Source organism: Phalacrocorax carbo, chromosome 22 (assembly GCF_963921805.1).
Source record: "Phalacrocorax carbo chromosome 22, bPhaCar2.1, whole genome shotgun sequence".
NCBI classification, from domain to species: domain Eukaryota; kingdom Metazoa; phylum Chordata; class Aves; order Suliformes; family Phalacrocoracidae; genus Phalacrocorax; species Phalacrocorax carbo.
In genome coordinates this window covers 5,100,470-5,158,028 of record NC_087534.1, presented here as the reverse complement: position 1 = coordinate 5,158,028, position 57,559 = coordinate 5,100,470, and the positions used below count along the sequence as shown (strand labels likewise).

Below are 57,559 nucleotides of genomic sequence, written 5' to 3'. Positions count from 1 at the left end.
GGTGCAGGATGGGGCCAGGAGCACTGGAGCCCCCAGGAGGATGGGGTGGTTTTGGATTCTCTGATGTCTATTGGGGTTGAGGCAGGTCTGAGCTGCGTATTTGTGTGTGCCGGGGGTGGGGGGGGGCAGGATCTGTGCCCAGGGTGCTGGTGGGGGGAGATAGGGTGGGCAGAGCTGGGGGAGACACAGGGGGACCCATCCCTGCAATAGGGACAGAGCCTTAGGGTCAAGCTGGGTTTTGGGGGGTGGGGTGGGTGGTGATGGGGGGCAGGGGGGAATTTGGGGTAACATGGTATGGGAGGGCTGTGTTGGGGTGAATCCCCCCCCCAGAGACTGAGGGGCAGAATGGGGGTGCTCCCACAGCTCCAGTGGGTTTGAAGGAACACTGGGACCTACCGGGGGGGGGGCCAAGCCCTCTGTCCCCCCTTTCCAGGATGGGGCCCTGCAGGGATGCAGCTTGAGGAGAGGAGATGGGGCGGCCCCTTCTCGTCCCCCCCCACTGCCCCTCACCTGGCACCTGCTCCGGGTGGATGGAAACTCTGTGTCAGAGGAAGCAGGGAGGGGGCCGTGCTCCTGGCTGGGGGGGGACAACAGCCAGCTGTCACACCACCGTCCCCCCCCGAGCGCCTGTGCCAAGGAGCTGAGCTGCCCTGTCCTCTGGCACAGCTGGGATGAGTTGGGCAGGTCTCAGCCCATCCCCATGTGGGTGGTTTCCCAGCAGAGGGAGGGTACAACCCTCAACCCCCTCTTTGTCCCCCAGCTTTGCTGCCTGACACATTTCATCTCCTGCTCAAACCCAGCATAGCCGAGGGCCCCCAGGGGGGCCCAAGTGGGACTCCCCTTCCCCAAGCCCCAGCGCTGCGCCCGTCCCTGCCTCAGTTTCCCCACTCAGGGTCTGAAAAGCGGCCGCTTTCCCCCACTGGGTCTGGAAAGCCACAATCCTGGGCTGGAAAGACATGGTCAAGGGCTGGAAAGATGTGGTCCAGCCCCAACCCTCCACCAGCATCTGAATCCTGCGGGGATGCTCGGATCCTGTTCCGAGAAAGCGGGGTGGTGGGGGCGCGGGGGCCGGATGAGCGAGGAGGTCGGGGAGGGGATGCTCACGCGTTATTTATACCGGGGGAGGTATCTGCAGGGCTCTTCGCTGAGCGAACAAAATAACAATTCAGGCAGGTTTGAAAAGCGCCGAAACCACGACAGGAAACCCAAATTGTACAAATGCAGATGTGAGTGGAAAAAGCTCTTGAGCTGGTTGCTCTGGCTTTCACCTTCGCTAAAAATAAAGCTGCCTTATTAGGGGCCGATGGGGGCCGAGATAAAGCATCTTCCCTCCCCCTCTCCCCGTGTTTTTCCGTGGGGTTGGGGGTTGTTCCGCGCAATGTCGTGGGACGTGGCTTTCCGGCCGTGCTGGGGTGGTGGGGATGGATGGTGGGGCTTGTGTCGTTTTTTGGGGAGGATCTGGGGGGTTTTAGGGGGTGGTTAGGGGTGCCAGGTTTTCGGGGTGGGGGGGTTGCCAGGGATGGATGATTTGGGGCTGGGCAGCGCAGGGTGGGGGGTGTGATGAGTTGTAACGGTCTCTCTGGGTGTAACGAGGCAACCTGGCAAAGCCACATCCTGCAGCATGGCAGGACCTGGGGGGAGGAATTTGGGGGGCTGAGAAAGGGAGGGATTTGGCGGGGGGGGGGCTGGACGGAACAGCAAAACCTCTTCTGGGACCTGCCAACCCCCACAAAACCTGGACTGGGGTCCCCTTCCCTGTGCCTCAGTTTCCCCTCTCTGGACCACCCCAGGCTGAAACACCCCACCTTGGCGGGGGGGGGGGCTGCGGTGAAGGCAGTGCTGGCTTTGGGTGCCCGCTGCCCCCCCCTCCGCCGCCGCACCCTGGCCCTGGGAGGATATCGTGGGAGGCAGGAGGCGCTTCACTTGCCACCCCGGTGGTGGTGGCAGCGGGGCCCGGGCTCCTCTGAGTCACCAGTGTCCTCACACCTGCGGCAGCTGGGGGCTGTGAGTAGGGATGCTCAAACCTGCGGCCTTCGCGCCCCCCCAGCCCCATCCTCCTCTTCCTCCTCCTCCTCCTTTTGCAGGGAAAATGATGGATGCAATGGGGGATGGTGGGAAATCAAAGAGGTGGAGGAAGAAGGGTGTAGAGCGGGGGTGGGGCTGAGTGACAAATTGTGGGTGCACCCATAGTGGTGGCACAGCACCTTGGCACCCACCCTGCTGGCGGCACCCCAGTGTGCCCATGGACCCCCCTGAGCTTGTGTGTGGGGGGGGTGTCACACGGCACAAGCTGTCCTTACCCCACGGTCTGCCTTGGCCCCATTGGGGTGACATGGGGGTGTGACACTCCATCCCCCCTTAGCACTAAGGATGCCCCAAAAGGGTGGGGGGTGAGGGATAAGACACCCCCCCCCAGAGGTGCAGATGGGACATGGGGGGCTGCTGTGGTGTCAGGCCTAGGGTGGGGGGGAAGAGGGGGGCTCCGGCCGGCCTTGGGGGGAGGCCGTGAGAACGGCAGCCAGGGCTGGGGGGGCAGCGCAGGAAGCGCTGGGGGGGGCAGCCGCTCCCAGCTCCCCCAGATGCGCCCGTGAGATAGGGCGGCAGGAAGCAGCTGCGGGGAATCCTGGCGCTGGGAACGGCTGCTGCCGCCCGCCCGACGCCCCCCAGGCCTGCAGGAGCCCCGGCCCCGCTGCCTCCCCCCGCGGCCCGGTACCACCTGGGGATGCTCCAAGTCTCATGGCTTCTCCCCTCTGGGGGGCTGGGGGTTTGCCCTGGAGAAGTGGCTCTGCTTCCCTGGAGGAAGCTGCGGTTCCCTCCAGCCCTGACGGTGGAGATGGAGCCACAGCTGTGCTCCTGCCTGGGCTTCAGGGGGGAGGAGAGGGTCTGGGGAAACTGAGGCATGGCTGGTGGCTGAGCAGCAGGCCAAAGCTGGGGTCACGGGCCCCCTCCAGAGGGATAAGCGCGCTCCTCTCCCTCCCCCAGGTGCTCTGGAACAAGGTAATGCCTCCCCGTGTTCACTCTGGCCCCTAATGACAACCAGCAGGGAGTGCCCTTCAGCCCGCAGTGCTGGGCACTGCCTGCAGGCTCAGGCGGTTGGGCCGGGCTTCCCTGGAGCAGCTGTGGGATGGGACGCTCAGTCCCTGCCGTGGGCACGGGGTCCAAGAGGGGTCCCTGGGGCTAATCCCCTGCACAAACAGCTGCACATTCCCCAGGGCCGGATCCAGTCTCGTAGTGACAGGGTTCAGGGAGGGGGGGCTCACTGCCCCTTTTTGGGTGCCCACTCCCAGCAGTGCCGCTCCTTGGTCCCCCCTAGTTTTTCCCCCATTTTCTTGCACATCCAGCCCTGTGCACGGCACAACTGGAGCCTCCAGTGTTGCCTGGCTTGTGCAACGGGTCCCTGCAGTGGGTGAAGAGGTAAACTGAGGCACAGGACAAGGTGCGGGGCCGGGCTCCTCCCCATGCCACCCTGCCTGCATGTGCTGCTGTCGGCCTCCTGTCGCTGATGTGCATCCATCCGAGTCTGGAAGCTCCAATTTAGAATCCCCATTTATCCCAAAACACCCCCAGACGTTGTAGCCCGGGACGGGGCTGTCACCGCCATCGGGTTTGCCAAACAGTGCTGGGGCCTTTCCACGCGTCCTCCGTGGGACTGACAGCCGGAGCAGCAGCACGACACCCGTCCCGGACCCGATGCCCAGCCAGGAGGACTCAGCCCCGGCACAGATTGGGGTGCTGGGAGAGCTGGCGCTCCGGGGAGGAGTGCAGTTACCAAACCTTGCAGCGCGGCACAGCCCGGCGTGGCACTGGGCTGCCTCCCCACGCTGGATACGGCCCTGGGGACAAGGTGGGAAGGAGATTTCACAGTCGGTTTAAGAAGCCAGAATCCCTTTTTCCCCTTGAGCATCCAGCCGGATTTCTTCTCCAGCAGCACCGAAACTCCCTTGGATTGCTGCCATACTGTGCCGTGCCGTGCGGGTGCCCAGGCTGGGTGGTTGGCTTGAAGCATCTCCAAAAATCGATGAATTAAAGGAGTGACTCTGAGCTCTCACTTCCACGTTGTGCCGAGCCGGCGCGCAGCCGGCCGGGTCCCCCAGCTTCCCTTGCTCCCAAAGGATCCCGAGGGCCTCCCAAGATCCCAGGGAGACGGGATTTATACCCCAGCCCTATCCCAAAAGCGAATCCAGATGACCCCTTGGGAAGAGCCCTTCCCTTTGTAGCTGCCTTGGGCGCTCTGCCACGTCTCCGTTCCTCCCCTCTCCCGTCCAAATCCCTTCCCCGCAGCCAGCGCTTCCAGGCAGCCTCTGGCTTCCAAAACACAAGAAATTCCCCCAGAAATACTGACACTGCCCCCGCCCCCCCGGCAATGTTGGGACCCCCACGCTTGCCCTCCCTGCCCTGTCGCAGCCGGGCTGAATCCGGCCCTTTCCACTCCGCTTTACGTCCTTCACATCCTGCCACCTGTACCGACTTATTTAAGGAAAAAGAAAATATATCAAGCCAAACCCAAGCCTGAGGGGTAGATTTTTTTTTTGGGGGGAGGCAGCTGCTTGCAAACCCCCCCCCCCCCCCCCCGAGCGCGACAAGCTGCGGGGACCTCTGCAGATATTTGCAGCACAGAGGCAAATCCCATGGGATTAACAACGTGTCCCCAGGAAAGGGGGAAAGGTTGCTGGGAGTGACGGCCGAGCCATACGAGGGAGGGGGACGACACATGGGGGCCCCCCCGGGACATGGGGAGGCTTTGTGTTGTCTTGGGGGGCTCGCTGAGCTGGGCAAACCCCAGCTCCTGCTCCTTCTCTTCCTTTTTTATTTTTTCTTTTAATAAAACACCCAGTGTGGGCCCTTTTCACCATGAAATCATCGCGCTCCGGAGCATTTGTGCTCCTTTCCTCCCCCCCTTTCCCTCCTCTGCGCCAAGAAACCCGCTCCCCTTCCCCAGCCGCGGAACGAAGACACCCCAAACTCGGAGCCGGTGGCGGGACGGCACCCCAAAAATGTAGGACACCCCTGCTTGGGACCCCCGGGGAGGTGACCCCCCCAAAGCTGGGGTGATGGAAGGATAGAAACATCCCTGCGCTCCCATCTTGCTCGCGCGCTCGGGGGGTACCCCAGGATTGCAACAGTCCCCCTTAAAATTTCGAAGCGGCGCTGATTGGCGGCGTGGCCGTGGCGGTGTGTGTGTGGGGGGATGATGAAGAGGAGGAGAAGGAGGGGGGGGGGAAGGTTGCCTTGGCCACGCATCCCTGTGTGAATGCATGACGTGCACAGGGCTGGCGCCAGGCTGTCTGGGGCCGGGAGTTAGATCAACACAGCTGGAGGGCCCGGGCCACAGCTGGGCAAAGGCAGCGGGTCCCGCCGCCCAGGCAGGGCCTGTGGGAACCGCCGCCAACAAAACCCCCCTGCAAACAAAAGCTTCCCCGACCCCCCCCCAAACCCTTGGGAAATGGGGGGCGGTGAGTTGGGGGGGGGGGGCGGGCATGGGAATAAGGGCGGACATACACCGGTGCTTTGGAGAGGAGGGGGGGTGTCTCCTAACTGGGTAAAAAAGCATTTTGGGTGGGTTGAAAATAGTTTTAAAATGTTTTGCAATTTTTTAAAATTACCCCCACATTTTATTTATTGATTTTAATTTTTTTTCTCATTTTTGGGGGGGTGTCCTGGTTCTTGCTGCTTGCCCCGGAGCAGGTTAATGAGGGTAATTATAACTCTTCCCAAGCTGCCACCCTGCACACAGAGGCGATTTCCCAGGAAATTTGTGAAACGGGGGGGGGAAGGGGCTGAGAAAAGAGAAAAATTAATCCAACACCCCCCCGAAACAGGCTGGATGCTGCTTTGAGGGGGGGGGTTTGGGGGTCGTCGAGCAGCTCCTGGGCTGGAGGAGAGACCGAGGGGGGTGGCTGCCCCCCGGCCTGCGCCCCCCAGACCCCCCGGGGGGGGTGGGTTGCAAAGGAGGGAAACAAAACCCAGCGCCACCGAACTGGGATTTGGGCAGATCTGGAATAAATTGCTGCTGTGGGCAGGCGTAATTTGGTCCAGGTGCCTCTGCCCCCCCCCGCACCCCCCATTAGCTGGGACCCCCGGGCTGAGTGGGGACCCAGGGTGCTCCCCACCCTCTTGGCTGTAACGTTGCCTTCCCGCGCTTACCCCCCCATAACCAAAACCTATGGAAATTCCCCCAAAACAAGATTGGGGGGGCGTGGGGGGCCGGCGGCATCGCCTCTTGATTTTAACAGGGATTCACAATCTGGGTGTTACGGGACCGGGACACCCCCCCCCACCCCCCGGGACCCCTCCATGGGCCACCAGTACCCGCTGCGGTGACACCCATGGGCACCGGCCACCCCAGATCCCTCCGGCTTCGGGCTTTTTGAGGGTTCGAGGTGGGGGGGGGTGTGTTTGCCTTTATCCCCCCCCATCACTTCTACTGAAATAACCCCCTTGCCTATAAATCTCTTCTCCCCCCTCTCTAAAAAAAAAAAAACCCAACTCCAGGCCTCTCGCAGGCGCTGACCTAAATCTGGTTTCTCCATCGTAACCTCAGTTTTACCGCAATTAATTTTTTTCTGCTGGTCACAAGATAATTCCTGACGCCAGAAAGTCTGGAGGTCAGATGAGAAGCGGATTGAGGAACAGGGCGGCACTAATTTCCTTGTTGGGGGGGGGGATCCCCACCGTCCTGCCTAAAAATAGGGGGGACTCACTGAGATTGGGGGGGAGTAGATTGAAGGGGCTGGGGTTGGGGTGTCCGTGGGGTTTGGGGGGGGATTTCCCCCCTGCCAAGGGGGGTGGGGTGGGGGAAGCCTGGCTGTGGGGGGGTGGTGGGAACCTGCGTGGTCGTGTGTCCCCCCACCCCCGTGGGGCCACCCCGGCCACCGGGGGTCATTTTGGGGGGGGTGGGGGGGGTGTAGGGGGGGTGTCTCTCGCCTCATTTAGATGCAAGGGAGGGGTTTAAGGCTTCATTTACATAAAAGAGGCGGTGCTAGCGCCTCATTTGCATGCAGGGGCGGGGCCCCGCGGGGCTGCCTATATAGCGGGCGGCGCGGGCCTGCCCCCTCCCCAGAGCGCCAGGCAGGTCCCAGGGAGTCGGGGTGCAGGGGGTGCTGGTCTCAGGGCTCGGGGGGGGTTCGAGCTTTGGTGGTCCCGGTGCTGGAAGGTGCCGGCAGAGCCCCAGCCGTCGCAGCACTCATCGAGGCGAACAGGCATCCCCCTTCCGTCCCTTTCCTGCATCCCCAGCCGAGCGCAGCCCCCCACCATGAAAGCCATCAGCCCGGTGCGATCCGTCCGGAGCTGCTACGAGGCCGTCTGCTGCCTCTCGGAGCAGAGCTTGGGCATCGCCCGGGGGAGCAGCAACAAGAGCCCGGCCTTGGAAGAGCCCATGAACTTGCTTTACGATATGAACGATTGCTATTCCAAACTGCGGGAGCTGGTGCCGGGTATCCCGCAAGGCACCAAGGTGAGCCAGGTGGAGATCCTCCAGCATGTCATCGACTACATCTTCGACCTCCAGATTGTGCTGGAGGAGGGGGCCAAGGGCCGCGACCCCTCCTCCGAGGCCACCCTCCTCTCCCTCAAGGTAAGGGCTGCTTTGGGCTGCGGGGATGTGGATGTTGGGGGGGGGAGGGGGGGGGCGATGCGACATGTGGGGCTGGGGGTGCTGCGCGGTCGCAGGTGCGTTGGGGGGTGTCCTGGGCGGTGGGGTGTCGGACAGCCGTGTCCCTGAGCCCTGTCCCCCCTCTCCGCAGGCGGCCGAGCTCGCCTCTGAACTCTGCTCCAAAGACGAGAGAAGTTTGTGTCACTAACGGCTCCTCTATCAGGTGAGTGACCCCCCAAACCCCCCCGGACCCGCACCCCGATCCCCCCTCATCCCGGGAGCACCAATACCATCCCTGATACAATGCAGTCCCCCGCTCCGGGCTTCCCCAAAAATCCCTCAAACTCCCAAATAACCACACCACTAATTAAATTTTTGTTTTCTTCTCTCCCCCCCCCCCCCCCCCCCCCTTTTTCTTTCCACCCCCCCCTTTCTTCTCTCTCCTCCCGGTGCCAATTAGCAAACAGGCAGCGAGCGGCGGTTCCTGGTTCGTTATCAGCCGGAGGTAAATAGCAGCTTCCTCCGTGGCGCCGGGCTGTCTGCGACCTCCCGGCCCCGCATCGCCTCCCTCGGGTCCGGGCACCGCAGGCGGGGAGCGGCTGGTCCCGACCCCCCCATCCCTCCACCGCCAGCACCTCACACCCCCCCCTCCGTGTACCCCCCAACGAAACGAACTTGCGGAGCGCAGCATCCCGGCTTTAGCAGGACTTTGGACCCGAACCTAAATGAGATACTTTCAATGATAGACTGATGAAGAGGCGGTTGTCTGTATATTTTTGGATTATAGCAGCGAGTCCTTTTTTTAAAGGTGTTTAATGGGGTTGGGGAGGGAAGGGGGGGAATAGGGGGTTTTGGGGAGTAGGGGGGACATCCTCGAGTATGAACCAAACTCTGGGGCCGCGGCCTCGTGTATTGTGGAGCTCTATACTAGAGTATAACGTTTTGTACCTTTTGTGCAGGAAGGTGAATTTCTGCGAACATGCCTTGTACTTGCTTTATAAACTTTTTATAAAAGTTACTGTTTTTACATAATAAAAAAAAAACCAAAGTCGTTTTTAATGTTTTTCCCCACCCCTGGGCTGGAGGGAGATGGGGTGCACCCATGGGTGGGAGAGCAGCACCCTGGGGGTGGGAGCCCCCGAAACCCTCTCCTCAATTGTAACTTCTAGGGTTACAGGAGGAATCTCATTAATTGTTTCATAGCTTTGAAATGTCAGCTCAGGAATGGGAGGAATTAACCCTAGGCTGCCGTCTCCCGGAGGAGGTGTCTGCCAGCTATTTTGGGTGCTGTGCTGCTTATCTGATATGGAAGGAGTGAAGACGCGGCCGAGCCCCGGGGACCATCTGGAGGTGTAGCTGGAGCTCGGGGGGGGGGGCAGACGTTTGAGTTTGTTGTTTTTTGTTTTTTTTTTTTTTTTTCCAGGGGTTTCCACTCTCAGCCTTGCAAAAAAGGGCTGTCCAGTGCCCTTGGGCTGGATTTGAGCATTTCCTGGGCTGGAAGGGCTGAAGCTGCTCCCCCAGGATGCCCCCCCGCCCCGAGGGGAGGGGAGTTTCTGGGCTGCAGCTGCCCTGGCTCTAATTAGGGCTGCTCAGAGCCTTGCTATTCCCCGGGTGGCATCTGTGCTGCACAGCCCTGCCAGGCCTGGAGCCCCCCGGGGCTGAAGGAGGGCAGCACCCCAGGGAAGGGGTGTGGGGGTAGAAATGCCTTTTCCTCCCCTCAGATTAATGCTGCGGTTCCCCTTTGGCCCTGGAGCAGATGTGACCTGCGGCCGGCTCAGCTGCGGAGTCCCATGGCTGCGGCACAGCTGGGCCAGATTCTGCTCCCTGGGGGAAGGTGCTGGCCCGTCTGCAGTCCAGGTCAGGCCTGGCTGCTCTCCCCGGGGCTAAAATCCCCCACCTGTAGCACCCATCTCCTCCATCCCCTGTGCTGGGCTTGGGCTTTGCTGCTGCGGGCTTGTTGGGGTGTCCCCAGGGTGCTGCAGCCTCCAGGTAAGCCAGGTCAGGGGCTGCAAGATGGGAGGAGGAAGGTGGCGTTCAGGAGGGGTCTTGGGGCACAGAGTGATGAAAACCTTCCGCCATGTGTGCAGGCTTCAGCCTCCATGCCCATGACAGCCAACGTGCGCTTGGCTGGCACCCACCAAGCACCCCTTGTCCATGGGCATTTCCACAGGGAAAAGCAGTACATGGGGCATCCAGAAAGCAATAGCCTGGCTAAAGGGATGGCGGATCCTTGGGAACATCCTTCCCCTGTCCCAGCTTGATATCCCCAGGCTCTCTGAGGGCAGGTCACCCTCTGGCACCTATGGATGGGGTGGGACGGGGTGACACGGGGCTTTCCCGGCACATCGGGAAGCAGGTGAGAGTGTCCGGCTGGAAATCACCACTTCTGGGAACCGAGCTGATGTTACAGTAATGGCTAAAAATAGGGGGGTTTCATCTCTACTGGCTTTTAGCTTGTGAGGAAAAGCTGAGGGGTGGGTTAGGGGCAAGCGTCCCCATGCTCACCTCGGTGTCGTGGTCCTCCCAACTGCACCAGTGTGGGTATTGCTACAGGGATTTAATTAGGATGGGTGGGAAAAGCACCCTGGGAATAAGCCAGGGGATGGGGATGGATCTCAGTAGCTGCAAAATGGGGATCCAGTGTGAGCACCCCAACTTGCTATGGATCTCCCAGCCAGGGTGATGGACTCATGGGAGCAGTTAATAAGCCCAGTTTGGGGCTGGGGTTACTGGGAACAGTGGGGACTGGCACTGGTGGGGTGGGAGGAACCAGTCGTGCTGGGGATTTTGGGATGGAAACAACACCGAGGAGGTGGAAGATGACTCCCAGCTGGGGGGAGCAGAGGTGGCCCCCTGTCCCCTTGCCGGGGGGTCAGGGCAGGAGATTCCCTTGGCCGGGGCTGGGGGTCACTGCTCCCCGGAGGCCCCTGGGGTTTGGCAGGGTGAGGGTTTGGCACTGGCTCCCAGGAAGCCTCCCAGGGCTGTCCCCTGTGGTGGATGGATCCCGGCGCCTTTCCTGGAACAGCTGCCCCATCGTTCTGAGGCTTCAGGGACGGCTGGGGGAGAGGGCACAAACCTTGCAAGGACCCCCAGCCCGGGCTGTGGCGTGATGCCGATGCTTTCCTTGGAAAACCTGATTTAAAAAGTGAAAAAAACACAACTAAAAATAGATGCTGTTGCCTTGCTGGGGCTGGGATTAACTTGTGGGGCAGATGTAGAGCAAGAAATGCCCCCCGGCCCCCCCCCCGGCACCTCGCTGAGCAAGCTGGGCTTTGCATTTATCTTCCCAACTCCATGGGTGCAAAACAGAGGATGAGGAGAGCAAAAAAATAACCCCAGGGGGTGAAGGCCAAGCGTCCCCCAGCCGCTGTGCCGGTGGCCGGCCGGGCCGGCTCGCTTGCCTCTTGGCAAGAGCGGAGTCTGATGCAATCGGCTGCGCTGACGGAGGCCGCGGTTCCCCACCTGTATTTGCCATTGTGTGCCCGGAGCTGTTTGCAGGTGTTTGCTGGCGCCGCACTGTCTGAGCCGCACTTCCCTCCTCCTCCTCCCGCTGCCTGCCCCGGCCAAGGCCTGGGCCCCCCCCCACCCCCCCGCTCCCCGGCTCACCGCCAGCCGGCCGCCGCCTCGCTGGGACGGATGCAGCGCTCACACGCGTGGCCTTGGGCGGGCGTGCACGGCTGGGCGCGCTCACGTGTGGGACTGGGTGCACATGTGTGCGCTTGCAGCCTGCGGTGCCTGCATGCACTTAGCGTGTGCGCGCACGTGTGCTTACGTGCACATGCACGCACACGCCTATGTGCGCTTACATGCCTACAGCCACATGTGTGCCTGCGCACACTGACACATACACGTAGAGGCACTTGCATGTGCATGCATGCAGTTATACACACATGCAGACACGCATACCTCAATAACGGTACGCACATGTGTACACATGCACGCTCTGGCAGACACACGTGCACACCCCCCCCCCCCCCCCAGCAATGCACCATCTGCACATACGCTGCTCCAAGACGTGTGTGCACACATACATATGCACTAATGCACATTGCCTGCAATGGGGGTGCAGCACACATGTGCACGCCCACACCGGGGGCACATGCATGCACATGCATGCACATACACACACACGCATGCATATGCATGTACACACATGCACAGGCATGCACACCCTGACCCAGCCAACAGGGACATGCATCCACATGCGTGCACGTGTACAGCACCTCAAAGCTAAACATGCAGGGCCCCCCCACCCCAGCACCTTGGCCCCCCACCCCAGGCACCCTGGGTTTGTTCCCAGCCCTGGAAGCCACCCTGCCCAAGGGGGACCCTGCGGCCCTTCCAGCTCCTCCCAGCCCCCATGATGGTGCTGAGGGGCCGGATCCCAGCCTGGCTCCGTGGGTGGGGATGAGTCAGGGCCACCGGTGTATTTTGGGCTCTGCTGGGGATGGCACCCCAACCAGCCCCATGCAGCCCGATGGCCGCATCCTGCCCAGCACAGGGCGTTCCCAGCACCTTTGACACCCTGCTCACACCTCACCCTGCTCCAGTTCCCACGCCAGTGCTGAGTGGGGAAACTGAGGCACGCTTGGGATTTCCAGTGTGGGGAAGGGGTGAACAAAACCCCAGCCTCCCCCTCCACCCTCCCAGAGGCCCCCAGATTTCCCCTGGCACCCTCCACCCCAGAGGCTCCTGATTAGCAGGCCAGGAGGGCTTGTCCTGCAAACCAAGCCATGGAGGAGCTCAGCACCCCCTTGGCTGGAGCTTCTGGGGTGCTATGGGATTGGCGGGAGCTGTTCTTGCCCCGTCACTTCAACAGGGAACAAACAGGGTTGTCCTCCCTCATTTTACAGGTGGGGAAAGGAAAGCCCCCTCCCCGCCCACCCCCGGAGACCACCTAGCATCCTGGCAGCCCCCCCGTGTGCTCCTGCCAGCCCCTCACCTCCCCTTTTCCATGGGTGACATGGGGGCTCTGTCCCATGGAAGAACTGGGGCTCCCCATGCACCTGAACACAGCCCCAGTATTTGCTGGGGCCTGGGTTGTGGGGGGGGCAGAGGCTGGAGCAGAGGAAGGAAGGCTCGTTACTGCTGGGTTTTAATTAATGAGGGGATTTGGAGCACGAAGCTTTTTGATGGGCTTGATCACCCAGAGAGACCCAAACCACTGACACCCATGGGGACACAGTGGTGGACCCACAGGCCGTCCTGGGGGTGGCCCTGGCTGTGGGTGAGGGTGGGGTGGGTGATGGGGGAGTGTTTGGGGTCTGGGTGTGATGTGGGGAAGGTCATCCTGGTCGTGGGGCTGCATCAGCAGAGAAACCTGGCTCTCCACCCACAAACAATCAGAACCTTTGGGCCCCTGATCTCCCCCGTGCCTCAGTTTCCCCATCTGTACAGAGGGAAGCGTCTGCAGCTCCTGGAAGCAAACTGGGACGGGGGGGGGGGACACTGCTGGGATAAGTGGGAAAGGCCCATGGCGATACTGGCTCAGCCTGGCTCTGGGAGCACTGGCATGTGTCCCTTGTCCCCTCACCTTTCCCTGGCTGTGCAGGGGTGCTGAAGCCACTAGCGTCCCTCTGATTTCAGACTGGAGCCAGACCAGTTTTGGGGACTGAGTCCCCATTAACCTCTTTGCTTCCACAATGCTTCTCTGCTCATCGGTCATTCAGCATCTCTGTGTCCCTGTATCCCTCTGTCCCTCCATCTCTGCATCCCTCCATCCCTCTGTCCCTGAATCTTTGAGTCCCTGCGTCCTTGCGTCCCTCCATCCCTCTGTCCCTGTGTCCCTCCATCCTTCCTGCGTCCCCCGTCCCTGCATCCCAGTGTCCCTTCATCCCTGCATCCCTGTGTCCCTTCTTCCTTGTGTCCCTTCGTCCCTGCATCTCCCCGTCCCACGGTCCCTCGTAGCCTCCAGCTGCCGTGGACGCCGCGGGGGCGGGGGGGGACGCCCGGGGGGGCCGGGGCGGTGCGGGCCCCGCAGCCGCGGCTCGCTGCTGCCGTCTCCAGGGGAGAGGAGGAAGAGCCCGGCTCATCGCCGGCCCCGCCGGCAGCCGGGCTGCGGGGCTGCCTCGGGAGGGAGCGGGACCTGCTCCGGTGTCCCCCCGGCAAGGACTGGGACCTCCTCCGGTGTCCCCCCGGGAGGGAGCGGGACCTGCTCCGGTGTCCCCCCGGCAAGGACTGGGACCTCCTCCGGTGTCCCCCCGGGAGGGAGCGGGACCTCCTCCGGTGTCCCCACCCCAGGCACAGGGATGTTTGGCATTGGGGCTGTTTGTGGCTGATGGCCACCTGTGCTCGGCGGGTGGCCCATCACCTGCTGCCACCGGGCCACTTGTGCCCTTCTGGGCAGAGCCATGGGGCACATGTACCCCTTGCAGCCCCCTCCCCCCCCCCGATGTTGCTGGGGGCGGGGAACATTAGGGGAAGGGCCCTCATTTGGGGTCCAAAAGGGCCTGGGTTCCTCCTAACAGTCTGGCTCATAGGGGGGCCTCTGCTCCCCAAGCTGAATGTCCAGAAAAATTACCAGATCCTGAGGTGAGCGAGGGCAGGGGGTGCCATACTCCAAAGCCTCTGGTGTCCCCGTGTTGGTCTGAGCAGAGATGCTGTGGCCCAGGCGTTGTGCCACCACCCCACATGCCGGATCTGCACTGGGAAAGGCAACATCAACGCTTGCTCTTCACCCTCACTTTTTTATCCTGGTTTGAAGGTGCAGTGCAGACCCTCCCCAGACCCTCAGAGGAGAGGCCAGGAGGGGACCCAGGTCTCCAGGCTCCTTCCCCTGCTGGGGTCAGTGCAGTGATGGGATCTCTCGCCTTGCCCCAGGGTGCTGCAAGTCTTCAGGCTGGTCAAGGAGCTGGCCAGGATGCTTCAGCCCATCCTCAAGGTCATCTCCAACCTCTGCAAGATCGTGTTCATCCTCTTTACCTCCATGCTGGTAAGCGGCCGGGAAATGCCCCCCTGGGCTGGGAGCATCTGCTTGGGGAAGTGTCTTGGCCAACAGTGTCCAGTGCTGGCCATGGCACCTCGGGGACTGTGGGGACATCAGGCACAGAGCCAGCAGCAGGATGGTCCTTTCCCACCACATTGGTCCATCCCACCTCCCTGGCAGGCTTGGGGATGCTGGAGGCGGGTTTTTGAGCTCCTGGCATTGAGTCTGAGGAGCTTGGCCGGACCCTGCTCACACCAGGGAGCCCTGGTGCTGGGGGCTGGAGGATGCTGAGCACCCTTCCCAGCATGTGCAAGGTGCCGGGACCCCCATCACCATCTCCGTACAGATCTTCTCAGTGCTGGGCATCATCCTGTTTGGCAAGTCTGTCCCAGCCCATTTTGATGACCTGGGGAAGGTCCTGTACATGCTCTTCACCTGCATCATGCCAGACATCATGCTGGACATCTACGAGGCATTCCAGCAAGCACTCAGCAGCGTGTGAGCCCGCCACAGGGTGGGGGCCTGGGGATGGCTGGGGCTGAGCTGTGTCCCCCCACCCTGGGAGAGAATTGGGGCACATGGGGGTGCTTCTTTCCCCGGGGATGCTGAAAGGCTGCCCTGGGGCTTGGTGCTGGGGGGATGGCCACCACCAACCATCAGCCAGATGGTCCCTGCTCCCAACAGTGAAGAAGGGCAGACCCTGAAGATGATGGGGGCCATTTACTTCATCATCTTCATCATGAGCGAGGCCTTCATCTGTGCCAACCTGCTGGTGGCTGCGGGAATCCCTGTTCCCCCACGCCAAGGAGGAGCGGAGGCAGCAGGAGCCCAGCCTGGAGGAGAGCCAGGACCCAGGGCAGGCTGGCTCTGCAGGCATGGGTGGGCAGAAAGCGGCTGTTAAACCCATCCCAAAAGGGCTGCATTTTGGTGATCCCCTGTAGGGACAGCCTGGGTGGAGAAGAGCTGCATGGTTCTTCCTTCCCAGCCAAAAGCCAGGAGTATTTTGATAAAATGGGTGTTTCTTACCAAAAAAAATCAATGGGAGGAGGGGAGGAGGCTAGAAGTGGAGATTTTCCAGCAGTTTGAAGCTGGTTGTAGCAGAAAGCTGCACTTTGCACCCACCATTAGCATTTAAAGACCAGGATTTCCATCTCCGTAGTGTTGGACTCTGGGCTTGGCTTGTTTGATGACAAGGGTTGGCCCTGGCGTGCAGCTGGTGGAGGAGACGACATAGCCACACCACTGTGTTAACCCTTTCAGCTAAACGGTGGGGTGGCCAACACGGACCCTCAGCTCAGCCCGAAGGCGATGGGGGACGGGGTCTCCATGTACATCTCCCAGGACCTGCTCACCTACAGCAAGTTGGGCAAGCGGGGCGAGGAGGTCGTGCAGGAAGTCCAGCGCCTCTCGGAAAGCAGCAGGACAACATCAGAGAGTACAAACAGGTCCATGAGGAGCTCGATGTGTACAACCTGCAAACCTCCTTCCTCCTGGCTGGCTTGGTCACAGGGTGGATAGGATAGAATCAGCCCATTTATACAGAGCCAAGGCAAAACCTCTCCGAGAGAGATGTCCCTTTTGGGTTGGGGGGTGGAAGCTGGTGGCTGCCACCCATCTGGAGGCATTGGTGTCACAGGGAGGTGTCAGCCTGTGGCTTCTGGCGTGGGAGAGGACTTTGCTGGTGGAAAGCCATGGCTGGAAAGCCTGGAGAAGGCTTATTGAGCAGATATTAGGTACTGGGAGGGGGGGAAGGATGCTCCTGACTCCTCCCTCGGCCGTACCCCCCAGCATAGTCAAGGAGGTGAGGGCCATTGACTTCAACGTGGTGCAGGAGCACGAGCTGATTCAGCAGAAGCTTTTCCATACCGCTTGCTTGGACAGCCCTTACCCCAGCGAGGTCACACTGATGATGTGTGGGGGCAACACCTCCACTTTGCCCAAAATGGAAAAAATAGGGACACAACCTGCCAGCCCCAGCCCCCCAAACCAGGGCCCTCCCCGTAGCTCAATGTCCCTGTCCCAAGGGTAAACCATCTGAAGCCAGCCCAAGGTAACCAAGTGACACTGATTTATCCACCCTGCCGGGCATGGCGTTGTCTTTGTGCGCTGAAATGGAGACAGCAGTTGCCTTTTCCCTGCAGGGGGGAAGATGAAGGTCTGGGTGGGTTGAGCTGCCAAGCTCAGCTGTGCTCCTGGCAGAGGGACACAGGGCCCAGCCGTGCGGTGTCTTTACTGCTGCCAGCCTTTTTGTTCTGCCTCAAAGCCCTTGCATGGCGGGAGGCAAATGTCTGGCCTCAATCGGATGCTCCTGGCCAATTTTTGGGTGGCTGACCTCAAGCTGAGTTGGAATCTGGAGTCCTGGTGTCCATCCTCACCCATGGCAGAGGCCACAGCGCTGGTGCATGTGTCCGTCTATCTTCCAGGAGGCTTCTTTGCAAGAAAGTCCATTGCTGCACCTGAACATCCCAGTCCCAGACCTGGGCGTGGAGTTGCCTTATGTTGGAGAGGAGGACGATGGAGAGGAGACGAAGGAGAGAAAAGAATGGATGGAGGGCAACCAGGTAATGGAAAGGAACCAGGTGATGGAGAGGAACCAAGTGCTGTGGCTCAGTGGCCTCAGCAGGATTAGACCGTGGCTCAGCTCAGTGGCTGTGGTGGCCTTTTACTGGTCCCAGTAAATCTCAGAGTCACCCTCACCCAGGGATTCACCACTGCCTCGGTGCTTCCTGCTGAACCCTGAAACACCCCGTGGGCCAAATGGGGAGCCCTTGACCCCCTCTTTCTCCCTCCCCTTTGCCAGGCAGACCTGGTGCACCCCAGGGACATGTGGTGGGTGGCCGATGGCCAGGACTGGGGGCAGTGGGCAGTGGGTCAGGTGAACTGGTGTGAGCCAACCAGGGGCCAAATCTGCTCACGTTGAGTCTCTCTGAGGTCCCTGCCCCCAAATGTCACCGACCCCTGCCCACTCCCTGCCTGGGGGTGGGGTGGGGTCAGGGTGTTGCTGCCAGACAGCTGGAGGGCCCCAAAATATTTTGTGTCCCAAATAGCTGCAAAGCCCCTGCACCCCAGATCGCTGCAGCTGGGGCTGGGGCTGGGAGGGTCGATGGGGTGGGGCGGTGTCACAGCCCCCAGGCTGGAACCTACCAGATTGTTGGGGGTGGGCCTTTAATAAATAAATAATTAATAACCCCCCCCAATCCTAGTTCCGATCCAAACCCCAGTGACCCCTCCCCGCCCATCCCAGGCGCTCCCCTCCCCCCCGGCAGGTGGTGCCAAAGGGGTTGCGCCCGCTGCTTTGCATGCGGGGCCCCGCCCCTCCTCTCCCGCCCTCCTCTTGCGCGGCCCCTTTAAGGGCGCCGCTGGCTGTCGCGGGGGGGCGTGGCGGCGGCGGCGGCAGCCAATCAGCGCGCGGCATTTGCCGCGGGAAATCCGAATTTCGCGGGACGGGGTTTGGCGCTTAAAAAAAAAAAACCGGAAAAAAAAAAAAAAAGAAAAAGAAAGAAAAAAGCAAAGGGGCGATCGGGGCCGGGCGCGATCGGGCAGGAGCGGAGCCGGGCGCGGGGGGCAGCGGGCCGAGGCGGGGCTGCCCCGGCCCCATCCGGCCCGAGCGAGTTTTGGGGCCAAAGACGCCTTTTCCGCCCGGTTTTAGTGGTGCCGCTGCCGCGTTGCTTCTCTGCAGGTTTTTCGGGAGGGCGGGGTGGGTTTTTGGAGACCGGCCGGTGTCAGCGCCCGGCGGGCTCCCCCCCACCCCCTCCTCGCTCCCCAAAAATGCCTCCGCTGAGATTGTGACACTCCCCCCCTTCCCTCCCTCTGCTGCAAAATCGCGGGGTGCTTCTGCACCCTCCCCCGGCGCGGGCTTCTCGGAAAGGACTTTGCAATGCTGCGGCTCCCCAGGGGAGTGTCCCCCGCCCTGGGGAGGGGGGGCGCCGCCCTCCCGCCCCCCCCTCCCCAACACCACCCGAAGAAGGTCATGTCGGTGATGGGCTCCTCTGAGCGGGGGGCTTTCAGCCTGGGCAGCCCCCTGGTACCCGCCGGCTGCTTCTCCAAGGTCTTCACGCCGGCGGCTGTCAGCGTCCCTGCTCCCCGGGAGGGGTGTCTCTATAGTACCCCCCAGGGCCCCCAGCTCAGGACCCCCCGCTCAGCCTCGGTGGGACGGCTGCCGGTAAGGTGTCTGCACCCCAGCCCCTCCTTGGGCATCGCTTCGGTGGGATGGGGGTCTGGGGGCTCCGCGCAGGGCGGGGAGCAAGGGGAGGGTGACCCCAGGATTGTACAGCACCCACCCCTTCCCTCAGATGTCTTTTTGGGGTGGGGGAGGGTAAGGTTTGAAATCAGAAGACACAGTGAAATGGCTCATACATTTCTCAACTTCCCTTTGCCCCTGCGTGCCCGCAAAGCTGGCTCCCGGCTTCCGCTTTTCAGCCTTTTTCGGCCTTTTATTTTTTTTTTTAATCTCTTTCTGGCTTGCAAACAGTTCGGGTCTTGCCTCAAAGGCCGCCCGTGCCTCTGAGGCTCTTTGCAAACCTCTTTTCGTGTTAAGGGAGCGAGGGCTAGGTGGGGGGCACCGTCCCTGCCTGCTGGCTCTCCCGCTTCAGGGCTGTGACCATTGGGGTGACCTGTCACCCGGGGAGGTTGGGGGGACGTGGAGCAGGGGGGTTCAGCGCCGCTGCCCAAGCTTGGTTCCTGCCTGCGGTTACAGCGGGGCTTGAAATGCTCTTTGTTTTTGTTTTGTTTTTTTTTTTTTTTTGAGGAGGGGTGTGTGAATCTGAAGCGATCCCCATCCTCCATGGGACACCCCAAGGCTTTGAAGCAGAGACCCTGATGCTGCAAGCTGTGCAGGCTGCCGTGGGGAGGGGGTTGCTGGCACTGACTGTGTCCCTGTCACTGACCCCGGGGTCAGGGCTGCGCCGCGCCTGTGGCCCTGAACAGGGAAACTGAGGTCCAGGTTGGGCGATGGCCCTGTGCTCCGCATCGGGGTGCACGGGCGGCTCTGCCCAGCCTGGTTCTCCTCCTGGAGGGCCCCTGCCGAGCCCCGGGCTGGTCAGCCCCGCTGGCAGCTGGCATTTAATTCCAGCCTGCCCCAGCCCGGGCGCGTGTCCAGCCCTCACTGTGAGCCTCTGTTCTCCCCGGGTCCTGGGAGGGATCCCAGACCCCGCTCACTTCAATTTAGTTTTTTCAAGGCTTGATTTATTTATTTATCCCCCCCTCCCCTTTCCCCAGTCCCTGATGCTCAGTGCCAGCTGGGGACATTGCTGCGGCTTGGAGGAGAGGGGGTGTCTTTGCTCCCCGCTTCGTGCCATGGCTGCAGGGCTGTCTGGGGCCGTTGTGAGCCCCGTCCCGGGGGGCTCCTGGGCCACCTGTCTCCTCCCCAGCCTCTTTGTCTCCAAACTGCCTGAGATGCTGCAGCCTGAGATGCTGCATCCTGTGCTGCCGGGGGCTGTTGTTTAAGGAGACACCCCCTCCCCTAAAAACACCCCACAAACTCACAGTCGCATTTCCACACATTGCTGCGGAGCTGGGTTTGGGCTAATGGCCCCTTTGGCATTACCATCATCATTGCCCATACCGGGAGATGCTCAGGGTGCTCCAGCCCACAGCTGTCCCCCGAATGGGGTCTGAGGGGGCCTCGTGTGACACTTGGGGACATGAAGTGTTCCTGCATCCCCCTTGATGGCTCACAAGTGGCATTCCCATCTGCCTCCACCCCATTCCCTGATGCCGTGATCCCGATCCCAGCACCAGAGATCCCATTTTCAGCCCTGGCAGCTGGGGCTCCCCCCCACCCCACACCCCATTTACTGGCACAGCCTTTGTGTGCAGATCCGGAGCAATCAGATAATGAGCATTTCCTCCCAATTCCTGAGCAGGGCAATTGTGGCCGCTCCCACCTGCTTACAGGATTTGTGCTGTATAAATGATCAGGGGTCACTGGTCCAGCTGGAGGGAGACCATCACCCCACATCCAGCCACGGGAAGGAGGGATGGTTGTCTCTTATGGTCCAAAAAAGTCTCAGATTTCCTTCAGCCTCTGATTTGAGGGTCCCGGAGTAGGTAAATATGTTTTCCTCTGTGAAAAATGTGTATTTTGGAGCGGTTTTAGCCTGTGCTAATCCAACTCCGAGTATTTGCCCTGCCTCTGGCTATATGGGATCTCTATAGGGGCCATGGGATCTCTATGGAGGCTCAGGGATGTGAAGGAGCCCTGGAGAGAGCGTTGCCTCTGCTGCAGGGTCCCAGCAATCCCTGCCTCCTCCGTGCCGGGACAAGGGCGTTCAGAGTCCGCCGTGGTTTGGGTGCGAGCCGGCAGGGCTGAGCCACCCGTGCAAAGAGCACCCAGGGTGGCAGGAGGGTGGCAGCCCCTGTGGGTGCTGGGCTGGAGCCCTTCCCGGTGGGAGAACTGCTTGGCAGTGCCCCGGTTTCTGCTGGGGTGAGCCAGGGTGAGCCCATCCCACTTTGATCCCATCAAGGGGTTTCTGCATGGGCAGGAGGAGGGACTTTTTGGGGTGCAGGGAGCTGGGGTGGGTCGGGATGGGTGGGAAGGTGGTGGCCATCCTGTTGCCCTTGGAGGGGCTTCTTCTGGCTCTGGCCTCTCTGCCGGGGAATGTCTCTGGCCAGGCCTTCCCCCTCCGTCTGTGCTGGAATGGGGCTGTCGGAGGGGATGGAGATGCCGGCTGCTTCTCGGAGCGGTATCCTGGGTGGGAGTACAGCCTTCCTCCCCAGCACAGGGTGTTCTCCCCATCCTGGGGACAGGGCTGGGGTCAGGCTCCCTCCCTTGCCTGTGGTGTGGCTGAAAGTCCCCGTGACCCCCAAATCTGGGGGTCCTGCATCCCCCTGTCCCCCACTCCATGCCCTGCTAGCCTTCAGCCATCCCAAAGATGGAGGGGTGCATCTGGGGGGGTCTGATCGAGCAGTCACTTGGCATGAGCGGCATCTCCGGTGTGGTGGCACGATCCTGGGGTGCCCCGTGGCCCCCTGCCAGCTTGGGGTGCCTGGAGGCTGCGTTCCCACGCCCTGGGGCGGGGGTGGCAGAACTGGCACAGGGGGAAACTGGGGGGGTGGGGGGGGCCAGGAGGGCTGGGCAGGGCCCAGGCAAGCCCAGAGAAGGCAGTGGGTGCTGTTGAAAGGAAGCATTGGCAGGAGCAGCCTGCCACGGCCCCCCCGGGGGAGAAGGGTGCTCTGAGGCTTGGGCTGGGCACAGGGTGTAGCCCCTGGTGCCAGGGCTGGGCCCAGGGCTGCTTGGCAGGCAGAGCTGGCAGGGGGCCTGGCCTGGCCCCCCCCCCCAATCCCCCCCCAGCAGGCTCCTGTCCTCACCCGAGGCAGGGTCGAGCTTCCTTTACCACCCTTGGCATCATATTGGGGTGTAGCTGGTGTGTCCCCCCATCCTGGGAAGCATTGGCTGAGGGCTGGTGAGCAGCATGGCAGGGTCCTACAGTGCCCTGGTGGGGGGTCTGGAGGTTTAGTCCCAGCCCCCCTCCCCCGCCCCCCATCTGCTCTGGTTCGTCCTGCCTCTCCCAGCCCTGGCAGGGTGCTGGAGCCCCTCACTGTGCCCCGCTCAGCTGTTGTGTGCCTAATCCTGCCCGGCTGGGGGGGGGCAGCAGCTGGGACACAGGAGGGACCCCCTTGTCCATTGTCCCTTGCTGGTGTGTCCCAGCGCCGTGAGGTCCTGCTCCTGCCCAAGCCCACTGAGCTCCCCCCACCCCAAACTGCACGTGGGGGAGCAGGGGGTCCCCCTTTGTCCCCTCCTGCTCTTGGGGAGGGGAGACCACCTTGGTGGCCATGGCCCTGAGGGGTCGGCAGTGGCTGGGGACACCAGGACATGCCCTGTGTTGCTCCCATGCCTCATTTTCCCCATTGCTTGGGCAGATGGGGTGTAGCTGATCCCCCACTGTTCCAATGGGAACACAGGGTAGCCATGGCCGTTGGGGTCTGGAGAAGCAAGGGTTTGGGTGTCAGCAAAAGGGGGGGGGGGCCAGGTGATGGCCCCCCCCAAGTCCCAAATTGTGCTGGCAGATGCATTGGGGTCTGATCCGGGGCAGGTGTTTCCCATGCGCTCGGAGTTACCCGTTGGGGTGCCGGCAGCTCGGGGGCAGATCCGGGGGCGCGGGGCTGGAGATGGAGGCGCGTTCACTGGGGAAAACCTGCTCGGGAAAGGGAGGGAGGGACCAGATTCCCACAGGAGCTCGGGACCAACCTGGCTCCCTGGGGGGGTGGAAAACAGCCCCCGGCACCTCTCCCGCCGGCCCCCTCGGGTGGGAACACCTCCGAGGCGCCCAACCCTTCCCTGCAAAGTGGGGCACGCTCCCCAGGGAGCTGCTGTTGGAGCCGCGCTGAGCTGGCACAGGGACCTGGGTACCATGCGGGACGTGCTGGGGGGGACCCTGTGGGACAGCCCGGCCTGGGAGCAGGTACTGTGGGGGAGGGACACGGGATGGCACTGGGGGGCTGCTTTTTGCTGCTGAGCCAAAGTGTCCCCCACAAAGTCCCCCTGCTCATATTTGGGGGTGTGGGGGATTTGCACACATTGGGGGGGTGGTTTTGTGACACGCCCCCAGCTCCTCTGTGCATCTGCCCTGGTGCACCCCCCCACCCCCCCTTCCCTGGGACTCTTCTCCCCAGATGGTACTGGCAGTGCGGGGGGCTTTAGGGGTGATTTCAAGGAGCTGCTTGCCCTAGTGAGGAAACAGCGCGTGTGTGGAGGTGTCCCCGCTCCCAGGACCCAGCACCCACCCCACCTCACCCCCCAAGCCTGCCTTGCCCCAGTTTCCCCTCCAGCTGGGTGCACGTGTCTGGGGCACCCGCGGGTCCCTGGGGAGGGCTGAGCCTGGTCGGCCCCAGGTGCACCAGTGGCAGCTGGGTGCCCTCGGCTGCCTCCAACTGTGGATGGGGGGCGGGGGGTGAAACCCCGCACCCCAGTGGGCCAGCTGGCTGGGTGGGAGGGCGAGGATCAGCCTTGGAGCTGCCGCGTTCCCAGGGCTTGGCCCCACGGAGCCATGCCAGGAACTGGGGGCGAGGGGAAATCCCAGTGGGTTCCCTGCGGCTGCCAGGGGAGCGCTGCGGCAAGCTGGGGTGCTGCGGCGGAAGTGGGCAGGAAGCCACGGGGGGTGCCGGGACCCCCCATCTCCTCCCCGCCCAGGTCTCCCGGCAGCCCCTCGCCCTGCTGGGTGCTGTGGGGAGCCCTTCCCAGAAGGGGTTTTGCAATCGGATGAGCCTCTTGCAAGATCCCTTCACCCCAGGCTGTGGCACCCAGGACTTGGCTGATGCCCCAAGGAGGATCTGAGGGGCTCAGTGGGGGTGTCTGGCTCCGCCCCGACGCAGGGTTTTCTCTCCTGCTCCAGGCCAAGAGGAAGCTGGACCTGGAGGGTCCCGAATTTCGCACGCCCAAGGGGAAGGGCAGGACGCTGGTGCAGGTCCCCAGCCCCAGGAGTAAGTGGTGCTGGGCAGGGGGGGAGCTGGGAGGGCGACAGACCCCATTTCTCTCCCCTCTTAGAGCTGCTGCAGCGTCCCTCCTAGCACCACCCAAAGTGACCCGAGGTGGTATCCTGGGAGCGGTGCCCACTCCTCAGCCTCTCCTTGCTGCTGCTCGGCAGCTCTTCGAGCCGATTCAACGTATTGCGCTGGCAGAAAACTCCTGGGGGGGGAGGTTATTTCTGGGTTATTTTTCCACCAGGTTAGGGATCATACAGTGTTTAATGTCCCCAGCATGTCCAGCCCCATGTCACCTCCATCCCATGCCCCAGCTAAGGAGAGGACGGGGGGGTCTTGTTTCCTGCAGCCCCCAAGTCTCCCGGGGAGAAGACTCGCTATGACACCTCACTGGGGCTGCTCACCAAAAAATTCATCCGTTTGCTGAACGAGTCGCCCGATGGCGTTGTGGATCTCAACCGGGCGGCTGAGGTGCTGGAGGTCCAGAAACGGCGCATCTACGACATCACCAACGTGCTGGAGGGCATCCAGCTCATCCGCAAGAAGTCCAAGAACAACATCCAGTGGATGTAAGTGATGCTGGAGGGGTGGACGTAGGACATGGTGACTGGGCATGGTGTGGGACAGGTGGCCTGGGGACATGCAGGGTGTAGTGCTGCTCAGGTGCCGTCTCTGCTGGCAGGGGGACAGGGATCTTTGAGGACACGGCGGTGGCGGCGAAGCAGCAGGCGCTGCGGGGGGAGCTGGCTGAGCTGGCCAGGACGGAGAGGACGCTGGACCAGCTCGTGCAGGACTGTGCCCTGCAGCTCCGGCAGCTGGCTGACGACGAAGCCAACCGGAGATATCCTTGCTGGGGAGATGGGGAGGGAGGACAGGGTCTTGGGGACCTGTATGAGCCCCTTCTCCTCCAGTTGGCTTCCCCCCAGGCTGGCGGGGGTATGTTTGGAGGCCGCTACTGGAATGGGGGGTTGAACAATTCCACTCGCAGCCCCTCTTTTTCCTATACCTCATCCCTGTCCACGCTGGCATACGTCACCTACCAGGACCTCCGCGCCATCAGCAGCTTCCAGGAGCAGACAGTGATCGCCGTGAAGGCTCCCCCAGAGACACAGCTGGAGGTGCCGGACTTCAGCAAGGTGTGTGTGGGGCTAGGAGTGGGGCCGGGGGCTGCTCCCCCCCTCACAGCAGGGTCGGGGTGCAGGTGCTGCTGCATCTGCGTCATCCTGGGGTGTCCCAAGGGTGCAGCCCAGCATGGCCCTGGGTAGTTTTGGGGTGTCTCCGTGGGGATGTTTGACCCTAAGCTGATACTTTAAGGGTTGCAATGCCCTGCCTGGACCCCACACAGGTTGGGGGCAGCGGGGTGGGATATGGGTGCCCTTCTGGGTGCCCCCCTGAGCCTTGCTCTGCCCCCCCAGGACAACCTCCAGCTCCACCTGAAGAGCACCAACAGCCCCATTGAGGTGTACCTCTGCCCGGAGGAGATCACAGAGGAGAGCCCCACCAAGGACCACAGCGTCCCCTCTGCTGCCCCCTCCCCGTGGGAGCACGCCGCACCCCCTTCCCTGCCTAACAGCCCCAGGCCTGCCACACAGACACCCCATTCCATCCCCCAGAGCTGTGGGGGCACGGGAACCCCCTCCTCACCCCCATCGCTGCCCCTCACCGTCCCGGGGGGGCCCAGCTCGCTGCTGGAGGTGGAGCCTGGGCTCCTGGGCTCGCCACCGCACCTCCTGCAGCAGACAGAGGACCAGCTGCCCGGCACCCCCTCCCACCTGGACTTGGGACCCTTCAGCGCCTTCTCGCCCCCCCTGGAACAGGACGACTATCTGTGGGGGCTGGAGGGTGAGGGCATCAGTGACCTCTTCGAGGCGTACGACCTGGGGGACCTGCTGAACCACTGAGCTCCCCCCTCCCCATTGCCTTTGTCCTCTCCAGCCACTGGTGTCCTGAGCACGTGGGGTCTCTGCAGGGTGGTTGGAGAGCGGTGGAGTGGGTCGGGGAGTGCTGGGTTTTCTGAGGGTGCTGGTGGGGGGCTTGTGTCGGCCACCCTGGGTGGCTTCTCCCCGCTCTCCTGGGTTGGTTGTCACCTGGGGGCTGTGTTTGTCACCTCGCTGGGCTCCGGGAGCGCCCTGGGGAGGTGTAAGCCCCTAGGAGGGATCCAGTCAGGTCCCATTCCAGTGCTGGCCATAAAATGGTGGGGTGCCAGCACCACGGCCCCCACTGCCCCAGGGCTGCTGGCAGACTAGGGGTACCTTTACGTGCATGGGGTGGGTTAGGGGCACCCCTGGGTGGCAGAGAAACCCCTGCACAGAATGGGCTGTGTTGGGGGGGCCCGTCATGTTTTGGGACCACTCCGGTTTCTTCCCAGTTAGACTGGTTCCTCAGGGTCATGACAGGTCATTCTGGGTGGTGTTTCCCCCCACTGCTGCGGCTGGAATATTCTTAAAAAAATAATCAGGCAGCAAAGCTGAAGGCACCTTTGGGTGAAGAGAAGATGAAGCTCACGTGTAGGCACTGCACCCGCAGCCTCCAAAATCAGTGGCTCTGGCAAATCCCTGTCTGGGACACAGAGCCATATTTCCCAGGGGGCTGCGGCTCCTCTTCCCCCCGTCAGTATCAGCTCCCTCCAGCCTCTTGGAGATATTGGTGCTGAGGGTATTGAAACTGGAGCGTACTGTGAGGAGGGATGCTATCTACTGGTGACTGGAGCATCACCTGCTTGGGCAGCAGTGCGGGATGAGCCTTCGGACACGGGAATGGATACAGCTTTTAATTGTGCCATCGCAAAATATATTGCACTGTATTTATATGGGACCCCCCCTTTTGGCATGGCGCTGGTGAGGGTCGGGTTGGTATTTTGATTTTTAAGCAAATGTATTTAAGTTGTCTTTCCTTGTATTGGTTCTGCAGTTTGGCTTGGAGGCAGTGTGGGTGAGAGTGTGTTTTGGTGTGGAAAAACTTGTGGCATTTGATGTTTTCTGCCCAAGAAGGGATGAAATAAAATAAAATTTTGAAGTTATGAGGGGCTGTTTTCCTATAAGCAGCAAAATGCTGGGGCGGTTCAGGAGGAGGGAGGTGCTGGGTGGTTTTGCTCCTGTTTTCAGTTTATAAAAGCATGTTTTGGGGCCTTTTAACTGGCCAGCCTGCTCTGGAGGAACTGGTGGAGAAGGGGGTTGAGATGAAGCTGTGGTTGGAGTGAGGGAAATGGGTCCAATCTGCTGCAGATGGGTGATTTCCAGCCCAAATCCAGCCAGGATGAGCTATGAGATTTTGCCCCTTGAACCAGGAGCGTGGGAAAAGCCCCAGGCTGGGGCCTGAGTCCCTGCAGTTACCGGGGCTGGGATGGGCTGGTGCACCCGGATTTGAGGGCAGGTTTGGAAGCTGAGGAGCGAGAGCCTGGTGAGGTCGTGCCCATGGAGGGTGCTTCCTTGGGGTGCTGCCCCAGGCCACCCGCCCCTGCCAAATCACGCTGTGACCTGGTGATGCCAACAGTGCTGGTGGCACAGTCGTGTCCAGTTGTACCCGGTGATGTCTGGTGGTACCTGGCAATGGCTGGTGGTACCTGGGGTCGTGGCACACATTGGTGTTGCATCACTCGTCTGGTGGGGAGGAGGAAGAGGAGGAGAGCCTCGGGCCAGGTAAGGCGGGTGAGGGGCCCCGAGTGCTGCAGCCAGGGTCCCGTCCCCATCCCCCGTGGGGCTGCGTGTGTCGGAGCAGCGGGGGGTGTCCCCGGGCCGTGTCGCCCCCCCGCAGTCCCCAGGCCGGCCAGGAGGTGGCAGAGCCACCCCAGCAAAGGGGCTGTTCCCAGCCCCGCGCCCGCAGGGACTCCGCGGTACAGCGGGGAGACGCGGGAGGTCTGGGGGGTCTCGGCCCTGCCCGGGGGGGTTGCAGGGTTTGGGGTGGGGGGGGGCGTTCAAGCCCGGCCCACGCTGCTGTAAGCCTCTGCCTTGGCCTGCCCCTGTGGCTGGTCTGCTGAGGCCAGTGTCGTCCCCTGTCCCCCAAAGGAGGCTCCGGAGGTGCCTGTCTGCTGGGGGGCTCTTACCCATCGGGAACCCCCAAATTCCTCCTGTTTCCCTCCTGCCTGGGCTGCAGCCTCTTAACCCTGTGTCTGCCAGAACCCTGCCAAGGGAGATATCCTGGGGCCTTGGCAGGTGCTGGGACACCCCAAATTGGGGTGGGCAGACTGCACCCCAAAGCCAAACCGTGGCCACCTCTGCTTGCCGGTGCCTGAAGGACTGAATCTTTAAAGCGCAGCTCCTCACCCTAAGGCCTGCAACGACTCTTCCCACGTCCCTGTCCCCCCCAGCGTCCCAGTAACACTGGATTAGAGTAGGGCTTGGAGCAGCTCTGGGTAGGCACAAGCCTGAGTTTTACTGAGCCCCACTCCAGGCTTAGTAAAGGGGTCGGGGGTCTGTCACCCCGACCTCCTCAGGGTGACGGGTGCTTGGGGGAGAGGGCAGGAGCAAGGGGTGTGGCAGGGTCTGCAAAGCAACCTCGCACCCATGTCATCCTCTCCCACGGCAAACCAGCCCCGCAGAGCACAGCTGAGGCTTTTTGTCCCCTTCTTCCCAGTTTGGCACCAGCCCCAGCCCCATGGCGGGATGCGCTCGGCGTGTGCCCAGCCTCAGTGTCTGTTTGTGGGGTGTCTGGGCTCCCCCAGAAGAGCAAATAACCAGGGAATGGGATGCCAAAATCCAGCTCCTCGGACCTGCAAGGTCCGATGAGGTGAGGGGATGGGTGGCTGCAGAAGTCCCCTCGTGTGTGACGATGAAGAGCCGAGGGCTCCGGGAATTGCTCCCTGCCCAAAGAGGTGTTGCCCCCTTGGGGTCTGGGGAAGGGCAGGGTGGGGTTGGCCTCCAGTTAAACCAGTGCTCTGGAGGGACTGGGTTTAATCCCAAGCCATCCCTGCACCATTTGTTTACCCAAGCTGGGCTTTGGGTTGAGACCTCGCTCCCGGCCTCCCCGCCCCTTCTCCATCTGCCCCCGGGCCGGGATGGAGCGGTGCTGTCCTTTCACCCGGTGCGTTGTCACCCATCTCCGGGTGCTCCCCAGCCTGTCCCTGGGCGAGGTGGGTGCTGGGGGGAGGCCGGGGTGCGGATCCAGCGACACCCCGGGGTTTTCCCTTCCTCTTTTTCCCACACCCCGGGACCCTCCGCCCCCCCCCCCCCCCCCCCCCCCCCCCCCAGTGCTCGGGGGGTCACCGGGTGTGTGTGTGTGTGTGTGAGGGGGTCACGGGAGCGCTTTGCCTTTAACGGGAGGGCGGGGCCGCTCACGTGACGGCGGCGGGGAGGGAGCGGGCAGGGCGGAGGGAGAAACTCCCCGGTACGGCGCGGTGCGGCGCTCCCGGGGCCGGAGCATGGGGCGCTGAGCCGGGCCTCGCCGGCACCCCGGGGCGCTCCGCAGGGGAGCCCCCGGCGCCGCCCGCACCATGCCCGAGCAGCTCAGCGTGGCCGAGTTCCTGGCCGTGACCGGCGAGGATCTCAGCTCCCCGGCCGCCGCCGCCTTCGCCTCCAAGATGCAGAAGTGCCGGGGGGCGGTGGGGGCGCTGGAGGAGGTGAGCGGGGTCGGGGATGGGGGGGGGGGGGGGGGGGGGGGGTCGGGCTGCGCTTCCCCACCTTCTCCCCCCCCCCCCCCCCGCCCGGGCACGACCCCCGCCCCGGGGCAGCCTCTGGCACCCATAGGTGCTGGTCCCCGGGGGGCACCTCCGTTCCTTTATTGGGGTCCCCCCTTTCGCCCCGAGACCCCCGGGAGGAGCGCGGCACGGCTCACGCTGGCGGCCACCCCAAGTGGGTGCTTTGGGACCCCCGGGCCAGGGTGGCTGTTTGCACCCTCCGAGCAGCCCCAGTGCGCACTTTTCTGGGGCCAAGACCTGCAGAAATAGGCAAAACTCTACTTTACAGTCTCCTTTAAAAGTTTTGTGTCCAGCTCCAGGTGCCCCCCCCGGGGTCAGGGCAGCCCCCCAGGGCCAGGCAGGGCATCGACCGCTATCGAGTTCCTACCCTGGAGCCAGCCCTGATGGGATGTGGTGTCCCTGGGGGGGCGTCCCCCCACGATTAAAGCCAAGGGAGTATTTTTAGCCTCCTTCCCCCCAAAATCCCCGGCAGCGTTTGTGAGAAGGGCGGAGGTGGCGGGGTGCCTTCGTCCCACTTCTCCCGCCTGGAATAAAGGCGGTTTCCAGCTGGTCCCGTGGCTTTTGCCAACTCCTCTTAGCGAAGGAATGGCTTTGAAGGAGAGCCAGGGCAGGCGGGGAGCGCGGGGCCCCAGGTGCCGGGGCTGCCAGGATCCCCGGGGGCAGCGGGATGGGCGTCCCTGGGCTGGAAATCTGGGGACGCACCGTGGAGCATCCCGGTCCCCGCCAGCACGTGCTGGCTGCTGCCATGGATCTTCCTCTCAGCCGGGAAGGGGGAGGCAGCTCCAGCCAGGAGGAAGCTGCAGGAATTTCGTTTGGCTGCTCAGAGAGGCTGCGGTTAAGGGGGACGGCGATGGGGGAAGAGGCATCCCCCAGGGGTGGCGGGGGTCTCTGTAGGGTTTGCTTAGCAAAGCTCTAGCAAGCGTGGCTGAGAGCTGGGAGTTGTGACTGCTGTTGTGCATGCCGTGGCGGCCACGGGGCTGAGACCCCCCATCCCACCAGAGGCTGCGGGGAACTCTCGGGGGGGCTGAACCCCTGCCAGGCCTTTGGCATCCCCATGCTCCAACGCAAGGGGAAGAGGGAAATCCAACCAAACAAGCCCCAGCCCCACGCCGCCCTCTGAGCCCTGATGGGGCGATAGCATCAGGCAAGGGAAATAAACAGCAGCGGCTTCGGGGAGGGCTGGGGAACAGGAGAGACGCTCTGCGATCAAACCAAACCTTGGTCTTCCCTGTCACCATCCCAGATACTGGCGAGTAGGAGGGAGCGAGGGTTCCCAGTCTTGCTCCAGCGGCTGCTGGGTGGGCAGGGGTGACTGTGTCCCACCAAACCCCCAAGGCAGGGCACTTTGAGGCACGGCTGCATGCACCCATCTGGAAGTGGTCCCAAACTGGGGGGACAGGAGTGACGTAGGTTAGTTAGAGAGGCAAGGGCCGGGGGCTGGTGCTCGCCATCAAGGAAACATACTGGTGTTGTCTGGAGCTGCTCTGTGCCTCAGTTTCCCTCCTGGGATTAAAGAGGGCTGTCACCTCCCAGGGGGCTCATGTGACTTTGGGGTCCTTGGGGCTGCTGCAGAGGCAGAACCCGAGGTCCCTAGAGTGGGCTGGAAGGTTGGCTCCAGCCCTTGGTGTTTGGGGCCGGGTGCTGTGTGCATGTCACATGGGACGGGGTACATCTGGGCTGGGGCAGGGTGAAACGGCAGAGGCCACTGGCACATTCGGTGGCAGAGCTGGCAGCTGAGCTCCCAGCTCAACCTGTCACCGTGTAAATAATACTGCGTGCTGCCATGTGCTGCTGTTTGTACCCAGGGCAGCGCCGCATCCTGCTCCCAGCCCGGCACCGCTGCCACTCCGGCCCCTGGCACCCGCAGTGGCTCCTTCGCCAGGCGGCACGAGCTGGCGGTGGGGGGGAGGCAGAAGAATGACCCCCATTGAGCATCTTTCTGGGGCTGGGTGGGGGTGGCGGTGGCTGCTTGGGGTCCCCAGGCTGTGTGCCTGATTGACTGCGGTGCAGGTGCAGATCAGGCCCTTCCTCCATCCCCCTGGGAAATCCCTTGTGCTCCCATCCCTGATGTCCTCAGCTTCCCCAGAGCGGGAGCCCGCATCCCTGAGCTGGCCTGGGGGGTGATGGGTGCTGTGGGGGGCTCCAGAAATCTCTGCCCCCCACTCTGGAGGGCTGTCCCCATGCAGCCAAGGTCTGTGTCCCTGGCAGCTGGCCCAGTACATTGGGGATGCCAGTGATGCCTGCAGCCAAGGCAGCGCTGCGCAGTGTTTTCTTCTGCATTTACCACCCTGGTGCTCGACTTCACCTGCCCCATCCCTACTGGTCGGCTCATGGACCCCTTTCTGAAAGCCCCCCAAGACCATCCCTAGATCATCCCTGGTCCCTGCATTCAGCCTCCTCTGGCAGGGTGGGCTGCCCCATCCCTGGCACTCAGAGTGGCTTCTTCCCCCACTTGCATCCAGAACATCTCATGCTGCCTCACTTTCCCGTTCCCGAGGCTACACCAGGTTTGTGAGCCTGGGGCATGCAGGCGTCCAGCCCTGGCATCCCCCCAAGGCAGGGGATGCCTCTGCCCCAGCCTGTGGCTCTGGAGGTCCTGGGGTGCCTGGATTTGGTGCAGAGGGGGAGCACCCCAGCGTCCTCCCCATTGTAGAAGTATTGCAAGGCCCGTCCAGTCAGGGGGTTTGGCTCCCACCTCAGCCCTTGGCCCCTCCTAGCCGGCTCATCCTGGCCACAGCTTGTCCGTAGCATCCCATCCAACGAGGAGGGCCTTGGAGAGCCGTGCCGAAGCCAGGCTGACCCCGCTGTCAGCCTTGACATCAGCCCGAAAACCTCCAGCGAGAGCGTGAGCTAGAGAGAGAGAGCCTCTTTACTGTAATTCCTCTGTGGTTTCATCCCTCGCCCTTCTTGCCGTTCACGCCCTCTAAATATTTCCAGCTTGTTATCATGACTCTGGTACCTGCAGCCAAGCCGCCCTTAACCCTTTCCTGATGGCTGGGGCCGGTGTGTGTTCGGCTACAATGCTCTGCAGGCAGGTTGGCGTTGGGGTTGAGCTTGTCCTGCTGCTTGGTGGGGGCAAATGGGGGCTGCCTGGATAGGGAGGGATGGAGCAAGGATGGGGGGACCAGGCTGGGGGTGGGGAGCACTCTAAGTGAGCACAGAATATGGCTGGTGGGGCTTGCGGGAGGAGTAGAGCACTGGGAGATGCGTTGTGCTGGGGTTGCGGGTGGTCTGTGGTGCTGGGGGCCACAGCCAAGGCCCCGCACGAGCCCAAGGGGTTGCAGAAAGCCGTGTCCCTGGGTGTGGAATTCATGTGATTTAGGTCTGTGTCTGACATCGGCGGGTCCCATGTTTTGCTCTGATGTGGACCTCTGCGGGGAGCTGGGCACCCTCGCTGGCCTCTCCCACCACACCTGGCCCTGAGCCGTGGGGATGCGTGCTGGGGTGGTGGGGACGGGCTGGTATATTCATGCTACGTGATGTTTCATCCCCTCCTTGGTTGAAATAGCGCCTGCAAGAGTCAGGGAGGCATTTTCCATGTTGCTGGAAGCTGCTCAGATCCGAAGAGGCTCTGGGTGTGCTGACTGAGCCTCTCACCCCGTGCTACCCTCATGCTCGAACCCGCCTCTCTGGGGGCAGCCAAAGCCCTGCCTGGCAGCAAAAGCCATGGGGACTGCAGGCCTGGCAGGGGACTGGCTGGACACTGTGCCTCTGGCGTCCCCAGGATGCCTCCGGCTCTTCTCCCAGCCCCGGGAGCTTGGCCGCTGCCCCGCACATCTGCATGGCAGAGCAGCCGCCTTTCCAAGGGCCAGCTGGGCTTGGGAGAGCGGCGGCTGCGCTTGGCAGGGCTAATAAGCTCGGTTTGTTTTCTTTCTTTGCTTTTGCAGAGCCTGGATGGAGACCAAGCCGTACTCCAGAGGATCAGGAAATATGTGAAAGCCATTCACGTCTCCGGGCTCAGTGAGTTGTGCTTCGAGAGCTGATGGTCGTCCCCAGGCCACCGGGCTGGTGGGGCCTGTGACGGTTCCATCCTCCACCAGCGCTGGTCACATCTGTCCATGGGGTGATGCAGCAGGACAGTTGGGTGGCCATGGGTGCTGGCCAGCCAGCCAGCCTGGCAACACGATAGGGTACCCAAAACTAGCTTAAAAAGGGGTAGAAAGGGAAATCAAGAACCTTGTGGAGGTTATTTACGGCACACCGCTGCTGTCCTGCAGCAGGATCAGCCCAGCTCCACTATGGAGGGATGAGGAGATGGGTGCTGGTGGGACCTCATGGTGTGGCCATCTCCCAGGGACAGAGTGCTGCAGGGCCACCCCATGTCCCTCACCGGTGTCTCCTTGTGCAGCCCACGTGGAGAACGAGGAGCAGTACAGCGAAGCCCTGGAGAACTTCGGCAACAACCACCTCTCCCAGAACAATCACGAGCTTTCCACCGGCTTCCTCAACCTGGCTGTCTTCACCCGGGAGGTCACCGCGCTCTTCAAGAACCTGGTGAGCTGCCTCACGTTCCCCTGCACGCTGCCGAGATCGGGGGGAGGCTTTAACCACCCAGGGGGGTGGATCATGGGGTTCACGGTGTCTCCAGTGCAACCTCAGGCTGTTCTCTGTATCTGGCTACTGCCAAGCTGAGAAGAATCTCCAGGATCCATCTGGATTTGGAAAAAACGCCCAGTGCAGCCCCTCCTCCCAGTTTAGCTGCCCTCCACTGCGGCTGGCAATCCCCAGCTCTGATCCCATGCTCAGGGTCATGCTCCTGGATCTCCCAGACCATCCGATACCCCCGTTGCTGGATTTACAGCTCATTCCCAGCTCTGCCGGGGATGCTGATGCTGGGATTCAATGGGCAGTTGGGGCTGCTATTTTCTTTTTTCTCTTTCTTTCTAATTTTTTTTCACATCAATTGCATCTCTGATCTCGCTTGCCAAGAAGTAAATCAAAGCCACACCAAGCTGTGCAGCAGGGCCTTGGGGAGCCGCGGCCGCACGGGAAGCAGGCAGGCAGAGGTGGCTGCGAGCTGAGCCAGCAGCACCGTCCCCACCACGGGAATGGCTCCAGTGGAGAATCAGTTCCCGGAGGGAGCTGGGTCTGTGCACGCCCAGCAGCAAAGCCCTGGGGGTCCCGTGCTGCTGGCCCCCTCTCCAGTCCCTTTTGACACCCCCCCCTGCCCCCAAAGGGTGTTTTTGGCTCTGGCTCTGCTTAAGGAGGAGATTTATTTCTGCTGCCCTTCCCCCAGAAGAATCTCAGATTTCGGCATCTTCCTCTCCCAGTTACCCCAGTCCGGGCCTCCCTGCTCCCCCCTCCTCCCCACGCTCCGGGGGAGGCTCTACCGTGCTGCTGGCGTGGGAACAGCCACTGCTGCTGCTGTGTTCCCCCTGCTCTCCCTGGAGCAGCGTTATGTGCTGGGACCCTCGACTGGATCTGAAAAGCCAGGTTTCCCCTCCTGGAGTCCCCTTGGAGCTGTTGGAAGCTGGGTGTCCTGTCACCCCAGACCTGTCGGAAGGGGAGTGCCCCGTCCTTCCTCGTGTGGGGCTGGTCTCATGCCCCAGGGCTGGGTTTCTCCCCAGGTGCTGCTGGGGACCAAAACCCTTGGGAGCCTTTAAAAGAAATCTGGGTGCAGCGGGGAGGTCCTGTGTGGGTGCTGGAGCTTCTCTAACAGCACTAAAGTGGGGTGTTGCCCCACAGGGTGCATGGAGGGATGCCAGGACCGGAGCAGGCTCCTGTGTCCCCATCACAGACCCCTGCACAGTGCTGGTGGGGACAGCGGTGGCCACACTGCTGCCCCCAAACCCTAGGAAAGGGGCACATTTTGGGAAGCCCCTTTGACATTGTGGGGTGTGGGGGCTCTTTGCATCACGGGGCCTTGGAGGGGCTGGTGGCATTGCCAGGTGCTGTGGGGGGACGGGGACAGGGATGGGTTAGCGATGGGGGGAACAGCTTTCGTTTTGGCAGCCGTGACGCTGATGTGGTTTGTGGGAAGGGCCCCGTGTCAGACATCTTGCAGCCAGTTCCGACAAGCCCCAGCCTGCCCTATGCCTGGATCTGGCCCTGCTTCCAGCCTCTTTAACCCTTTGTGGCACAGCAATGGAGACAGGAGCGGGGACCCCCAGCTCTGGGAAGGACCTGGGGCTCCTTGATCTGCCCTGAGGTAGGGACTCCCATGGGGTAATGCTATCTCTACCCTTTGCAGGTGCAAAACCTGAATAACATCGTCTCCTTCCCCCTGGACAGCCTGCTGAAGGGGCAGCTGAAGGACAGCCGCCTGGTGAGTCCCCTCCTGTACTGTCCCCAAGGCTCTGAGGCTGGGGACGTGTTGCAGCAAGACCCCCATTAGGGGCTCATCCTGTGCCCGTGGCTGGGGGAAGGAAGGAGCAAATGCCTGAGGCTGGAAGGCAGCAGCAAGGGCTGGAAGGGACTGGAGCAAGGGGTTAAGACCTAGTGGGGATGTCCCTTGTCCCCGAGGAGCAGGGCAGGGCGTAGCAATGCAAAGCAAAACCTGAATGCAAAGCAAAGCCAAGCCCTGGGCCGTGGGATGCTGCTCGGTGCCACCAGGTTTTTTCACCTTCCCTGACAGCTGCCATTCCCTCTCTGCTTTTGCTGCAGGACTCTAAGAAGCAGATTGAAAAAGCCTGGAAGGATTACGAGACCAAAGTGTAAGGAACCTGCTGCCTCCGGCAAAATCCACCTAATCCTGCTCCACACAAAGGTGTTTTGTCCCAGGGCTGCAGCTGGGCACTGATCGGTGCTGGTTTGCCATCGGGTGGGCTCTGGTCCAGCCTTTCCCAGCTAGAGGGGCTGGAGATGTTTCTCCTGATCCCATCCCTGCCATAGCCTGCCCCATGGGACACCCCTTGGAGCAGGGCTGTCTCCAACCCGCTGTCCTGTCCCGCAGGGGGAAGATGGAGAAGGAGAAGGAGCGAGCCCGCTTGGCGGGGGTCATCCAGGCCGAGCCGTCCGCGACGGAGGTGGCCGAAGACATGCAGAAGGAGCGGCGGCTCTTCCAGCTCCACATGTGTGAGGTGGGGGCTCTGCTCGGCAGGGGACAGGGACCGTTCAGCCCTGGGGGACACAGGGTCCCACTCTGCTCAGAGCTGCATGGGGATGTCGGAGCCTGTCCCCGTCCCCTCCACCACAGCAGCGCCGTGCGTGTGCAGCACGGGACCCTCGGCTGTCCCCATCCCATCACATCCCTGCATGGTCCTGGCTTGGGGACACCCCCCCTCCCCAACCTGGGGTCTGTGCGGGATGGGTGCGAATGGCACCCATGGGTTACCCTGCAGTGAGATGCCTGGAGGTTGCACCCGCATCCTCCCAGCCCTGTTCCTACCTTACCCCTGCAAAGCCATAGGCTGGCATTTGGGGCGAAAAGTGAGCTTTTTGGATAACCCCCGAGGTTGGCTTTGCGGTTTTGCCCTATTGTCAAAACTGCTCTTGGATTTGGTTAAGGTGGCTCACGAGCAGCCCCAGATCCCCAGTGATCCTGGGAGTCCGTGCTCAGGAGATCAGATGGGAAGAGGTGAAGGATGGAGACCCGATGTCAGACCCCACAGCGAGCAGGGGACCCAGGTGTCTTAGTTCCAGATAACCCAGCAGCCCCATTAACCTCTTGAGAGTGACACAGAGCAGGGGGCAAGTCCCCAGTGGGTTGTCCCAGGGGTCTCCCGCGTCCCTGCAGGCCAGGCAGCAGCCTTGGAGCCCCATGCAGCCCCATGCCCCCCTCCCCAGCAAAGGGCAGGGGCTGCGGGGAGGAGGCTGCACCCGCCACGGCGGGGCTGGGGGGCTGGGACCCAGCCAGATGAGTCACTCCCTTGAATAGCACCACTGTGAAATAAATAACAGCACATGGAAACGCGGGAGCTGCAGCTCGGCCGGGGAGGGGCTGCTGCCGGCAACCCTGCAAAGAGCGGCTGCGTGCGAGTGGGCACACTCGTGTGTGTGTGTGTGTGTGCCGGCGTGCACGAGAGCTGCTGCTTTCCTGGGGAGCCTGCCTGGAAATGGAGGGGGGGGCAGCTATTCTAGGGGGCTGGGACGTGTGTTGCGTGTAGGTTTATAGGTGGGTGGTATTTGCTGCTTCCTGGGGTGGGGGCACAATATGATTTCACCCCAAGGGTGATGCGTGGGGTGGTTGCGTATCCCCACCGTGGCCCATCTCACACCCCCAGAGGCCGTGTGGTGGATGGGTGCAGCTGGACCCAGACCCACGTGGTGCTGGGAGCATCCCTTTGCTCATGGGTCTCAGCCAGTGCTGGTCGGGACTCTCCGCTGCCACCATCACCCAGGGGCATGGGTGGCAGGGCAGGGAAGTCCTGTGGGAGCCAGGCACACGTGTCCTTTTCCAGCTGGGACTTTGTGGGGTGCAGTCGATGCCGGGCACCCCAGGGCTCTGGGTTGGATGCCATGCTGGCTTCGCATCTCCAGCTTGTGTGGAGCAATTTAACAACCCCCTCCCCAGTCCAGGTGACCCCTTGCTGGGCAGGGGTGCCCAGAGTGCCTGGCATACTGGGAGGCTCCAACACCCCCCGTGCTTTCCCATGGTGCTTCCCCACCATGGAAAGCCCCTGGAGCTCAGGGCTGCCTTCCCCTCCCCTCGCCTCCCGCTCAAAACCATCCTCCAGCAGCTGCGCCGGCCTGGAGAGGAGCTCGCAGGGGGAAGTCTCTTCCCCCTTCCTTATTTTGCTCAGGGTGAGCAAGGCTCCAGGTCTTTTCTGCCTGCAGCTGATGGATGGGTTTGATGTATCACGCTGAAATTCCCCGTCCCACGGGACACCTCCACGAGGACTGCAGACCTCCAGGGCTGATGTGCCGCAGGCGCGCACTGCGTGAAATCTGATTTTTTGGGAGCAAAGGGGACATGTCTTAAAAAACATTTGGGCTGTTTTCCTTTGCGAGCTGCCTTGGGTTTTGGTTATTTATTAACTCCAGAAGTAATGAGCAGCGGGAGAAGCGTGTTCAGCTGGAAACCCCGGGGGCCTGCCTCAGTCCTTGAACTTTTCAGGGCTTGGAGGACTTCCAGAGCCAGGTTTTCTGAGGGTGGTCCCCAGTGAGCTGCCTTCAAATCCAACGTCGTGACTCGACTTCTTGAAACCCAGCCAGCGTTTTAACCCTCCTCCCTGCACAGGGAAGGGAGGCGAAGGCTGGGCAGGCTCTTGCTCTTTCCTCCAGGATATTTTGAGCTGGTCCTCGTCTCCATCACGTAACCAGGTGTCTTCTTCTCCTCTAGTACCTGCTGAAAGCCAGTGAGTCTCAGATGAAGCAGGGACCAGATTTCCTGCAGAGCCTCATCAAGTTTTTCCACGCTCAGCACAAGTAGGTCCTGCCTGGATGGGGGGGTTCATCCCCAAGGCCAGTCATCGCCCCTGGGAGGTCCCACGAGGGTCTGGGGGTACCTTCTCCCATCCCAGCTCCATAAAGCTGTTGGTGAAGGCTTTGGGCAGAGCTGGTGATTCTCTGATTGCATCCAGGGAGTTGAAACGTGCTTTGTTGGCTTGAGGAGCGGTAAATGTGTCCGTAGGGGTTGGAGGAAGGGGGTTGGCTCGGGATATATCCGATGATTTGGTTTCTGGATAGATTTCCAGGGATGAGTTCAGCCGAGCGGCTCTGCTGTTAGTCGTGGGACTCGTAATGAGGGTGTTTGGAGCAAGGATTAACATCCCCTCGCCTTTCCCATCGGTCCATGAGGCTGGAGTAGCAGTGTGTGGGTGTCGTTTCATCTCCTCCAGCTCTCAAGTGGGGAAACTGAGGCAGGGAGGGAGCAGTCAGGCTGGCCAAGAACATGACCTTGCCTGGGGCTGTGACCCAGAGACCCCCAGGATCTGGCTTCCAGCAGGGCTGGTCCCCAATGAGATGAGCTTGCCTCGAGCAGGAGGCCAGTCCTGCATCCCAAACACCCCAAATATTTGGTGTATCCAGACCCTACGGGCTGGGCTTGGCCTTTGGTGGGGGTCTCTCCAGGTCCCAGTAGCAGAGGAACCACAAAGCAGGAGCAGCTTCCCATGGGGGTTGCTATGGGCTCCTGCCATGTTTTCTCTAAAAAAAGCCCTCTTTTTTTTTCCCCCATCCTCCCCATCTGCATCTTAATCACATTAAATAAATGCCCAGTTTCTTCCAAGACGGCTGGAAGGCTTCCCAGAACCTCTACCCCTTCATTGAGAAGCTCGCTGTGTCCCTCCACGCGGTAAGTGCCCCAGCCTGCCATCCGACGTGTCCCCTGAGATGCCACCCACCCCGTGCCAGCCCCTGAGAACGCCCACATTCAGCGCAGCAGTGAGGGCAGCTGCCTCCCTTTCCAGCTCCACCAAGCACAAGAGGAGGAGGTGAAGCAGCTCACGCAGACCCGCGATTCCCTCCGCAGCATCCTGCAGCTGGAGAACAAGGAGGTGAGACCCTGGGATGGGAAGGGGGGTCAGGAGGGTGCTGGGTGCTAAGGAGGGGTGACTGCCCCGGCGTTAGCTTGGGGATGGGTAACAGCAGGGAAAGGAGGGGAGATCTGTGGGAGCAGAGCAGGAGACCTGGGAGATGCTCAGAGGCTGGGACAGGAGTCTCCAGTATCCCCATGGACACTGCACCCACACAAGGACGAGGTCCCTTGGGGGCAGTGGCCACCTCTGCACCTCACTTTGCTTTTTAAATGCCTTTTTTTTTCCCCCGGTGAGCTCAGGAAAACCTGAGCAGGAAGAACTCTGGCAGCGGCTACAGCATCCACCAGCACCAAGGGAACAAGCAGTATGGGACAGAGAAGTCGGGATTTCTGTACAAGAAGAGCGATGGGTGAGGATGAGTGTTATTTGCCCAGAATGCTCCCGGCTCCATCCCAGTGTTGCTGTGGGCTGGGAGAGCACCACGTTCATGGGAGGTCCCAGGGCTGGGACATCCTGAGGTGGAACTGTTTGGGTGAGGTCTTTTGTCACTGTTAGACAGGTCTTTGGGTGCAACTGGTCGCATCTGGTCTTAAGCATCCATCAACATTTGGAGAATGAGATTTTTCCTCAGGCTGGAGGACACCTGAGAATGGTGGTCAGGGTTTGGTGGTGGTGCAGGGGACCTTCCCCCACAATTGTTTGGTGTCATTGGTCCATTTCTTACTTGAAGGCCCCCAGTAGGCTCTGATGCCCAGGGTGCCTCTCCTGGGTCGCTGGCTGGGCACAGCAGCTGGGACCCTGTGGGTATAGTGTCCTTGGACGTGGGTCTCCAGGAACAGCTACCCAGTGCCAAGTTCACTGTGAAGAACTGTGACTGACAGGAGAGGAAGAAATTCCTTGTTTCTTGGGTGTGGAGGGAGAAAGGATCCTGGTGGGATCATCTAGGGAGAAAAATAAAATCCTCAGAGCCCAGGGAAGAGGTCTTCACCTTTTCAGTGGGCCTCTGGGTGATGGGCACCAGGTTTTGAGCGGGTGGTTATGTGCTTTGCTGAACTGGGGCTACCAGATCTGTGATGCTGTTGGCCAGCCTGGCCTGTGGCCAGCCCGCTCAGCGGGATATTTGTGCTCTGTGAGTTACAGGAAGCACAACCCCATGTCCAGAAAGCCATCGGGCCTCTACCGTGAGTGGTTTGGGAGGCAGATGGATGTGGGCGGTCAGGGCTGTGCAACGCATCCTCATTCCTCCTCTTCCTCTTCCTCAGGATCCGTAAAGTGTGGCAGAAGAGGAAGTGTGGCGTGAAGTATGGCTGTCTGACCATCTCCCACAGCACGGTGAGGAGCAGCAGGGGCCGCAGCTCTGACCCTTAAGGGCACCCTTTGGGTGTTGGTGTCTGTTGAATTTCAAGTTTGGTTTTGCCCAAACTGGTAACAGATTTGCCCGGCTTAAAATTTAGTATGAGCTGGGACGGGATGTACAAAATGGGCAATCAAATCCAACTACGTGTTTGATAGGTGTCAGCGGGAGGGGATGGTGGGTTTGCCTGGGGCAGCGAGATGGGCGTTGAGGTTCCAGACAAGGCCAAAGGGGCCGGAGTGTTTGGGCGCCGAGTGCTGTCCCCTGGCGGTGGAGGCTGAGAACTGCAGCGGGGACAGAGGAGGCAGCTCTGGGACGTCGCCGAGCGCTGTTCTGCAAAGGGACGCTGTTGTCCTGCAAAGACCCGGAGAGGGTCCGACTCACCTGGTTATCCCGAGAGGAACCATCTGGGGATGGTGGTTGTCCGCCGGAATTGCCGTCCAAGGTACGCACTTGGTGATGCACATCCCACCCCTGCCCAGCCCTTTAACCTGCCTCTTGTCCTCACATCCTGCAGATAAACCGTCCCCCTGTCAAGCTGAACCTCCTCACCTGCCAAGTGCGGCCCCACGCCGAGGAGAAGAAATGCTTCGACCTGGTGACGCGTGAGTGCCTGGAGCGGGATGCTGTGGCTGGGGCGGGTGTGTCGGACCCGGAGGTGGCCGAGCTGCGGATGGGAACTGCTTTTTTGGAGGAGAGCGTCCCGAGTGGGTTTTCCCAGCGACTGGCTGGCCCTCTGCCATGGCACCTGGGTACCCTTTGTCCTTTCAGTCTGGCTCTGGGTGTCTCCCTGGCTGCCTTTATGGAGGAAGGACCGACCTCTCCAAGGAGATCTAGCAAGCTCAAGACTTTGCAAGAGATTGCAACAAGGCTTGGGTGATGGACGAGTGGTGTGCAGTGATTTGATTTTATTTTAAAGCAGCCCCTTTGGAGTATTTTCAGCCCCCCTCTGCAGTCTTTGGCATCCCTAAATCCCCCCACTCACCTTCTCCCCCTTCTCCGCATCCCTGCAGACAACAGAACATATCACTTCCAAGCAGAGGACGAGCAGGAGTGCGTTGTGTAAGTGCCGCAGCCCATCCCCGCTCCTTGCGGTGCTGGATCCTGCTCCTCCTCCTCCTGACTAGGGCTCCCCCCTGCCCAGGTGGGTCTCGGTGCTGCAGAACAGCAAGGACGAAGCCCTGAGCAACGCCTTCAAGGGGGAGCCCAACGGCGGCGGGGCGGCGGCGGGCAGCGGGGCAGACGGCAGCGTGCAGGAGCTCACCAAGCTGGTCATCAGCGAGGTGAAGAACATGCCGGGAAACAAGCAGTGCTGTGACTGCGGGGCACCGGGTAGGTTGGGGCTTGGCATGTCCTCCCACCCTGGGTGTGGGTCAGGTACCTGGGAGGGGTTGCAGCATCCCACAGGGCTGGATGGTGATGCTGAGTAAGCCCTGTGCCGCTCCCACCATAGACCCCACGTGGCTCTCCACCAACCTGGGCATCCTGACGTGCATCGAGTGCTCCGGCATCCATCGTGAGCTGGGCGTGCATTACTCCCGCATCCAGTCCCTCACCCTGGATGTCCTCAGCACCTCCGAGCTGCTGGTAAGCTGCTCTCTGAGCCCGGAGATCTCGCAGCCGTCGGCAGTCACCCTCTGCAGCTCCCAAACTGGGGATGCAGAGTTCATCCCTCCTCCTCCATCCCATCTGTGCCCAGTTTGCTCCAGTGCTTGCAAACTTGCCTCAGTTTCCCCAGTGGCAGTTTGCAGCCCCCAGAGCAGTGGTCTGGGCAAGTGGGGGGAGGCTCTGCAAAGCTGCTTGCTGAGGAGGGGGGGATGCTGGCAGCCCCCCAGGATTTGCTCCCTTTTAAAACAGACTTCCCCTGCCATGAAAGAGCATCATCCCCGGGGGAGGTGTTGCTCTGGGAAGGTCCTGGGTGGGTCTAGTGGATTCCTTTCATTTGCCTCCGGGATGGGGCTGGGGTTCTGGCTGGGGCACGCGAGTGCAGCCAGGAGGGCTCGTCTCCCCTCATCCCTCTCTCGCCGCAGCTGGCCGTCAGCGTCGGGAACACCCGCTTTAACGAGATCATGGAGGCCACGCTGCCTGCGCAGGACTGCCCCAAGCCCTCGGCCTCCAGCGATATGTGAGTCGGCCGCTGGCCAGCGGGCTCGGGGTGGGCGAGGAGGAGGAGGAGTGCATGGTGCATGGTCTGTCCTTATCCCTGTGCTGCTGCCCATTGGCTCTGAGACAGCCCGGGGATGGGAGAGGGGGGGATCCTGGTGTCATCACCTGGATTTTGGTGGGGATCTCCACTTTTTTTGGAGGCTTCCCCCTGATCCCAAGGTGTCAGGAGGAGGCAGGAACCCGGGGTGCCTCCAGCTGTGGTGGGGACTGGGGGGGTCTGGTCTCCATGGATATCTGAGCCAATGCCATGCTGCCCTTCCCACAGGGCTGCCCGCAAGGAGTACATAGTGGCCAAGTACATGGAGCGACGCTACGTGCAGAAAAGCGGCCGCGATGACCCCCACCGCCTCTGGGAAGCCATTCGTGCCCGCGACCTCCTGGCCCTGCTCCAGGCCTTCGCCGAGGGGCACGATCTGGCCAAGCCCCTGGCCAGCCCGGAGGGCCAGGTGAGCCCCACGCCGCCACGGCTGCCCTGCTCCCTCTGCCTGGCAGCGTAAATGGATTTTCACGCTTTGGGAGCCCATGCTCAGGGTTTCCTGGCCTTTGGGTGGAGGTGTGCCCTTGGGAAGGTGATCGTCCTCAGGTCCAGCTTTCTTCTCCCTTCTATCTTGGAGAAGATGAAGCATCCTTGGGTCTAGCTCTCCTCTCCATCTTGTGGGAGAAGAGCATCATCGGGTTCAGCTCTCCTCTCATCTCGTGGCAGGACCTGGGCGAGCTGGCGCTGCACATGGCCGTGCGCCACGCTGACAGATCGTCTCTTCCTCTGGTGGACTTTATCATCCAGAATGGGTGCGTCCCCAGCTGCCCGTGGTGTCCCCTCCCCGCTCCCCTGCTGCTCCCCCATGGAAAGAGCATGCGTGAGCGTGGGGGACCGATGCTCTTGGGCCTTGATTTGCGCAGGGGGACACTGGAGCGGGTGACGCAGGACGGGAACACGGCTTTGCACTACAGTGCGCTCTACAACCAGCCCAACTGCCTCAAGCTGCTCCTGAAGGGCAAAGCCGCCTTCTCCACGGGTATGGGGCTAGGAAGGGGGGTTTGGGGGGACTCTTTGCTTGGGGCTCTCCAGTGGGAGCAGAGTGGTGAGGCTGTAACCTGGATCCGGCCCCTTTCGTCCCTCGGGCAGTGAATGCGGCGGGCGAGACGGCTTTGGATGTGGCCAGGAGGCTCAAGCACGTCGAGTGTGAGGAGCTGGTAGGTGGGATGGGGGAGATGCCCGGGTGGGGGAGAGGGGTCCGAAGCACCAGGGGAGGGCTGGCATGGAGGCGGGGAGCTGCATCTGTCCCCCCAGTACTGAGACCCCTATGATGCACCCCTTCTGGCAGCTGGAGCAGGCGCAGGCAGGGAAGCTCTCCCTGCAGATCCATGTCGACTACGACTGGGAGCCCCCCCAGGAGTTCCCCTATGACAGCGAGGATGAGCTGGAGGAGAAGGTACCTGCCGGATGGTGCAGGGGGGGACACCCCATGTCCGCTGTGAGGGGGCTGGGGGGTGCACACCCTGGGGCGGGGGCTGGCGGCAGCGGGGCAGCCCTGGAGCTGGGTGTCTGCCCCCAGGTGAGCCCCCTCCAGCGCTCCTTCAAGGGCACATCGCCGCTGGCCACCAGCCCCCCACCCGCCTGCCCCCAGACCCGCTGGAGCTGCATGGGGATGGACATCACCAACAAAACCTACGAGAGCATCCTGGTGCCCTCGCGCCCTGCGCCCCGCCGGGCCCACAGCGAGGAGATCCCCCCGCCGCTGCCCCTCAAAAACCCCACACGGGGCGGCTCCCGCCCCAAACCTGGCCACAGCCCCACCGGTGAGTCAGGGTCGGGGGGGGTCACCCGTGGTGGGGCAGGCTGTCCCTTCACCCAGACGTCAGGTTTATTGTCTCCATCATGTGTCCCCCCTCAGAGCGCCCCGAGCTTCCCCGGCAGGCGTCGGAGCCGCACTTCCCCGGGCCGGTGGAGGCTCCGGCACCGCGCAGCCTCCCCTCCACCGGCAGCACCGGCGCCCTGGACGGCACCACCGGCCCCCCAGCCCCCGGCACCCGCAGCCCCACCGAGAGCCGGCGGGCAGCGTACTGGGAGACTCGGTCAGAGACGGAGAGCAGCAGCACCCGGCGGGGGACGGAGCTGAGCCCCCCACCCGGGCAGCCCCCACCGAGTGGCACGGCCCCTGACATCCCCCCTGTCAAGTTCGGGTAGGGAACGCCTCCCCCTCCCCCTCAGCCTGGGGGTGCACTGGGTGTGGGGGGGTCATTGCATGGTGCTGGTGGGTCAGCTTCGACCACTGTCAGCCCGTCTCAGACATGGGGAACCCCAAATTATCCCTGGGGGTCGTGGAGCAAAGGGGTTCCCACCCTGACATGGGGTCCCCAAGGGAGTTGGTGCTGGCTCTGGGACGCAGGAGGGGACAAGGGCAGCTGAGGGGGTGCTGGGTTATCCCTGTAGAAGGCGATGCAGATTATTTGGGGGTGACACCAAGACCCCTTGCAAGTCATCAAACATATTTTTTCTCTTTTTAGAAACTGTGGTGGGATGGGCTCATTCGAGGGAGGATGGGTGCTGGGGCCCTTGTCCCTCAGCACCCAGGGGTCTCTGGGTGGGACTCTGGTCCCTGGGGTCCCATTAGGGGAGCCCTGACCCCGCTGAGACCTCGTGGGATGGAAGAAGGGGGGGAAGGCACTAGCGGGGGGGGTGACGTTGTCCCCGCTGTCCCTGGCAGCTCAGAGAGCACCCGCTCATACCGGCGCATCAGCGGCATGGTAGGCAAAGCAGGGTCGGCCGTGTCCCCCCAGAGTCCTGGTGGCCCCGAGGACCCTGCGCTGAGCAAGGTGCCCCCTGTGCCCATGCCTAGGAGATTTGCTCCGGTAGGTGCCACGACTCGGGGGGCATCTCAGAGGGGCTGTGGTGGCGGGGGTCACCCTCTGCATCCCCAGGCATCCCTGCTCCCCTTATCCTGGGGTGGCACATCCCTGCGCCCACCTTGGGGGTGGCCTTGGGGGGGTCTGTCACCCCCTCGCCCACCCCTTTGCAGGCCAAGGGGAGGCAGAAGCGGGTGAAGGCGGTGGCTGACTGCAAGGGGGACAAAGCGCGGGAGCTGACCTTCTCCAAGGGAGAGGTGATCGTGGTGACACGGGAGGAGGATGAGCAGAGCTGGGTGAGTGTCAGCACAGCACGGACAGATGCTGGGGTCCCAACCCTGGTCCCTTTGCCCCCACCCTGGTCCCTTTGCCCCCCAGTTCTTTTTGGGAGGAGGCTGGGTGCCCGTGGGCAGCATGGATGGGTGCCCCCTCCCCCACCTGTGCATGGAGGAGGGCTGGGGAGGCTCCTGCTGACATCTCACCATGGCTTTGCCTCCCTCAATTGCTCTGGGAATTAGGATATCAGCCCCAAAGCTTCTCCCCTGCCCGAGATGGGATTCTCACTCCCCTGACTTCCCCTCTCTGCACCCCCAGGTTGGCTTCATCGAGGGCGATGGCTCCCGCACCGGTGTCTTCCCAGCCAGCTTCGTCCACCTCTTGCAAGACTGACTGGGTGGTGGTGGCCCCTTTTGTCCCTGTCCCCTTGGCCAGGACCCAAGGCAGCTCCCAACTGGCCGGCGAGGGCTTGGACACAGCCCCAACCCCCGGGGCGCGGCAGAGCCGGGCCACGAGGGACATGTGTCCAGGACCCTGGTGTGGGACCATCCAGCCCTCTAAGGGGGCTCAGAGACCCCCACATGGGGAAGACCATCCATGGATGGTGGCTGCAGGGAGCTGAAGGGTTGCTACCTGCCCTGTGGGTAGGGCAGAGAACGGACATGCTCACTGCAGTGGTGGGCTAAGGTTTCTGTGCTGACCCCTGGTGTCCCCTGTTCCTGCTGCTCCCCTGTCCTACCCGTGGGCTCTGCCCATCCCCAGGGTTTCCATCTCCCCTGTCTGCAAGGCCTTGGGGATGGGGGGTTGTTCTTGGTGCTCCCCACCCTCCTCTGCCAGGGGGCCATAGACACCCCCCCACTCCCCAGCCTGGGGGGAGCAGGGCTGGGGAGCAGCTGTGTACCCCCCAGTTTCTTCTCTACCCCAACTGTGAAGCATTTGGGCTGGGGAGGGAAGAGCAAAGGGCCTTTGGTGATTTTGTCTGGGGGGCTGGAGGGTCTATGGCCCCACCCTGGCCCCTGCCCAGGCTCTGGGAGCTGCCTGGGCATGTGGGGCTGGGGGATGCTTCAAAGCTTCCCCAAAACTGGTAGTGAAAAGCCATTCCCTGACTTTTTTTTTTCTTTTTTTTGGGGGTGGCGGGGTGTCAGGTGGCACCACAGAGCCCCTACCCCATGTTCCTCGCCTGGGGTGGGTGCTGGATCACCACCCTGGCCCTGGGGGTCTCTCTGAGGGGATTTTGCAGCTTTTTCTGGGACCAATGTCCCCCTGTGCCGGTGTCCCTCGGGAGCCACCTGCCTCCATCCCTCCCCACAATTTACCATTCCCCCTTCTCATTTGTGCGTCAAATTTTCATCTCAAAAAATGGTCTTTTTAAAATGTTTTCTGTCTCTGGTTTCTAATAAAGCCATCGATTTTGTAAGCGCCGGAGTCCCTAGCCCTGGTGATGCTGGTGGTGTGCCTGAAGGGGTCCTGGGCACTGGGGTCTCTGTGACCGGCCCGTGCCCATTGGGGATGTGGCCCTGGGCTTTGGGGGTGTCATGTGCGGGGAGCCTTTGAGCCTGGCTTTTCTGCGCTCCCCAGCATTGCATTCACCCATCCCATGCCATGTGGGGCTGGGCTGGGGCACAGGCATCCTCCGGGCATGCCAGGAGCGATCCAGCCCGACACAGAGCAGGGTGCCCACCCTACAGCCACCCCTGTTGGGTGGTGGAGCAGGGACAAGCGAGGGTGGCATGCTTGCTGTCACCCACCCATCCCGGCCGCCTGCACCACTCGGGCCTGGGGCCAGCGTCCCTGCCGCGGTGCCTCCCGCTGCTGCCCGTTCTGGTGCTTGGGGAGCTCCTGGCACCCACCGCAGGCTGGCACACCGTGCACCGGGTGCTCCTGGGGGGCTCAGCAGAGCAAATGCCAATGCAGCCTTAGCAGCTGCCGGGTTTAAAAGGCCGCCAGAGGTGTTGGGGCGTCATTTGTCATCAGAGCTTGTTTCCCCCAGGGAACTTGCTGCTGCAGGACTGCGGGTTTGGAAAGAGCATCCCCTGCACCTGCAGAGCTTGTGCCACGCTGCATCGCACCCGCGCCTGTTGGAATCCCGGGCTGAGCTATCCCCGTGGCAAAGCCCTGTCCTGGGCGCTCTCCTTGCCGGCACCCAGCTCCAGCCCCGTGGCGGGCAGCTCCTCCAGCCCCTCAGCACCCCAGCACCCCCGGGCTCCCCTCGGGCAGGGACGGGCGTGCGTCCCAGTGCACCCCGCCATGCGCCTCCCCCCAGCTCCTGCAGTCGTGGCCCTGCCCGGCGCTCTTGGCTATATTTAGCCCTCCCCTGTGCTATTTCGCCTGCCTGGCAGGAGTTTATAACTGGCCGGGACAGCCCCACCTCCTTTCTGCTTTCTCTCCCTTCCCTTTCTTTTCCCCTTTTTTTCCCCCAGCGCTCTGCTCCTTTCCACCACCTCTTTGCAGCCGGCTGCCCTCCCACCCCTGCCCGAACCCCCATGCTGGCAGCGCCGAGCTCTGCCTGCTGCCGACTTGGTTTTGCTCCACTGGCTGCCGAAGCCCGGCGAGCGGCAGGCTGCCGGCATGGGGCCCGCTGAGGAGCTGGTCCGGATTGCCAAGAAGTTGGATAAGATGGTGGCCAGGAAGAGCACGGTAAGGCGGCTGAGCCCCTTGCACGCGTGTGCAAATAGGCACACATGCGCTTCTTTTTTGCATGCATGCGCATATTTACATGCATGTACGTGCAAGTTTGGATGTTGCAGCGTGGCTCGGGATAGAGGAGGGAGGGAGCGAAGGGGGGGGTTTGCTCTTTACCCCGCACCCCTCCCCCGTTGCTCGCAGTCCTGGAGGGGTTGAGCAGGTGCGGGGGGTGCTGAGCACCAGCACCCTGGGGTGCTGCCTGCGCTAGGCGAGCCCAGCCTTGCAATGTTGGAGCCAGCTCCCAGGGGTATTTCATTTTGCTTCCAGTTTGGGGCTTTCCTGCACCCCATTGCTCCTGGCTGTTGGGATCTGGGGGCAAGTGGGGTTGGGGGGTGTCTGTCCCAGGGGTGGCAGCTCCAGGCACCCCTCAGTGGCGCGGGACCACGGGCAACCGTGGGCAACAGGTGCTTGGCCCCCGGCCCGGCTGCCAACACTCGATCGGGGCCGGTGCTGGTGCCACGGGCTCAGCCCCGTGCAAGGGAAAACTCCTGGGGGGCGGGGCAGGGGGTCAAGTTGTGGGGCACACGTCGTCGTCCCCCCCCCAGTCTGGACACAGCCCTGTCTGTTGCACGAGCGTGTGCAAGCGTGCAAAGGGAGGAGAGGGGGAGCTGAGTGATGGCTCCCGGGTGGTTTTGGCAAGGGGGGAGCCAGGATCCCACCTGCCACCCACTGCGCCAGGTGAGGAGCCAGCCGGGGCTCCTGGTGATCCGGTTACGCGTGGGCGAGCGGAGCTGAGCCTGGCCCTTAAGTTAATATTTGACCATTTCCACCGGCCTTTGCCCCAACGACATGCAGGTTCCTGGGCGGGGAAGCCTAGATCCAGTGGCTTTTTTGGGATGCCAATGCTTGGAACCGAATCAGACCCCATGGGAGCCACACGGGCTCTGCTCCCCGCCGGGAATTACTCTGGGGTCAAGGGACTGACCCTGCCCAGCTCGCCTGCTCCTCACCCCTGTGCCTGCGCTTCGGGGAGGCTGCAGCGCCGGGACGTCCCCTGCACCCGTCGTAACAGGAGGGCCTCCTCCAGCCCCTCATGGTGGGGCGAGGGTCCAGCTGTGTCCCTTGGGGGGGGGATACCTGCAAGTTGGCCTCTGCTACTAGAGCTCTAAAAATACCATGGAGGAGGAGGAGGGCTCCGTGCCGGGGCTATGTTTAGCCCTGTAGCCGCTGCATGCCCGGGGTTGGGCTGAAACCCCGCAGGTGCGTGTCCCACAGACCCTCACACCCCTGCGTGGGGACACTCGGGCCAGCAGCCCGGGGCTTCCTTACAGAAGGGTTTTCCCAAGCTTTAAGGGAATCTCCTGCTTCCCACCTGGGAGACTTGACCCCGTGCCGGGATGATCCATCCGGATTTGGGATTGGGATATTTTCATGAGTGCATTGCTGCGGAGGGTCAGGCATTCCCTGGGGACTGGCCCAGTGCTGCTTCATGTCCCTTTGGGGTGCCCTCCCTAGCACTGCCTGGTGCTGGTGAGAGGAAAGGGGGGATGTGGGCTGCCTTGGCATGCCCCCCTCCCTTTTCTCTCTGGCTCCTCAAGGGTCCCCCATGGTCTCTCCCCACTCTAGGAAGGGGCACTGGATCTGCTCAAGTCCCTCACTGGCTACACCATGACCATCCAGCTGCTCCAGGTGAGGGGTCTGGGTGGTGAGGCAGCGGTTGCTGGTGGGGGAACACCCCATGGGGTGGCTTGTCTTGTCCCCCCGAAGTGCCAGCTGGCACATCCCTAAGGACACATCCCTGCTGTGTGTCCCCAGACCACGCGGATCGGGGTGGCCGTCAACTCCGTGCGGAAACACTGCTCAGATGAAGAGGTGGTGGCCTCGGCCAAAATCCTTATCAAGAACTGGAAGCGGCTGCTGGGTGAGCAATGCTGGGGAGAGGCAGGAACCCTCAAACCCCCACCCTCCCCATGCTTCTGTGGTACCCCAAACCCCTGATGCTCTTCAAGGGGGTCGGGGTGGGATCAGTCCTGAGCTGGGATGTCCAGGCTCCCATCCATCGCAGCCACCGTAACCCAGTCCTGCCGGGCAATGCATGGCCTTGATGAATTTTACAAGGGCTTGTTCTCACTCTGGGATGGAGTGGTGTAAATCAGCGTGTGCCCCCCGCCCCCCGCAAGGGCTGAGCATCCCCCCAGCCGTCGTCCCCCCCGGGATGCAGCTCCCCTGGTGCCCTGCACTGGTTTGGGCCATGCCTGTAACACCCAAATCCTTCCTCCAGAGTCTTCTACCACCTCGAAGAAGGAGAAGGATGTGGATGGGAAGAAGGAGAAGGACACGGATGGGGAGAAGGAGAAGAAGGAGAAGGGGCTGGATTTTCCCAGCTGCCCTAAAGAAGGGGTGAAGCACCCCAAGAACCCGGCCGAGAAGCATAAGGAGAAGCACAAGGAGAGGTGGGGGCCCCTGCCCGCTGTCAGGAGAAGGGAGGGAGAAATGGCATTTTTTTCTTTTCCCATCTCTAGAGCTATTTATTCCTTGGGTGAGGGCTGTTTGGACGGTGCTCGTCTGACCCTGCCCCACTCTCTCTGTCCCTAGGAAGCCCAGCAAGTCCAGCTCTTGTGCCACCACCCCCCAGGGCCACCATGCTGACTCCATCGCAGAGAGGTACCTGCCAAAGGGCACACTGACCCTTGTGCTGGGCTCTGCTGGGCACTGCCAGCCTGGAGGAGGCTTTGCTGGCAGCCTGGGGGCTGGTGGGGCCCGGGGATGACCTGGCCAGGGGTGGGGTGTGCAGGTGGGCAGGAAGGATCTGGCTCACCAGATCACAGTGGGGGCTACTGGGGCCAGGCTCACTGAGAGCATCTCTCCCTTCCTTTGGGCTTCTGTGGTGAAGAGAGTCCAGAGACAGCAGGAACCCCACTGTGTCCTCAAAGAAGTCACCTCCAGATGGCAAGAAAGAGAGGTGGGCGCCTGGGCTGGATGGGGATGGGAGAGGTTGGACCCCAGCCTCTCAATGGGCTGTGGACGGGGGGTCTGGACCCACTGACTGGTCCCCAGGACCACCCTCTGACATGGAGCTCATCCTGCCAGGAGAGACTCTGCCGACTCTAGGTCCTCCACCACCTCGGCCGTCTCCTCCTCTTCCTCCCCACAGAAGAGACTGTCAGGGGAGAGGTAAGGAGGGGGCGTCCCTGGGCAGCCTGGGGATGCTTTGGGGATCCCCTTTGGGGATGCTCCAACCATGAGACCCACGTCTGGGGTGGGTAGAGATGACTGGGAGCCCTGAGCTTGCCATGGGCAATGGGACATTCCCATGAGGAACATAGACTCCCCTGGGGAGATTCCTGTTGGCTTCCGAGTGCTCGCATTGATGTGCTGGTGCCTGAGGTCCTGTCACCGGCCCCTGTCCCCTGTCCTGCCTGCCCCATCTCTGGTGTCATCCCCACTGTCCCCTCGTGCCAACCCCAGGAGACCCTCTGTGGGCACCAGCCCCTCGCCAGCTCCCACCAGCTCCCGGAGGAACTCCAGCGACAGCAAGGAGGAAAGGTAGGAGAGACCCATCCCACCACCACGGGACCCCCAGCAGGTCCCCTGGGGCTGTGCCAGGACCCCAGCGCCTGCCCGTCCTCCCCGTGTGCCCCTGCAGAGCCAACAGCAGCAAGGCCAAACCGGAGACGCCGCGGACCCCCACCACCCCCTCCTTCTCGCCCAGCCCCTGCCTCCTGGCCCCCCGCTATCTCACGGGGGACTCAGTGCGGGACAAGTGCATCGAGATGCTGACAGCCGCCCTCCGCATGGATGGTGAGTGGGTCTGGGGGGTGCTGGAGCCGGGGGGTGCTGGGGCCCAACCTGGGCTGTTTCGCCTGTGGGACAGACCTCAGTAGCGACCCTACAATAACAAGCAAGGCTCTGCGTCCTGGGGCACCTGCAGCCCTGCAACGGTGAACTCACCCTGGCCTTGCAGACAGAGTGCAGCTGCAGCTCATAGCTCAGAGTTGAGCCCCAAAATGAAAGAAAAGAGGGTTGGTAGAGTCTGATAAGGGGTTGGATGTGGGGATGGGGTCTTTGTAAGGTTCAAGATGGGTAAAAAAAATAGGGTGTTTTGGGTTTTTTTTAGAGATGGAGTGCCTGGGACAAGTTGAGGGGGGGGAGGTGCGACTTTTTTTCAGGATTTCTCCATGCACAGTGAGACCCAGCTGGTTTCACACCTGAAAGTCACCCCTCTACCTCTCTGCCCTTTAGACGACTACAAGGAGTTCGGTGTCAACTGTGAGAAGATGGCATCGGAGATCGAAGACCATATCCTCTGGGGGAGCTGGGAGTCCTCAGGCTCCATCTTCTGGGACACACACACGTGGGCTCAGGAGTGGTGGTGGGGACAGGACGGAGGGTTGTGGGGACAAGGACAGGGTGATAGGGACAAGGACAGAGGGTGACGGGCTCAGCTGTCCCTGTTGCCTGCAGAGGGAGCCCGGACCCCGGCTAGAGGCTGGCGCTGATGCTGAGCAGAACATCCCCAAGGCACCTGCCTTAGTCTGGGGGTCCGTGCATCCCCCCCAGACCCCTCTGCTCAGGCTCCTGCCTTCATCCCTGGGGACATAAAACCCAAACCCAGCCAAGGCCTCTTCTTTGAGCCTGCTGTGGGTGCCCATGTCTCTTGGCAGCCCCAGTCCATCGCAGTGCCCAGACCGTGCCATGCCGGCAGGGACGGAGCCACCTTCGTTCCCCACCAGCTCAAGGTCTGGGGGCTCCTGGCAGCCCCCTGAGGCCGGGATCAGCCCCAAGGTGGTTCCTCCTCCTGCGTACGCTTTCATCTTTGAGCATCCCGAACCCTGCCCCTCTGTGCCCGGGGCCTTGTGGGACCCCAAAGCTGCCGCCTCAGCCTGTCTGCCCGCATCCGTGCAGGCAGCCAGCGGCTTTTTGGCCAGCCTGGGAGGACGAGAGCGGGCTGAGGCCTCTGCACCATGAACCCACATCCCAGCACAGGGCTTGGTGATGGTCGCTGTGCCCTGACAGCCTTTGGGTATTACAGCAGAGAAATACAAGGTTGTTTGCCCCACTATCCCAAGCTGTGCTTCATCCTACAGAACCCAAGGAGGGGGAGCTCTCCCACGCGTGGTCCCCTAGGGAGCAGAGCCCTGTTGAGATCGGCCACTCCACCTGCACGTGGGCACTGGCCCTGGTGGCAATCAACACCACCGAGCTCAGAGCAGCAGCAGGTGCCCACAGGGCTGGCATCCTCCCACTTTGCCCCCTTGATTCCTTGACGGACCCCACATATCTTCCAGGAGCTGAAGAGCACGGACATGAAGTATCGCAACCGGGTGCGGAGCAGGATCAGCAACCTGAAGGATCCCAAGAACCCCAGCCTGCGGAGGAACGTGCTGTGCGGGGCCATCCTGCCCAGCCTCATCGCCCGCATGACCGCCGAGGTGGGGAGCAGGGTGGGGGGGCACGGGGCTGGCTCTTGTGGGCCACAGCCATGCTGCCTCTGGGAGGGGTGTCCCACCCCCCCCCCCAAGCCTCTGCTCTTGGTGTTGGTGCCCAAGGCTGGGTCTTGGCTTGGTGGTGTCTGCACTGGGCTTGTCCCAGCATCTCCCCATCCTACCCTGGTGCTGGCTGGGGCAGGGTGAGCATCAGGCACAGGGAGAAAGCAGGGGGCACTGCCTGGTCTCCCGAGAGCCCTGCAGCCCCCCCAGCCCACGACAGAGCAGGGTGTGGGATGTCACACTAGCAGGAGTCAGGCTTGAGGTCCCCATTCCTCTTCCTCAACCAGGGTCCCCAGATCAGGTTCCTGGGACCCCAGCTCCCTCCATGGGGAGCCAAGACCCTGCAGGCAACAGTTCCCGTTTGAGAATGGGGTGATTTTTCATCTGGATGGGCCTGAGCCCTCCAGCAAGCACAGAGAGCAGGATCAGTCCTGGTCCTGGAGAGGATGGGGGGGGTGATGGACCACAGCGGCTTGCACCCTGTGCCGGCTTGGCTGCGAGCCCCTGGGCAGAGCCGCAGCAGTGCTGACGCTGCGGGGCCGCTGCTGGTGGCAGGAGATGGCCAGTGATGAGCTGAAGGAGCTGAGGAACGCCATGACCCAGGAGGCCATCCGGGAGCACCAGATGGCCAAGACGGGCGGCACCGTCACCGACCTCTTCCAGTGTGGCAAGTGCAAGAAGAAGAACTGCACGTACAACCAGGTCAGCCCTGCAAAGCCCCTGGAGCTCCCTCCTGACCCCAGGAGACCCTGATTTGGGGAACACCGGAGGGGTCTCTGCTCACCGGCCACCCGCCCCCTCCCAGGTGCAGACGCGCAGCGCCGATGAGCCCATGACCACATTCGTGCTGTGCAATGAATGTGGGAACCGCTGGAAGGTGTGTGCCCAGTGGGGGGTGCTCTGGGTGCCCCAACCCTTCCCTGGCCCCAGGGGGTGGCAGAGCCCCCCCGAAACTGTGCCAGGGGGCTGGCTGAGGGCTCACCACCCACCCCTGTCTCTGCTTCTCCTGCAGTTCTGCTGACAGCGCCCAGCGATGGGGCTGGAGGGGACGTGGTGCGAGACGGGATGCTGCGATGGCCACATCAGGCAGCCAGGCTGGGGAGAGAGGGTGACGGGGCAGTGCCAGTCTGCCCATCCCGGCTCCCTGTTTCCTTGCACTGGGCTCCCTCGAATATCCCGGGAAGCCAGGCTCCAGCGAGAGGCGGGTTTGCTCAGGAAGACCCTGGTGAATTTGAGTGGTTCCTCCCTGTAAATACCTGCCCTTTGCTTGGGGTGCGCTGGGAGTCACTGAGAACGGACACGGCCCTGGAAAGGGAGACTGGTCTGAACCGGGCAGCTTGCCCTTCCCTGGGGGAAAGCTGAACTTGGATGATCTGGGGGCAGGAGGGATGTTGCCCCGTGGATGTGGGGCTGTGCCACTGTCCTGGGGGCCAGGGGTGGGAAGGGGCCAGGTTTTACTCCCAAAACACCTTCTTCTTTACCTAAATGCACACAGTGGGAGGACATGGAGAGAGACAGGGTGGTTGGAGGGTGTCCAGATGCCGGAGGGATGCCACCATGTCCTTCTGCTCTGTGACATACGGACTTGGCTCTAGGGAACAGTTTCCCCAGGAAAGAAGAAGGGATGGGGGCAAAAGGAGTGGGAAAAACCCTCCAGCTAGAGCAATAAAGGTGTGAACTGTCTTTGTGGCACAGACTGCTTTGTGAAGTGGCGTTGGGACCTGTGCCTTGGTTTGCACCCCCCCAGCTCAAACTTCATGGTCCACCAAGAGCCCCCAGCCAGCTCCAGCATATCTTGAATCTACCAGCCCCCAGCCTGGGTTGTAGTGGTGCCTTGATGCACATCCATCACCTCCCTGGTGATTAAAGACCTTTAATTAAGGTTGGAGCAGCTCCTCAGCTGGGTCTGGATGCCGAAGGCTGTCCCATGGCAGGGCAGCACCTCCACTGACAGCCGGGAGGGTTTTCCAGGGCCAGGGCCTTGGGGACTGGCCGGGAGATGCACCTTTGACTACGGGATGGAGCCTTGGGGCACCAAGCCCATCCCTCGCCGCCACCAGCGGCTCCGTTTGGAGACAGCGAGACGTGACGGGGACGCAGGTAAGGTCACGGTGACTGTGGGTGACCACAGACAAGGGTGAGGGTGCTGCCCCCGTGCCTGCCCTCGCTGACAGGCAGGAGCAGAGGAGGACGGTGGAGCTGTTGGGTTAACCGATTGTTAATTTTCTAACCTTGGGCTGAGGTCTGAATTTTTCCACAGGCAGAACTCAAGGCAGTTTGCACCCACATTTGGGCACTAGCCCATGAGTCCCAGGGGTCCTGGCAGCCCAGGGAAGGGTCACACACCCCTGAGAGTGCACTTCGGGCTTTGGTGCGGGTTAATAAGTCATTAATAAGCCTCCGAGGCAATTATTTACACTTGCAAAGTGTGTGTGGCTGCAGTTAAAGAATATAGTGGATTGTGGGGGATGACTAAAACATCAGCATGACCTTGTGCAGTGGCAAGCAGCGTGCGGGGAGCGCAGGACAGGCAGCACTGAGCCAACAGCGCGCAGGACCAGGGCTCTTCTCCTGTCCCTGGGGTGCAAAAAGGCATGTTTGGGTGGGACAAGCCCAAGACGGGGAATTTGGACCAATATTTTTTGCCGTTCAGGCTAGCAAAGGTGTCTGAGCAATACTGGAGGGAGCCTGGCCCCAGACACTTTGTGATGGAGGTCCTGGCGTCCCTATGTGTCTGCCTGTCCCACAGGGAACATGTCCCCGGGGGAAATGTCACCCCATGCACCCCCCCAGGTCCTCTGAGAAGTCCCAGAGGAGGAAAGGGAGCAGGGAAGGCAAAATGGAGATCTGGGTGCTGCTGGAGGCTCCCCTGCCAT

At 62.0% G+C, this 57,559-nt stretch overlaps 4 protein-coding genes across 7 annotated transcripts; all 4 read left to right on the top strand.

The window, feature by feature from the left end:
- The first annotated feature begins 7,044 nt into the window (after positions 1-7,044).
- On the top strand, positions 7,045-8,639 carry ID3 (inhibitor of DNA binding 3). The gene is made up of 3 exons (XM_064471512.1): positions 7,045-7,573; positions 7,743-7,814; positions 8,052-8,639. The coding sequence occupies exons 1-2, from the start codon at positions 7,253-7,255 to the stop codon at positions 7,797-7,799; spliced, it is 378 nt and encodes a 125-aa protein (XP_064327582.1). The 5' UTR covers positions 7,045-7,252; the 3' UTR covers positions 7,800-7,814; positions 8,052-8,639.
- A 702-nt stretch (positions 8,640-9,341) lies between these two features.
- On the top strand, positions 9,342-26,955 carry E2F2 (E2F transcription factor 2). 2 transcript variants are annotated; one of them, XM_064471501.1, is made up of 8 exons: positions 9,342-9,580; positions 14,411-14,522; positions 15,777-17,077; positions 23,849-23,936; positions 24,286-24,505; positions 24,619-24,777; positions 24,958-25,072; positions 25,352-26,955. In XM_064471501.1, the coding sequence occupies exons 3-8, from the start codon at positions 16,919-16,921 to the stop codon at positions 25,835-25,837; spliced, it is 1,227 nt and encodes a 408-aa protein (XP_064327571.1). In that variant the 5' UTR covers positions 9,342-9,580; positions 14,411-14,522; positions 15,777-16,918; the 3' UTR covers positions 25,838-26,955. The 2 variants fall into 2 exon arrangements, with proteins under 2 accessions (XP_064327571.1, XP_064327570.1); XM_064471500.1 differs by lacking the exons at positions 9,342-9,580; positions 14,411-14,522; positions 15,777-17,077 and adding an exon at positions 17,839-18,678.
- Positions 26,956-29,225: 2,270 nt separating this feature from the next.
- On the top strand, positions 29,226-47,994 carry ASAP3 (ArfGAP with SH3 domain, ankyrin repeat and PH domain 3). Of its 2 annotated transcripts, XM_064471486.1 has the most exons (27): positions 29,226-29,490; positions 33,456-33,528; positions 33,917-34,062; positions 34,839-35,135; positions 35,759-35,833; positions 36,172-36,221; positions 36,461-36,587; positions 38,789-38,874; positions 39,667-39,742; positions 39,858-39,944; positions 40,226-40,335; positions 41,189-41,258; positions 41,798-41,885; positions 42,294-42,342; positions 42,425-42,612; positions 42,734-42,867; positions 43,311-43,405; positions 43,712-43,892; positions 44,150-44,235; positions 44,347-44,462; positions 44,573-44,640; positions 44,772-44,879; positions 45,003-45,246; positions 45,342-45,630; positions 46,155-46,299; positions 46,467-46,589; positions 46,888-47,994. In XM_064471486.1, exons 1-27 carry the CDS (start codon positions 29,365-29,367, stop codon positions 46,960-46,962), a joined length of 3,312 nt encoding a protein of 1,103 aa, XP_064327556.1. In that variant the 5' UTR covers positions 29,226-29,364; the 3' UTR covers positions 46,963-47,994. The 2 variants fall into 2 exon arrangements, with proteins under 2 accessions (XP_064327556.1, XP_064327557.1); XM_064471487.1 differs by lacking the exon at positions 34,839-35,135.
- A 1,013-nt stretch (positions 47,995-49,007) lies between these two features.
- On the top strand, positions 49,008-56,366 carry TCEA3 (transcription elongation factor A3). 2 transcript variants are annotated; one of them, XM_064471502.1, is made up of 14 exons: positions 49,008-49,206; positions 50,821-50,883; positions 51,010-51,115; positions 51,476-51,647; positions 51,790-51,858; positions 52,088-52,156; positions 52,285-52,368; positions 52,663-52,740; positions 52,841-52,995; positions 53,437-53,498; positions 54,477-54,626; positions 55,239-55,385; positions 55,489-55,560; positions 55,696-56,366. In XM_064471502.1, exons 1-14 carry the CDS (start codon positions 49,138-49,140, stop codon positions 55,702-55,704), a joined length of 1,305 nt encoding a protein of 434 aa, XP_064327572.1. In that variant the 5' UTR covers positions 49,008-49,137; the 3' UTR covers positions 55,705-56,366. The 2 variants fall into 2 exon arrangements, with proteins under 2 accessions (XP_064327572.1, XP_064327573.1); XM_064471503.1 differs by lacking the exon at positions 49,008-49,206 and adding an exon at positions 50,102-50,290.
- The last annotated feature ends 1,193 nt before the right edge of the window (positions 56,367-57,559 follow it).

Excerpts from the sequence above, each read along its gene's own strand:
- ID3 (XM_064471512.1), top strand. The coding sequence starts at position 7,253 with ATGAAAGCCATCAGCCCGGTGCGATCCGTCCGGAGCTGCTACGAGGCC. Across the intron at positions 7,574-7,742 it reads CCACCCTCCTCTCCCTCAAG|GCGGCCGAGCTCGCCTCTGA; the intron begins GTAAGGGCTGCT and ends CCCTCTCCGCAG.
- E2F2 (XM_064471500.1), top strand. The coding sequence starts at position 18,394 with ATGCTGCGGCTCCCCAGGGGAGTGTCCCCCGCCCTGGGGAGGGGGGGC. Across the intron at positions 24,506-24,618 it reads AAGAACAACATCCAGTGGAT|GGGGACAGGGATCTTTGAGG; the intron begins GTAAGTGATGCT and ends CTCTGCTGGCAG. Across the intron at positions 24,778-24,957 it reads GACGACGAAGCCAACCGGAG|GCTGGCATACGTCACCTACC; the intron begins ATATCCTTGCTG and ends ATCCCTGTCCAC.
- ASAP3 (XM_064471486.1), top strand. The coding sequence starts at position 29,365 with ATGCCCGAGCAGCTCAGCGTGGCCGAGTTCCTGGCCGTGACCGGCGAG. Across the intron at positions 39,743-39,857 it reads TCGCTGTGTCCCTCCACGCG|CTCCACCAAGCACAAGAGGA; the intron begins GTAAGTGCCCCA and ends CTCCCTTTCCAG. Across the intron at positions 43,406-43,711 it reads CCCTCGGCCTCCAGCGATAT|GGCTGCCCGCAAGGAGTACA; the intron begins GTGAGTCGGCCG and ends CCCTTCCCACAG.
- TCEA3 (XM_064471502.1), top strand. The coding sequence starts at position 49,138 with ATGGGGCCCGCTGAGGAGCTGGTCCGGATTGCCAAGAAGTTGGATAAG. Across the intron at positions 50,884-51,009 it reads TGACCATCCAGCTGCTCCAG|ACCACGCGGATCGGGGTGGC; the intron begins GTGAGGGGTCTG and ends GTGTGTCCCCAG. Across the intron at positions 52,996-53,436 it reads AGCCGCCCTCCGCATGGATG|ACGACTACAAGGAGTTCGGT; the intron begins GTGAGTGGGTCT and ends TCTGCCCTTTAG.